Raw genomic sequence first — 72,089 nt, forward strand, 5'->3', positions numbered from 1 at the left:
TATCAGAGATGTGGCTTGTGAAATGCATGGCATGCTTGATAAAAGATAATTGCAATGGCACGGGCTTGGACTCAACACACACATGTGCAGGGTGACAGGGGAATTGATAGCTTCAGTGCAATGTAGCCAAGCTACATCCCAGTACACAGATACACCATGCCGCTGTGCGTCTGATCGCAGTGTAGGAGTACTTTTAGTTCATGTTGCTTCAAAGGGACTCTCAGTACTAAAGTAAACCTTCACTGAAAGGGCTACATTTCTAATTTTACCCGGAAACAAGCAAGGCAAGTATGCTGCTGCATGGCAAACAAGTTATTCAAAATAGAATAAAAGGAAAAATCGAGTTAGAAATCACACTAGAATGATCAGTTAAGGATAAAGGCCTCTGCAGCACCACAAGGATGTACTTCCAGTGCATGTAACTGGAATAAGTAGTACTATTACATCTTTGAGGGTAGAGGCCACCCTTCCCCCTGCCTTCAGAAATGTATTTTCTGGTGCTCGATGAAGCATTGCTAGCTGTACAATTAATCAGATGCTCCCAATGGAAAAGGGGAATCTTCTCATTAATGGTTCTATTGTCTTATTGTGGTCTGTACAAAAAGACTTTTAAGAACAAATATTGCTCACCAAAGCAGCCGGACAGAATCCTGCTTTTCTATTCAAGCATAAGAGGCTAACATATTTTGAGATATTTCTAGCTCTTTCAAAATGGTGTTTCAGATAAATCACTACCCTTTAGCACGGACAGTGTGGCATTTGCCTTTTGACCTAACTAGGAATATACATGGTTTGCTTGCTTTGCTTTCAAGGTGGGCCAGATGATGCCATTTTAGTACGACTCTTGAATGCAGTTATTTGTAGATTATTTTAACTCCCTGCGTGAGGCTGTGGGCACTTCCAGGTCTTGAAGAAGAAAAGCAGTATCAATTAGGAAGAGAGCATGCATTGCTATGCAAAGTAAGTAAGAAGGAATTGAAGAGTAATCAAGGTCATGGCACAAGGATCATGTGAGTGCTGAAATAATAGTGAATGTGTTATCTCAGTACCTCACACATGTACAAGAATTGAGGCTACTCATAAAGAAGCATAGTAGGAATATTATGAAAGCTCTGGTGTTTAATTGCTTAAAGCAAGAAAGTCTCTAAAGGATGCAAAAAAAAGGTCAGTGCTGATGCTGTCCCTAAATCGGGGTTTTTCACCTGGTGTACAAGACACCAATCAACACACTGAGTCGGGATGGTTGTATTTATCGCCAGTCTGCAGAGTAGGGCGCCGGGCATTCAACATCAGCCAGCACACCTCTCAGAAACACAGGGTCTTTTATACAAAACGATAACAAAGAAAGAATCACATTACAATAACTGATTGGTCACTCATACAAAAGTTCATCTGCGTATGCCTTAGTTTTAGTTTAACTCATTATACTAAGGTCAGCCTATATTTGCCTTTAAAATCTCCTCCTAGGGATGTGGTTTTTAGTATCAAAATCACCTAAGGTAACTAGGGGTCATACCTTCATCCTATCAGCTACCACTAAGTTACTGTTTAACTTTACATCTCTACTACAAATCATATATCATAGCACAACATTACACACATTGAATAGGTTATATATTCTGAGGGGTCCTTGAACAGTATCATTTGTCTTAAGGACTTTCTATTCTCATTGTCATGGCTTCAAAACTAACCACATGGTTGTGACCATCATGATTGTCTTGTTTTATTTAACCCTTTGACATCACTGACATCTCAGGAGGTTTTCGTTTCTCACAGCAAACGGCAATCTAGACTGACAAAGATCTGCTTTGTATTCAGCTCAAGTATTTAATTCAGGAACACTGAAAGCTTCAGGGGTGTCTCTGCTTTTGGCAATCTCTGTTGCTTGGCGTTAGGTGCCTGGAGCTTGCATTGCCTGGCAAAGGTCTGCAAGTCCGGTGGAGGTGTCGAGGGAGGATTGCACCGCATGACACCCCAGGCAGCATCTCGTCTTTGTTACTGTGCTTTGATGTTCTTATCGCATGCACTGACATGACCTGGGACACAGCCTGCAGTATACTCTGGAGAATTATGAAGGTGCAGGAGAGATAACGGACTCCACTCTTGCTTTCACTACTCTCATAATCAATTTTATACCGACATTTCCAGCACAGATGAACCTGTCTGGCTCTCTCCAAAAGGCAGTGCTCTGGGGAGATTTGGAGCTGTGAGCGATACCGCTGAGCAGGGGTCAGAAGAGGTGTGGGAGCAGCACAGGCAGAGCAGCAGGATGAGCACACAGCTCTCACGCTTGCTCTGAGCATGGCTTGGGCTAACTGTGCCAAGGACTACGTTGCAAGACTTGTGAGTAACCACATCTTGCAATCCATGTTGAAAGTTAGATAGATCAAAGCCTTATCTAGATCTCATTCCTCTAGGCATTAACACTACCTCTTAAAGCTTGTTGATGTCATATCTTTATGAATTTTTATCTCATCTAGAGCGGATGTGGGTAACCACAAAGACTTTCAAAGTGGAAGCTCTTCATGGAAATGGGGGATTTTCAGTGGTTTTCAGATTCCTGAAACATAGACTCTGTCTGTGGTGTGGCAGCAAGAAAATACGTTTGTCTTGTGCAGTCTCATTATAACAGCTGAGTGTTTCCACCTCTTCCTGTACTCATCTTAACTGCCTTAATAAATAAGAAAATGCTAACATATCTGTTTCATAGAAGAAACTGAGGGATGGCACATCTCTGACTTACTACTCATTATGACAAGAAGGTTGGTTTTGAGAGCCTTCTGCCACTAGACTAGTGACTCTGGGTTTGCTTGGGAAATGAAAAAGAAACCGGCAGCGGGGGGCGGGGGGAAAAAGAACTGTTGAAAGGCTGTGAAATACAGTATAAATACAATGAATTGGACTTCAGCATTCCAGACATCTATTCTGATTGCGCAGCTGTTTGAGGTGATAAATGACTCCCACAGCTACCTGTACCATAGGAACATGCAATCAATTCCTGAGCTTTTGCCTGAGTAAGCAACAATTTGCTCAAGCCAGAGTTTGCAAATTGGGGATTTTTGGTTAGCTGTTAGAAGAAGTCTCCAACATTGCTTCCAGCCTATTGCATTGGACACTTTAATGTGTTTGAAGATGTGAGCATGTGCCCGAGCAGACTTGGTTTGCTTGGTTTGCTTCTCAGTAGGAACACCTGCAGACGCAGCGAGTATTTTGTTAAAGATAAAAAGGCCCCTTATATACGAGAACTCCAGCATGACTAAATGGTGTTTTGAGTCCTCTGACAATTTGTCAGGCCTATTTCTTACAAAGTGAGCTGAACCCCTTTCTCTGTCTAATGTCGCAGAGATGAGTTAGGCTCTAAATAGCAAGCAGTTGTGTGGTGCAGCTAAGAGGGAGGACAGCAAAGCTGCATCTCTGAGCTGGCGCTGTGCTAAGCCACCGGCTTTGTAAACTCAGAGCAACTATTTGGAACATTTAGTAACATTTAGTTACTGGGGCTGGTGCTGGATGCTGCTCCGCTTCCCTCCTGCCAGCTGCACAGCCACAGTGCCTCCTGCCCCACGTCTGCAGGCAAACCCATCCTACACGCTCGGCCCAGCACCAGCCTGTGAGTTTGTTCAACCTCCACCTTCTCTGGTTGGAAACTTGACCGAGGGCAGCAGTCAGCGGTGTTTCTGCAGGTTTGCCCGATTTGCCTGCTGTGAATCCAGGGAACAATTAGCTTTTTCAGGGCAAGTGTGCAGAGGGGTTGGAGCTAGATAATCTTTAAGGTCCCTTCCAACCCAAACCATTCTATGATTCTATGAAGAGCAGAGGCTCTGGCTCAGGCAGACTGATCAGTAGATATTCAGCTGTAAGCTCTAATCCTGCAGCCCACAAAAGTATCCACAGCTAAGGTTAGATGAAGCAGACAGCCATGATATTTGCAGGTTACAATGGGAGCCCTTCCCATTTTGCGCATAGGCCTCTTTTGCTGGAAAGCCAATCTCCTTGCAATGACACAATGATCCCAAAGTCCGTACAATACCGCACCAAAGGATTACATCCTTCACTCTTCAGTACCTTCTTACTGATCCTGGCTAATTTGGTTCTACTGAATTTCAGCCAGATATCACCCACAGAATATTACAAGGCTGTTCCTCTTTTGACTAATAATGGCTCAGTTGTCTCTCACTGACATATTGCTGGCTGAAGGCTAGTCTCTTCCATACTGCTTCTGGAAGGAATTTCCCTTAGATCCCCAAATTAGTCATGATGTATGCATGCACAAAAAATATCCATTTAAGGGCCTTCAGGAGGATCAAAGCATAAGAGCGGATTCTGCTTATCAAACCCACAGCAATTGCATTAAAATGTGGGTCTATGAGACTTTCTTTAGCATTTCTTAATTATGGCTCCAGAGTAATTTTTGACAGACAAATATGCAGCACCTAACAAGTACAGATTACATGGTAATAGAGATAATTATTCAGCCATACAGTATTCCGGGAACTGTGTAGAATTTTATTAATATAACGGGGCCTCGGACATTGCAACCAGCTTCTGAATTATGTTTTGTCACTCCTCTTTCACATTCTGAGTCAAGAGCATTAGTGTCTTTGAGGATTTTGTGAATCTTTCTTAACCCATCTTAGCTGACAACCTTACTCCTGTTCCCCTTTGTTCTGCTATGGGAGATTCCTCCTCTCCGCTATCAGAGATTCCTCACTGGTTTTTTTTTCACGCCACTAACGAGGATCTGCAATAATTGACAGGCGCTGCTCGTTATTAGCTTTCAACACAGAGGTGATGCTCTGATGCATCTGCCTTAGGTGACTTTTTAACCTGAGGAGCGATGGATAATCTGTGTTGCCATAGATACGGCGGTAAACCCGAGCGGTGCCAAACGGCTCACTGGAGTGAAACAGCCCATTTGCCGTGCCGCCGACAGGAGGGGTGCTCGGCGGTCGGGAAGGGATGCCGTTTCACCGGCGCTGCGGTTGCCGAGCAATTGTTTTCCGTGTCACATAAAAGTCGCCTCTGTTTTGCGGGGCGGCCCCTGCCCTGAGCCCCCCCCGCAGCTGCGTTCTGCTGAAACACACCGACCCGCGCCCGCTCCCGGCCCGGCTGCGAGAGGCCCCCCCGCTCCCAGGCCCCCCCGCCAGACCCTGCTCGTTATGGCGGCGGGACGCCCCGGGACTGCACCCGCCCCGCTGCGGCCCCGCGGGCGGCAGCGTTCAGCTCCCCGGAGCGCTCGCGCGCCGCCCGCGTGCCACAAACCGCCCCGCCCCCTGGCGCGCGCGCGGCCCCTCATTGGCGAGCACCGCCTCCGGGAACCACACCTCATTGCCCCCGCCGCCGCGGATTGGTGAAGGAGGCCGCGGGGGAGCAGCGGAGCCACGCCCCTTCGCTCCACTTCGCCGCGGATTGGTGAGGACGGCCGAGGGGAGCGCAGGAGCCACGCCCCCTCCGCCAGCGGCCCCTCCGTCTGGCTCCCGCGGCCCCCCCTGCCCCCTGCGGGCCCGGTGGCGCCTGCGCAGTGGCGGCGGGGCGGCGGGGCGGACCTGGCTGTTGTTATTGTGGGGCTGGTCTGCGCCGCGCGAAGATGGCGGCCGGGCAGGGGGGCGGTGGCGGCGGCAATGGCAACGGCAACGGAGCGGGGGGGCTGGGGATCCCCGCTCACCTCACTCTCTCCTTCTCGGCCGGGCCGCACTGGGGCGCGGCGACTCTGCAGCAGCCGCACACGGTGCGCAGCCTGGACCGGGCCCTGGAGGAGGCGGGCAGCTCGGGCATCCTCTGCCTTAGCGGGAGGAAGCTGCGCGACTTCCCCGGCAGCGGCTACGACCTCAGCGACACCACGCAAGCAGGTGGGGGGGCTCCGGCTGTGAGGGGTGACGGGGCCTTCTGCCGAGGGGGCCCGGCTGCGGGGGTGATGCGCGGCGGACGGGGGGCCCGGCTGTGGTGGAGGGCTGTGGTGGCAGTTGGGGGCGAGCAGTGGGAAGGGGGGGCCCTGTGGTGGCAGCGGGGGGTGCGGAGGCCCTGCTGCGGTGGCAGCGGAGGGGATGCAGCGAAGGGGTCTTCTGTGGTGGCAAAGGAGGGGGCGTGCGGGGGGTGGGAGCTGTGGTGGCAGCTGGGGGGGTGGCATGGGAGCGGCCCGCTCTGGTGGCATTGCGGGGCCTGGGGGTGCCCGGGGGGGCAATGGAGAGGATGCAGCGGGGGGATCTGCTGTGATGGCAGTTGGGGGGAGCAGTGGGGGGCACGTGCTGTGGTGGCAATGGGGAAGGGGGGGGGGGGGGCTGGTGTGGTGGCAATGGGGAGAAGCCCTAAGGAGCCCCCGCTCTGGCGGCAGTGGGAGTCTTGGAGTGTGTGTTGGGGCTGCTGTGGTGGCAGAGGGGAGGAGTAGGGACCCTCACTGTGTGAGGCCATGGGGATAGTGGGGAGGCCCCGCGTTTGGGGGGGGGGGGGCGGGACAATGAGGGGGCTCCCCCTGCATGCAGTGGGACGGGGGGTGCGTGGAGGATCTCGGGTGTGCAGTGGGGGGCTGCTCCCCCTCTGCGTGCATTACGGGGTTGCTTCTGCTGTGTGTGCTTACGGGAGGAGCGTTCCGGCTCTGTGGGTATGTGGTGGCGCGCTGTGCACCGGGGGGGAACCTTGTTTCTGCTGTGTGCGTGCAAAGGCAGGGGTGCCCCCGCGGTGTGCCTGAAGAGTTGGGGTGCAAGGGGCCAGGGTCCCCCCAGCAGCAGGTGCCTGCGCGGAGCGCTGCCGCGGGGAGAGGGGCTCCCGCTAAACCCTGTCCGTGCGTGCAGGTGCGTGCACACAGCGGGCTCTTGTGCGGAGTGCGTGTGTGCAGCGGGAGGGTTATTGTGCTCCGTGTGTGTGCCTGCGCCTGTGCTGCGGGGGGAGCGGGGCTGCCTGCGTGCAGCGAGGAGAAAGGTTCCCGTCTGCGTGTGTAGTGCAGTGAGGAAAAGGTGGTGCTTTCTGTGTGTGTGCAAGGGGGGGGGGGGGGCATTCACAAGGAGTTAGGCGTTGTGTTCTGTGTGTCTGTCTATACGTGTCATAAGGATGAGGATTTGCAATTCGTGTGCACGCACACGGTACGTGGAAGAGGGTGTGCAGGATGACGGGAGCTATTTATAGTCTGGGGAATAAGAGCTCCGTGCTGTGGTTGGTTTCTACCTTCAAGGGTGTCAAATCCCTTGCAGTGAAGCTTTATTACCGGGGGTATTCCGGTAGGTCCTTCTTCCCAGCTCAGCAGGAAGGTGGTTACAAATGCGGGTGAGAGGGATGTGTGTGCATCTAGCAGAGTGCATGTCAGACCTTAATGTATTCACCGTGTTGGTAAATGCTTAGGTATCACGAGTGTGAGCCTGAGTTTACCCAGGCTTCTAGGTGAAGTAAACTTGGAGACATTTTTCTCTACAGTTCCTAGAAAACAAAACTACATTTTCCACGGGGGTTCTGTTATATTTTGGCTCATCTCTGATGTACTTCTGGATTTATTTGCCGCTGGAATAGCTGCTGAAAATGGATCATTTTGAGTAATGTGCTAGAAAAAAATATTAATGAGAGGTTTAGCATCTTTTGTTCACAAGTGGTAGTGGCTTTCCAAAATGTTGTTTGGGTGAATTAATTCCATGGTTTTTTTGTTTTGTTTTGGGGCTTTTTCCCCATGGGTTATGAATAGGTGGCTTATTGTTTTGAATATGACACTGCCTATTGTGGTACCTTATCCATCTCTGACGATCCTGTACTCCTGGTCTATCAAATACTCATTCTGTTGCTCTTTGTTGTGGGCTGCATTTGTGCAGAGGGTTAAATAATGATGTACTCGTTCTTCTGTGATACATTAGGTTGCGTAGGGTGAAGAATTTGTGAAGGACTGATTTTAAAATCCAATTTCTGTATCCAGTACCAAGCCTGCTAATGATTTGTGGTTATTAGTTGGAGGTTTTTTTCCTGACACATGTGATGCATCCCTATGTGCAATGCCGAATAGGGATAGGTAAAAGTGTGTTAGTTAATTCATAATGGAAGCACAAAATTAAAATAAAACCAGGTTCCATGAAATAATAGCTCTTTTTCCTTGTAGTAGCATAAAACTGTATTCAGCAACGTAGTAGGTCACTTCTGTGTATAAATACTCAATAACTAAAGCATTAAAATTGAAGCATTGTGTATAGGCAATCAATTATTAAAAATACTTTTTCTGTATCCTGAAGCAGGTGCATCAAGGATCCATATTTTTTGTTTGCTTCTAATTATTACAAATTGCATTTTGGGTTTAATTTTGTTGTTGCTTTATTTTGAATCTCAACATATTTGAGTAAAAGCTGTCTGCAGTGATCTTGTCTTTATCTTTTAGGATGTAGTAGAGCCCAGTCACTACCATCAGGATTGAATTTTCATCATGAAAGATTGTGTGAAAATGTTTAAGGGCAATCTCTGACAAAAATAGCCATATTGCTTGCTGCTTCAAAAAAAATGTGCTTAAATAGTTGATGTGGGTTTATGCAAGTACCATCTCATAACAATCCTGATTTAATGTAGCACTGATTTACAAATTAATCCTGTCAAATACAAATTTTAGATGTCTTTCAGAATATGCTTGTAAACAAAAGATTTGTAGTCTTTATTTTGACTTAATCTGTAGAATTTTTTTTGATAGGTGGGTAAATGGTATTCTGCTGGTGAATCAAGGACATCCTTTACAGAGTATCAGTATGGCGCAGAGCTTGATAGAATATCAGCAACTGCCTCAGAGGCTATGGTTATTTACTTCTTGGCATTTTTGTAGCAGTTATCACTGTTTCACATCATAATATATCCATGAATAAGGTTATAGATTTAGGCTGAGGCATGGGAGATGGGGGGGTTGGGTCAAAAATCTTCGTTGTGTTTCACTTTCTGTTCTAAGTCAGTGACTCTCAGAAATTTGGTTCTGTGGTACTTGAAACAAACATTTAAAAAAACAACCTCTAACAAATCTGGGTGTAAATGATTTCTTTTCCATATCACAAACCCTTATGCAGTAGGATCTACAGTGTCACTGTAAATCCAGAATATTTTGCCTTAACGTCAATAAAATCAGCAACAGAAAGTTATTTCTAGGACTGAAGTAAAACCACTACAGTTCTCAGTAAGGTTCAGATGTATACACATTAAAGCACAACTGCTGTTGATTTATCAAAAATAGTCTGGGATTTTTTGTTTAAGGTCTGGCCATATTTTACATCTAACTTATGTAATGGCTTGCCAGTACATAATTTGCAAATACTGTCGCATGTTTTGGGCATCTTAAATTATGTGACAAAAATTATGGCTGAGCTAAAAGCATAATGACGATATCTGGCTGTTTAGCTCTGACCTTATGTTTGTCATATCTTTTTTTAACTGTGAATTGTCATTGCAGCTCTTTGGCCAAAAAAACCCTTGTTATATTATTTCCCTGAATTTGTCTTCTGGCTGTTCAAACAGATCTTGTGTTGCTGTTAAATGAACTTCTGGAAATAAAAATCATAGGTCATGAGGCAGCAAGAAGTGTATCAAGAGGTATATTGAATATTCCACTCATTTTATTAACGTGTAATTTTGCTTCTCACAGCGTAAGCATCATTAGGCCCCCTGGCAGTTAAGTAATTGAGTATATCACATCAATGTAATCACTGTCTGCTTAGCTGAAGAGTTGTGCATTTTCTGTTTTGTTTTTTTAAACATAGGTTCCTGTGCTATATTGCCATGCTGAACTAAGTCAACGTATACCTTTAATGATTTCTGCCCTTTTTTGTGAGCACTTCTTAAAACATGAATTTACTAGATATGAAAGGTACTAGACTCACAGCATAAAACAATTTATTTGCTCTGGATAAATATAGTGGTGCCATCAGGCTTACTTGTTTATGACTTCATCACAACAAACCTGATTCCCAATTTTTAATTCTGAGAGAACCTCCAAGCAATTATAAGTAGGTGAATGATTGCCTGTAAATATATTAACTTTGAAATTTCTTCTTTCTCACCACCTGCTACCTTCTTATATAGCTGAGAAGTAACACCAGTGTATTCCCAATATGACTTCAGGATGAGCCCTCCTGTCATGCCCAATAACAGTCTCAGTGCCACAGACAGAGTTCCCACATTATGATTCCTGCATGCATCTGCTGAGGGGATGGGAAGGGAGGAGACATGCTTGTAGTTTAAGCTATCATTGCCTAGCCTTACTTGCATGACTTTGTTCATTTTTTTACATCATATTTCTATTTCTGGCCCTTCTAAGGTATGTAGTCATTCATGTGATTACGGATTAAAACCAACAAAACCTACAGCTTAATATTGAGTGTGAATTGCATGAGAATGTTAATTTATAATATTCTTCTTCTGCCTTTATAATATATAATTCTAAACCAATTATATATTCCTGTCTGAATAAAGTTATTTTTGTTGGTGGTACCAGTGTTGATTAAAGTGATGGTGGGTAACTGAATAGCAACACTAAATCCAATTTTCAGCTTAAGAAAATAACATTTATATATGATGTACTAAATCTGTATTACACTCTAGAAATCAAACATGTTGAAAAAGATGTGGTTATTCAGATTTGAACAAAAAGAGAAACTCAGGTTCTGTGGGTTTTTGCGGGGCGGGGGTAGTGTTTATGCTCAGAAATGCATCAGATGCAAAATCTGGAGGTGACACAGTTTATAAGCAAGTAATTGTGGAAATTCCCCACAGTGGTTTCTTAGCCTATCTAGTGTTTGGGCTAAGGGAAAATGAGTTGTGTATGTTGTCTGAGGCCTTCTTGCTGAAGGCCAAGTAATAAGGATACTTGTTAAGGATACTTGGTATATAGACACATATATATATATATATATATATAGGGGGGTGTGTGTACATATATATAGACAAGTTAGAAAAAGTCTCAGTTCAGTGAGTTGAAGTTAAAACAACTGATTATTAGTTTGCCTGCATAAAATGATTGCGTTAGGAAGAATACCACTAATACCTTAATCTAATCTTAAAACCCATAATAATTCCATGTTACAGCCTTATCTGAAATACTGACCTACAAGAAACGTGCGAAGTGTGATATTTTTTTTTTTTTTTGTATTCTCCATCCATCAAAATTAGATTTGCCATCACGTTGACTATTTTTGTCCCTTGGAATATCAAAAAGATTTAACCTCTGAGATATTTCTGCTTTTGATTGATCTAAAGAACTTTTTGTGATAGATGTTTCTGCTTTGTTACTTATTTGAGGAGGGGGCAAATGTATTTAGATCACAAATTGTATTGCAAAACCTTGTGCAATAAGAAAAATGGACTAGCCTTTTCTTTTTCAGATTTTTTTGTTTGTGAAAAGTATCTTCTCATTTGACTTGTGAAGCTTTGTTGGAGCTGATTCAAAAGTATATATTCATTTTACTGGCAAGGCTGGCATTTAATGCTGAAATGTGTCCTTAGCAAAAAGGTAACTGAATTGGGACTGAAGGCTAGAATTCCACAGAAAATGCAAAGATACTCACTAGATCTTTTGTGTGGTAAAAGTTCTACATGACAGTGTGGAGACACTGCTGAATTCTCTGCTTTTCTGTGCTGTCCACCAGTCTGATTTTCATCACTCTTCCAACTAACCTGGGATTGTTTGCTGCTTGCTGGGAGAATCTGCTACCAGGTCCGACAGATCTAGAGAAGGTATAGCACTTTAGGCAAAGAAGAAAAAAAGTCTTATTCTCTGTTACAGAACTAAAATATTTTTTTGCTTGACAGATATGATTATCACTAATGTGTTCCCAGGTGTTAATGTATGATTTCTCAAAGAAGGTTTTTATAGTTAAAAGGCTTGAAGGAACCCTGCATCTCAGGCCTGTTCATAGGCTGCTGATCAGCAGATGTAACTGCACAATGAGCAAATCCCTGACCATCTGTGTATTAAAACAAACATCTACTTCAATTTGTCACATTACCAGTGTTTCAATAGGTGGAACCAGGATGTAGTGGACAAGAACTTGATATATTAAAGACAACCTAAAACTAAAAGGTTTATGGAAGTGTTCACTTCAAATCATTACATGCAGCAATGAGTGATATTACATACTTATTTTTAAGCTAATAGAAGTGGCTACAGCCATTCTTAAATGCTGCCATGAGGTCTGGCATGAGTAGGACAGAGTCAGCAGGAGGCACCAGCAAATAAGAACAGATGCTGAAGTTGCTACAGCACTGGCCTTCGTGTCTCAAGAGAACATGCTGTAGTTGTTGCTAGACCCGGTTCACTCTGTGCTCATGGACTGTTAGTTTACCCAGTTTCTTCAGGGTTTTTTCTGCTTCACTCTTACTTCACTCGCCTTGTTTTCCAGTGTTCTTTGTCTTTCAGCAGTCTAGCTTACTTAAAAAATGTTTCTGCTTAGTTCATCTAGTGTCAAGCAATTTTATCCACACAAAAGGTAAGTTGTATAGTAAACACTGGTTACAGTTGATTGGTTGTAGCATTTTGTCTCTGCCTCATGCTGTTTAGATTGTAAGCTCTTCAGGGAAAAGGCCTTGGACGTATATGACTTAGCATACAAAGACTACCGTAAGAAGCTTTACTTGGGAGGTTTGTGTGCATTTTAGGGAGTCCTTAACAAACTCAGACTCTGCTTCATTTACGAATGATGATTACTTTCCCTTATATTACTTTTCTATGAAAGAGTTAAAATAATTTGAAACTGAGGCTTGGAATTTAAAAATTTCAAAAACAAAAAAGAAATTGACAAATTAAACCAATAAGTCATGCATAATTTAAGTGGGAAGAAGATGCCCTGTGCTATAATACACAAGCTTAATACATCTTGCTGACTTGTTAGGAAAACATGTTTCACTCTTTCTCGTAGTAAGCTGTTTTAAGAATTATAGTCTAGACTAAATACTAAAGTGCCATGTTGTTTAAGGAAACAAATAAGCTTCCTGTGGGATTTGCTGCTTACCATTTCAAATGACGAAAGGTTTGTGGTGACAAGACACCTTCAGAAGCGGAGAGGAAGATAATCCTTGACATGTAGTAATGGCATTTTGACTGTATATCCAATTGGTGTGCCAATTTACCCCTTCATATGCCAAAAAAATTCCCTCCTCTTGATGGTGTGTTTTTGGTTTTAATCATGCTATGCTAAAATAACTGAACACATATATTCAAGAGTTGGAGAAGTATGCTGTCTTGTGTTGGAAATGCCTGGATCCTTCTCATGCGGTAACATGGTGAGGAATTCTCTGAATTCGTCTGTTGGTTTCATCCCTGCATTGGTGTGCAGTAGGTCAGCACCAGCATGCCCCGCAGTTGTTCCAAGCTTTAGATCAGAGCTTCTGGTTTAGTTTTTGATGAATGCAAATTTCAGGAAAAACCTCACATACCTGAACCAACATGTGGCAAGTGGAGATGACTTACATGAAAAACAAGACTTGCTTGAACTGAACGGCTAATTTAGACATGTTCAATGTAGATGAGTCCAGTGTAGACTAGGAGACTGGGTTCAATGGGGATGGGCTGGAATAGTGGGTTCCTCAAGGCTGCCTTGATTTCAACGCCAGTGTGCTGCGTCTCAGTCCTTCCTCCCTGGTAGTAGAAGTCTGCGAGAGACAACTGTTGGTCTGTTCCAGTTACAGAAACACGTATTTCACATGGAACAACTGCGGTTCAATCTGACGGGATGCTTTTTTTGTTTAAGTCCCTAAAGTAATAAGAGTGTATTTTTTTTAAAAGGATTTTTTCTTTAGTAGTGCTGTTTAGTTTGAAAAGCCAAGAACTCAGAATCTGTAAAATGCAGTTTCTGGTTGCCTGTACAACCTTCCCTCTGTGCTGGATGAGAAACTTTAATTATGTGGTCGTGTACAGTTTCTTTGTCACTTTGACTGCACAGACTGTGTATGTAACTAAAATTAGTGACATGGATAACCATAAAGCAGGTAGTTTCCTAGCTCTTCGGTTGTTGGATTTAGAACCCAAACACCACTTTGTAATATCTGTTTGTAATATCTCTTTCACAAAAATAGAAGCTATTCTGTGCTCTGTCAAACACCCAGTTAAAAAAAAGTAAAAGCTGCTTGTAGCCACCTACAGTCTTCGGAGTGTTTTTCTTTCTTTTAAACAGCTGGAAGAAGAAGGACAAGCAGAGGGGTATGAAACTGAGAAGCAATGTGAAAAGATGGTTAGCTTTCTTTCAAATATGGAGCAGCCCTGTGCTAAAATACTTGATGCTGTGAGAAACATGGTCGCTCACACTAGCACAGTCCAGTACCCTGTGTTTCACTTTAATAACATGTAAGGAGACATTGCATGTGTTAGAAGACTGAATAAATGATCGAGCATGCACTGGAAGCTGTTAAGCTGACCAAAGTAACGCATTTTCCTAGAAGGCTTTTTCATCTCTCTCTAGTTATTAAACAGTGGTCACCTTGGTGGCAAGGGAACACCTCCTTTATACTGGTGAACTTGCTCAGAAGTCCTGAGTTTCTCATCCATGCATGTTGCAATTTTGTGACTGAGTAGAAGCTGCAACTCTGTATCAGTGCTATTTCTCCTTTCAGTTTCAAAAATGTCTCAGTGTTACTTCCCTTACTGTCAAATTACTGCCACATCACTTGTAAAGTGTTCTTTTTATCTTTGCTGCCGTCTCCCGCTATATTCCCTGGCATAGTAGGTACTTAGGAAGGGGTCCTGGTCCTTATTTATGTGCAATCTCTCGGATCATGGTTATATGCAGGGTTATATATGATACAATTAGGAAAAAAATACAGAAAATTATATATAAACACTATATATTAGAAAAATATTTTTAATCTATTTTTCTAATATATAAATTGGGCATAACTGTACTGATACAAAAGGTATATCTAGCCCAGAATTCTCTAGTAAAAGCTAATAATAATCTTTTTAACCTGTTACTTGATAACTTCCTTTGCAGCCCCGTATTTTTACTGAAATTAATGAAAATAGATTTTGTCCTCAGTTGTTTATTCTAGGCTGATGAAACCTATTCTGTATAATCTCCTCTTACACTGAAAAATTCTCATGTGTGTGCATATACTTTTTATATATATTGTACTGTATCTTTTTTGAGATAAGCCAGGAACTGCATGCAGTATCAAGATATGGGTATGCAATGCAATAACTCTATTTTCTGTTCTTAGCACTGTTTTGTGCCTTTGACTTGAGTTGCCATTTTCAAAAAATCAAGAATTGAGTAATAAGGCTGGATGAATCTCAGTTCTGAAATGTCAGCATATTCCTTTACGAGTTACTAATTAAATAGAATACATTAAAGCTAGAGATGTATGTGAAAGTGAAATCCTCACAAAATTGTGCCTAAGATAAATAGGTAGCAACACTGGAAACAGAAGTAGAACTAGCCATGCGTGTAACATTGCTGAAAATGCAAAGTGCGTGTAAGACTTTTCCTTCATTTTTTTTTTTAAACATAAGCTACTGCAATATTAATTGTGAAGATGAAGTTCTGGTAACATCACTGAAGTTTATTTAAATGTAAAAATTCTAACCATCCAGTTTCCAAAGTAAGTCCTTCTGAGCAGGGACGCCAAAAAGCTTAATTCTGAAAATGATCTTTTGCTTCTGTAGAAACTTTAGTGATTTGCTCTTTCTGCACATTGACTCCATGCTCAGATTAAAAAGGCTTATACTCTTCTAAAAGTTTCATTGGTTTGAGGGAGCTTTTCTAGATATAGGTTTTACAGTTAATGTTCCAGGTGATTTGGAATTAAATTTCAACTATGACAATGTTGTATTTAAAAAAAAAATATTTGGAGGATGATCTTTTATGTGGCATTAAATGCTTATATATGAAATCTTATTTTCTACAAGTGCCTAATTTTTTGAATTTAAAACAACATCAGTGTTAAATGCTCAGGCGTAATTTCATAACAAGTTGTGTCTGTGTCTTCTGTTAAAAGATTTGCTTCCTATTTGTGGGAAGACTCTGCTACAGAGTATGAATCCTGCTGTTTGTGATTCCATAGTAAATGCTTATGGGGCTTATGAGCCAGTTCTGAGTTTTTGTCTATTCTGTGTCCCTTTGATATGTCAATTAAAATACATAGCAACCACAAGGATTAGATGAAGACAGAGTATGCTTCTATTTTGCTTAAGAGTATACACAACAGATAAAAATCAATTTAAATATTACTACATAAGCTTTTAACAATAGACTTTAAATGCATTTAACTTTCCTTGTGACAGGGAAAGTACATGGGTCAATTTAGTTTCCTGAGAGCTATAGGTATCTGACAGGTATATCAGAGTTTCTTGTGCATAAGAGCTGGTGGGTGCTCAGTTTGTTCTGTATAGTCCTTCAATATAACTCTTAACATGGAGGACCAAACGTATATTTGTATGTGAAATACATGTTACATGCAAAAACTATTTTGCTGTAATTCTTGAACATTCTTTGCCAGTAAATTCTGAATTTTTTTTGTCTGTTCTGCAGCTGAAGTGGTTGCTGTTTGTATCAGTATGCACAATCATTTTACATTTGGAGATATTTTAATTGTTCAATGCTTAATTGTGCAACCTAAGTAAATATTAAGAATTCTGATATTAGTTATTTAATTAACCAGGCTTCTTTTTTCCTTTTTCAAAGGAAATTTTAAAACCATTTCTATGTTTAACAACACTAGTCATGCATTAACATTAAGATTTGAACTCTGAACCTGCAAGTAGGGTGTACAGAGTTTGAGGGGAATGCTAGAGGACATCCCTTTTGATGTAGGTTCCTTTCTCCTGAAGTTCCTGAAAATCAGGATGAATCAGTAGTTTCAGAAACGTGGTTCTGTTTCAGTTGTAATGGAAAGTGCTAGGTAGCTTATGCAAAGTACTTGTGATCAGAATCTATGAGAAAAAAGTTCTCGAATAGTCTGTCTTCCTTCTACCAAATCTGGCTTTCAGTTTCTGGCTTAGTCTTGGTTTTGTTTTTGGGGTTTTTTTTGTTTGTTTGGTTTTGGGGGTTTTTTTGTTTGTTTTTCCCTATACCAGATAGCAGCATAGGGGCAGGGTGTTTAAAACGCTGTAGTGTAGACACGGGATACACATTGGTGGGGTGGTTTTTTTAGATGAATTCTTTTGGGGGAATTTTTGTGGGTGTTTTCTTTTTTTTTTTTTCCTTCCATAACTCTGTATTTGAAAGTGCCAAATGAAGATTTGTGTTTCATTACTGCTGCCATCAAAATTCATGGCTGTCAGAATTAAGACCCTTTATAGAAAGCAGATACGTATTTAGGTACTCTTGGCTTTTTTGATGCGCCTTTCATTTTCCTCTTTACCATCATAAGGAACTGATATTCAAAATACCCAAACAGTGCTAAGACTCCTGTAATACAAACAAACTACAATTTTATATCCTGTAATTACATAGGTTGAAAGAGATCTTCATAGGTCATCTAGGTCAGTCTCCTGCTCAGAACAGGTCCAGTTAAAGCAGGTTGCTTGGGGCCTCGTCCAGTTGAGTTTTGAGTATCTCCAATGATATTTCAGTCTGTCTGTGAAATGTGTTTTCTGGATTCTCCCAGAAGCCTCAGTTAATTTCATTTTTCTGACTGAAGAAAGCATTGTGACATAAACAATGGAATTGGTTTGTTCCTGCTAAGTGCCATTTCTGTGGTTAATAATGAAAGCAAGATCTCTTATTTCCTTTCTTAGTTTCTCAACAAACTGGGCAAGGAGCCTCAGTGTTTAGTAGACTTTGAAACATACTATTTTTTAAACTTTTTTTTTACATACTTCATTTGTCACTTTAATATTGGACTTACAGACTTCAGCTTAAGATCAGTAAATTCAAATAGTACCTTTGAATACCTGCTGACTCACAAATCTATTTCCCCCAGTCTTAGAATGATCATGTCATTTATATAGTACTTACATGACTCTTCTGAAGATTAAAATAAGGTAGAAAACAAGGATAATCTTAGCGATTACACTAAAGACCAATTATATTCTTAGATTATGTAGATATTCACTACTGAAATATCACAACAGAAACTGGCAGTTTCAGTTTGCTAATAAACAACTGTTGTATACTATTTCCATGGGTTTTGTTACCTTTTTACTTCTCAAAGCAGGATTGCTAAAACAAGGAAGGAGGAAAATATAATACAAGTGGTTTTATTTTCTAAACTGTTTTGTTCAGACACTTAAGTTGTTGGCAGCTCTTCAAGGTCTTTGGAAGCTTGATACTGACAGAGTCGTAAATGAAGGGTGACATTTTCAGATGTGGATAATTCAAGTTTAGTGTTAGCTCATCAATGTTTCTTTTTAATAAAATTTCTGAGAATCTGCATTTAATTATTCCCAGTAAAGAAGATGGCAAGACTAATGATAATGCAAAAATACAGTTTTTGTAGCATTACAAACATACCTGAATGGGAGATGTACAGGCTTGGAACATTCTCTTCAGGGCTAAACTAGCACTTTTTCATGGTATGGCCAGGCAGACTGTGCTAGTATAACATAAAATAGGATGGGAGCTAATGAACTTATGTAGCTGCTGAGGAATTACTTGTTGAGCCACAGTCATGAACAATAATAACACTCTGAGAGATTTGGAGGGTCCTTTTCTACTTAGCTTTGCGTTTCTGTGACTAATTCTGCAGCCCTGGTTGTTATTCATCTGTAGTAGGTGAGAGATTCCCTCTACTACACGTATTAAAGCCGTATAATAACATTGCGGGGCTCTGGAATTTGACCCCAGCATGCCAGGAGTACATGGTGGGCCTAGTGTAGATGAAGTGTTGGACTGCTGTGGCAAGCTGACCTGATCTTAATTTTGGATTCATACTTTCCTTTCTATGCTATGCTGGAATCTCCATTCCTGGTATAAGGTGGCAACTCATGCTCATAGGAGCTTAAGGTATTAGACTTCTATAGTCTGACTTAGTTTTGTCTGTTTGGTTTTTGTTGTTGTGGGTTTTTGTTGGTTTTTTTTTGGTTTGTTTTGAGACAAATTTCACTATAATTCACACATGCATCTGTGCTTTATGCTTAATCTTAAATGCTTGGCAGCTTGGATTTAACTTTCCTTCCTCCTCCTTAGGGAGGCAGGGAAATGCATCCATTTACTGGCTGATTCCTTTAAATTATTTTGACATTTCAGCATCTGGAATATTTCTGTGCAACAGAACTTAATTTCTTAAATTTTGTATTCTGTCTTCTGTTCCTTGAGTGCTGTGGTACAAATAATGCCCACCATTTACCATGGTTGGTGGTGAAATTAAATGTGTTTGAAGTCTAATGTCCTTACTTGTGGGGGAAGGTGACGCATTAGTAAAGCCTTAGTCTTGTCTGTGTCGCTGATACCACACTTGGAACTCCATCAGATGGAATGCAAATCTGATAATTTTCTCTTTATAGGACCCTCCTCAAGGAGGGAGATTTGGCTTTGTGTTTGAGATGGGAGAAAAAGAAATACGGGATACTCGTGTAACGGGATACTCGTGTAACAGAAGAATAGTTGGTAGAACATGTGGTCATAAGGTGGTTTTAGAGCGTTACACTAAGAACAAATGTTTGCCTGCCTGTATTTCTTCAGTATCATTGGCCTGTCAAGTGAATTAATAATCACTGTGTGAAATATAATTAAACTGACAGGGTTTTCTTAATGCTGTTATTGTTCAGTATAAATTTTAACCATCACAGGATTTGAATTAGAAGGTGACTTGAGTGTTTTGTTGACATGGAAAACTTCTGCTTCCTGGAATCACCATATGCAGTGTTTGAGACTCTTTCTTTTTTCTTCCTCAGAATCATCTTGCATCTGACAGACTAATAAATTTTATCCATGTTCTGTGTGTTGATCTCAGATTTGTGTTTAGATCAGCTGAAAGTGTATCTTTAGGATCAGGTCTGAACAGTTTTCATTTTATACATTCATTGACTTCTGTAGGACTAATTATATAGTTACTGTTGTGCTTAGATGTTTTTTGGCTTAGACTCAGCTAAAGCATTACTAGAAAAACTGGCTAGGAAAATCTGTAAGTATAACAAGTTAGGAGAGCAGATCTGGGTTTTGCACTGGGGCTGGTTGTTGGTTTTTTCAGTCTAGTTTCTAAATAAAATTTTGGAACACTTTGAGCAAGCAAAAATTCAATACTGGTATTATGGATCAGCATATTTTTATGCAAAATGTTGTAACATCAAGAAGAGGTTCAAGTTTAAATTTCCCAGCTGAGCCTTCTATTTCAAGTGCAACGTGTAGTGCATACAAAGTGTGAATATAAAAATGATTGTACTGGATCAAATAAAAGGCCAGTCTGTTCTAGCAGCATGCCTCTGATAGTAAGCAGTAATGAATGCTTAAGAAAAAGTGCAAAAACAAGGCAAACATGATGTTAATGCTATTTGACTACCTTACTGCACACTGCTGTAACCTGACAGCTTGAGCTTTTTGTTTTTCCTTTTGATCATGGCTTAAATTTATACAGGATACCTTCTTACTTCTAATAGTTTTGCCTCCAAATTCTGACTGATTTCCTAAACTTCTTTACTTTAAACTTTTAATATATTTTCTTTTAATTGTTGTCTTAGAGTCAGTTTTCTGTTAAAAAGAAACTACACTGCAACCAACTACTTCATATTATTGTAGTTCCTCTTTTAAATTTAACCTTAGTAATGGTGTACTTCTCACTTTTATTGTTTCTGTAGAGATAGTGAATTGAAATAGCGTGTGATTCATAAGCAGTCATGGATAGTGTCTTCTAGTTAGTCTTCACATAACACCCCTGATTTAGAGTTTTCCAGTATAAACTGGTTAAGCAAAGAATTCCTATAATCACACTTCTAGAGGAGTTGTCATTTTAAATCATCTGCGGTTCTGCATTTAGCAGCTTTCCTTGCTTCTTCAGTCTATTAACCCTTACAAAACCATTCTCATTTTAAGTGCCAGCAATGTGCTTCCATTTTGATTGAGATAAGTCTATCTTGTTTATAGAGGGACATTCTATTCCAGAAGTTTCCTCCTTTTTTCTTGCAATATTTCCTCAGCCATACATTGGGTTATTAGTCTTCAAAAGGTACCTAAATTGCCTAAGCTTCACATCTACATTTTATTTAGCATAATAGATTAACTCATCTTATGAATTTTTTGCTCGTTGTGAAAACATTTCTGGTGTAGAAGTCATTTTTCAGTTTGGATTAAGAATAGCTTGTTTTTAAAAAGCCATAAGTACATTTCATATATGAATGTTGTGGAAAACTGTATACACTTGAATCTTTCTCTTTAGAAAGATCTGAACCCCTGGGGCTATTCTAATACTGTTTTGCAATGAATGAATGAAAAATTGCTTGGAAGGGAAGTCATACTATCTTCCAACTCTTTATTTACCTTTTTTATTTTACTATTGACAGATAATGGGTATCATTTTCTATTTTAATAGGACTTCTGGCTTTCATAATGGAGAAGTGGAATCCTTGCTCCACAGTGCCTTAAGGCATTGTTTTCAGGGCAGTGTTTTTAACAGTAATATACACCAATTTCACGATATTTGTATATTTTCTTCTAATGTGAACTGGTATGGTTTTTGTATGAGGGCACACTAAGGGACTTGAACCAGACTGTGCTAATGTGATTTTTTGTCAGGCCAGGCTAGAAACCACAGCTGGTTTTATATTGCCTGTTGAGTACTACAGTCCTGATCCACTCATTGTCCAGAGCAGAGAGTTTGTGCACATTATAGTTGTTGTCTGGCTCACCTCTGGGTTTTATTTCTGCAGAAGAAACGGCGAAGCTGTGTTTTAACCCGTGTCTTTCCAAGGCATGTGGTTGGGCTATGGCTGGATGCAGGTACAGCAGCAGAATTTTCATGGTGCTCCTGAATTTTCCAGTTCAGATATAACCTACAGTACTGCTCTTTGGATCAGTGGCAGTAGGGTAGGATTCTGTCATTTGTATTTTATGGACTAGATCTTTGTACTAGCCTTCAGTTATCTTTCCATCTGCTGATAAAACAAAATCAGGAAGAGCTTTAGAGCTGATTTCTTCAGAATGGGATTGTATCAAAGACTGTCTGTTCATCATGTGGTGGAGGTTGTAGAACTGTGCTGGCAATAAAACTGTGCATCTTTTCTGTACACAGTTATCCCACTCTGCTGAGTATTAGAATGAGAGCCTTTGTTTACCCTAAAAAGGGTTTTGCAAAAAATTCTTTTACGTGAAAGCTGCCATTTTTGTGTAAAGTTTTAAAAATTGATGCAGTGGAAAATAGAAAACAAACCTCATTATTATGAAAACTTTCTCAAGCTATGCTAAGTTTTTTTTTTTAATAGGCTTTTTAGTTTTAGTTGGGATGTTTCATTTTGGTTAACTTTATTCCATTTTTCATTCACTTCATTAAGAATGCCAGTCCTGCAGTATAAATCTTCCTCTTTTTGCTGCTTACAGCTAGAGTTTGCAGAATTCAGTGTCAGCAGTGGATGCCCTGATCTACAGGAAGGCTTTGTGATGCTTTAGCTTGAGAATGTTTCTTAGAAATGATGTAACGATGGAGTGACAGCCAGTTAGCTCACAAATTTCACATATTGTAGACTTCAGGAAGCAAAGTTGAGGCTACTGCCAAAAATAACGCCACTGGAAGGTGATGTTCCATTGTACCAGTCCATTTTATTTGATAGGCATCTGCAGCACACTGTGTGGATGGCCTTCTCCACTGCTAGGCACACCGATGACTTGCATTCAGCCTGTTGTGTACCAGCATCACATGTTCTTCTCTGCAAAGCTATCTTCTACCTTTTTGTCCTCCAGCCCACACCAGTGTGAGGAGTTATTCTGCCACAGGTGCATGTCTCTGCATTTGCCTTTATCAAACTGGATGGGGTCATTTGCCAGGTGAGGTCACTCTGGCTGGCATCCCATCCCTCCAGCATGTGAGTTGCCTCTTCACTCCCTCCAACTTGGTGTTGTCCGTGCACTTCCTGAGGGCACATTCTACCCTGTTTTCCAGGTTGTTGATGAAGATAAGAAACAATATTGATTCCTGTGTTGGCCCTGAGAAATGCTGCTCATAGCTGGTTTGCCAGTTATACTTCAGGCTGTTGAACTCTGTTCTTTGAGCCTGACAGTGACTTTAAGTCACTTTTTCAACCACTTTATAGTTTGTTTTTTCAGTTGAGTGTAGAACAATGTTTGTTCCAATGATAATGTGCTAGGAGCTAAGCAGAAACACAGTTATTTCATGCAAGTGTTTAAAAACTGAGAACTAAAGCCTGAAATAGCAAGGGATCTGTATTGCTTCTTTGTTAAAAGTTTGTTCAGCGTTTCTGAGAAACCACATCCTTTTGAAATATCTTGGATTGGGAACCAGAGTTATTTTCAAAAAAGTAGACAGTCGTTCTCAAGTAGATATCTCTTTCTTCCAAGATAGTTTCATGGACTTTATATGACACAGATTTTGGTAGTTAACTGATAATTTCCATGATTCGTGGGTCACATTTGAATTTTCCGGTCTTTTTAAGGATTTCATATAGTCAGAGATGGTATGCGTTTTTGTGGTGCGCTGGTTTTTCATATTTTCTGCATGCAGATTTGCATAATGCAGTCGTGCATTGTCAAAATAACTCTAGATCAAGTATTATGTTTCCATTGTCAAAGATATCTCCTCTTAAGCTAGGCTAAATTGCATCCTATTTTTATAGCTAATTGCATTTGGCATTGTTTTTTTGCAATATTATTCTCTTTTTAGCTAAGTTATAAATTTGTAACTGGAGAATGTCTCAGTTACTGTGCTTGCAATGAAGAATATTTTTTAGATGAGAATTTTACTTCTTTAGCAAAATAAATATGTAAGCTTTTTTGCAAACTTGGCTTTAGCATTGCAGGTATTTTGTACAATGAAATTAGATTCTAATGTAGCTGTCAAACAGGAAGAGTAATGTTTACTGGATTTGTACCTTGACTTACTGTTGTGCCTAGAATTGGAGGGAAAAAACCCAGCAGTTGCACAGAACAAAGACTGATAGAGGAAGGACAGTCATCATTGATATTCAGTTGCATTTTAAATGTTCTTAATTATGTAGTGGATAATATATTTTTGAATTCCTGTCATTTTTCTATTTTCTGTTATAATTGTGTATCAAAGAATAATCTTTTAATATTTTAAGTCTCTTTTGTGTATTAATTATATGCAGTAGCATCTGGTAAAACTGAATTATTTTACACTTCTTGCAACACCTTAATTTTTAGGAGCATGACAAGAATAACAGTGGGTACTTTTGTCTCCTCTTACTGCAGGGAAATTTTTGACTAAAAAAGGATTTTATTTTTTTTTTCTTCTAGATCTTTCAAAGAACAGATTTACTGAAATTCCTCCTGATGTCTGGCTGTTTGCACCACTGGAGACTTTGAATTTGTACCACAACTGCATCAAATCCATTCCAGAATCTATTAAAAACCTGCAAATGCTTACCTACCTTAACATTAGGTGAGTAATGCATGTTATTTTTGGTCTTTTATGTAACTTACCTCACTGGAGAGGTAGCATTCTACTTCATCAGGTCATTGAGTGCCCTTGTGCCCTCATTTTTGCCCAGGTAGATAAAACTATTCTGTTGTTTATTTGCTTTATCCTTGGTGTTTTAGGGCCAGCAGTTGTTGCTTCCTTTGTGGGAAGGAATTGACTGCATTACGAAATTTGAGTCAGTAAATTTTTGGTAGCTGAGGATAAGAAGAGTTTACAAAGTTTTCTTTGTTTTTAATGTTAGGCAGACAGACAATATTTAGAAGCTACACGTGTAAAAATTTGCTGCCCTCAAGAGGGTAGATTACTCTAGGGCCAGAAGTCCCTATTCATTTTGAACATTATTTACATCCATTGCTGTATTGCTGTTCTTAAACTTGGAAAACATATGATTGGATCTTCTCAGAAGAACAGAAGATTAATATGAGCTCTGGAGGGAGAGGGAATCTAGAAGAACTCTCCCACAAAGAGCTGAGATCCTGTTTTCCACAATATTCCTTGTTTCTTATATTGACTACCTCAAGTCCAAAACAGTCTTCTCAGCTAAGTGCTATTTTTAACGTGAGATTTGGTTCCAGAATTTATTTTGAAAAAACTTTGTGAATTCATCCTTGGGAAAGACAAAAGTACAAAGAAAACCCCCAAGCAAACAAAAAAAGTAGAACAAAAAACCAAAAAGACAAACCACCTCTGTCTCAAAATCTGCAAATATCAGTACTTACAGTGATAATTTAAGAGTAGTCTGTTCTGTGGCAATTCTAAAAAGGAGTAATGATATGATAAAACTCAGTGTTTTCTGAAAGAAATTTGACCTAACTTTCTTCACAGAGCAGCAACAGCCCACTTTTGATGGTAATTGAGGTGCTGAATACAATTCTTTACACAGAAATAAAGTAGCATGTACTTCTGACTGGGCGTTGCTTGTTATTTCAAGAGTTGACTCTTCTAATCTTCCTTTGCCTTACTGTGCTTTGTCTTCATTTTTGTGCTAATGTTTGAGGACTGTTTTCACAAAGCATGAACATGTGGACTACAGCAGTTGAAGAACAGGCTAAAATCCTGGCTTACTAGTTTCGTTATTTTGTTACAGAAGAAAACCACATGATCTCAAATTCTAATTTTGGAATCAGACGACTGAGGAAATGTATTGTGCAATTCATAGTAAAGTAGGCAGATCTTTTTTTTTTTAAAGCCCAACAGAGAGACAAAACAAAAAACAGAGGAAATTTAAGTGATGCAGAGAATGACTGTTTCTATGCCACGTTTTTATAATAAATTAAAAAAGTTTACTAGCACATTATATTTTTGTTTCTCATGATCTCCAACCAAAAAAGCCTGTTATATCTGCCTGAAATACGACATAAAAAAAGAGACTTACTGCATACCTATATCCAAAACTTATTTGTATTGTTCACTTAGAATTAACAGAATAAATACATTAATGTATTTGTGGTTCGTTTTAGAGGTGTAGGAGCTAGTGATAGAAGTTTATTTTGATTTTTTGGTGTTAAAATTGCAGTACTTCTTTGAAGCTGAAATGTTGCAAGGACATAAATTTTTGTTGGTTGTGCAGCCCTATAAACTGTAGTCATGGAGCTTTAAATATGAAAACAGTGCTCTGATGCATACCAATTGAATAGTAAAACTTCTGAGTTATTCTTAATACAGTGTGAACACAAGTGTCAACACTTAAAAGGTTTGGGTTTTTTTTTCAAAATAGAACTTTTGGCCTCTATGCAGTTCTACTTAAAGCAACAGCAGTTACTGAAATTTTTTTACTTTTATGTATGAAAGGAATTGCTTTCATACCACATGTGAACAAACTGGTTTTCCAATGGCTTTTTTAAATGTACAAGTACCTTATTAGAAAATTTCTATGTGTTTCTGGCAGTGACAGTCTGCAGTTGGTAGTTTTTCCAATATGGATTTAAATCAAATTGGCAGTAACAGTATGTTTCTCGTGTACAAAGCAGACATATGTGCATGCAGTTGGAAGATGATGTATACAAAAGAAATCAATTTTAATTAAAACTTACCTTCCAGGCTATTGCTCAGTAAAGTAATAAATAGATGTTAAGGGTGTTTTGTGGTGGCTCAGGAATGACATGACCACATGACAGGAGATGCAATGGCCTTCTATAAAGTTCCGGTTTGCTGAGAACATTAACTTTATATTGGTAGACCTGCAAATCAGGTGGTCCTTCTGAAGGTATCGGAAAGCAGAATAAAAGCAAACATCAAACATATTTCTTTTAACAGATTTTTCTGTACATTTTAGTGTTTGATTCAGTCATAGTACATACTCATTTCATCAAGAGAATAGGGACCTAAAATTCACATATCTGAGGGAGGCTTTATCTGGTAAGGAATTAATGATAGAGATTGTAGCTTAAATTTAGATGAAGTTGTAACAGGTGGAGAATATTTTCTGGAATAGGAGAAAAGTTGTATAATGTGCATCTCGGACTCCCTGTCAGGCTTAAAAAGAAGATTATAATCTAGTCTTGCTTGTTCATTTTTCTTTCTTTGAAGTCGAAATCTTTTATCAACGTTGCCAAAATACCTGTTTGATCTTCCACTTAAAGTTCTGGTTGTCAGTAATAATAAGCTGGTCTCCATTCCAGAAGAAATTGGAAAGTTGAGAGATCTAATGGAGTTGGTAAGTAGAATTGTGAACCATTTTACTACGTAAACTTAAACTATAAGCAGTTTATTTACAGTATAAGAAAAATACAAATTAATAATTTTTTTAAATATAGAACTACAAAATGTAGATTCAGTTACTGCTTTTTCTTAGTGTTTGAGCTTAAATTACAGGTGTAATATATTGTAGAGTTTCAAAAATGGTGTTAAACACAAATCAGTATGCTGGGTTAACTAAAGGTTAAGGGGTTCCTAAATAAAATTGCTCTTCAGGTTATTTCATTTGAGTCCCTCACTTGTATATTGTTAAAAATGGTGAATTTTTTTGTTTACCTTCCTTACAGTAATCATAATTCTATTTTTTTTCTTCTATGTTATTAGGAATCTTCCAGCTGAAGAGTTCATCTCTATTTACTCTGTACTCTTACACAAGTTATGCAATTCAGTCATTGTTGTCTTGTTCCATGGGTTTTTGTTTTGTTTTTTTCCATTTCTGCTATTCCTTTATTTTGATTGGGGTGAATAGAATGATGTGCAATATTCACAGTTTATGTGTCTGTGCAACATGATTTTATCCTATGGCATACTAAAGTTTTGTGCTTTGTCATCCATTATTTTCTCTATATTTCTTAATATTCTGGGCTTTTCTGATCATTACTCCGTGTTAAGCTCATGTATTTTGGAGAACTATGCTCATTTTTCTTTCGTCATTGCAAGCAATCCTTATCCTGTTCACAGAGTGTGTATGCCCTGGAGATTTCTTTTAACATGACCTAATTTCTGAGCTATAAATCAACATTCTTCTTTTAATTTACAAGTAATATGAGATATTCTGAATGTTTGTGAGGCTTTCCTAGTGTCCTCTACTCTTTGGTGAGAAATTCTTTATGCTTACTTCAATGTCCTAGGATTTCAAGGTGGGATCACTGCGATTGCTTACAAGAAGTGAATGTTTTTCAGAATTGCAGTTGGGGTATTTTTGGCTTATTTTTCAAAATTGTCAAACCTAGACTGCATGCTTGATGATGCAGATTAAGGACATACTAGAGAGTTTCATTCCAGTACCTGCGTTATATCTGTTTAGAACATAAGTAATATATATACATTAAAAAAGTTGACAACAAAGCCACACGCTAGAAAGATCCTTTTAGGAAGGGAATCCCATCTTAAATTTGGTGATGTGGACAGAGAATAACTTGCAATAGATACGCAACAGTTGATCCCAAGCAGCCTGTACTTTCTGAGATGTCCAGCTATGTGCAGACGTCGTGGTTGCCAATAGTAGATGATTAGCGCCTCAGCTGAAGCTCTGGAAGTGTGTAGTGGAGAACGGAGGCTGAATTCATCTGGTTAAGTCCTGGCTTTTGGTTACTGACTCAGCTTGCCTTTAAAATCAGCTTCCACTTTTTCATCAGGTAGATATCTATCATTGTAAACTAGTCTCTGAAGTCAATTTTATTGAATCAGAAATGAAAAAGGTTAGAAACGGTCATATCAATGTGATTGTTGACTCAGTCTGGGCTACATCAATGTTAAATTAGTGGCAGAAATAGCTGTAGTCTGTGTTCACTTGGTGCAGCTTTGTCACCCTCTAGTGCTTGTATCCAAAAAGTTGGTGAGCCTGCTATTGCTCTTTGTAATTTTTAGTTGCATGGATTGATTCAAGGTTTTTCAAGGAGGAAGAAATTCTATAAAAGGAGCAGAATGCAAATCACTTGCCAGCAGTAGCACAAGAAGTTTTTAACTGATAGGGGAACTACACTAGGAACACCTGATTCCTAGGCTACAGTTTTAATCTCAAAACCAGTCTTTCATCATTCATTGGTTTAGCATTTTGAATTGAGTTTTTGAAACATGAATCACTAAATACTGAAGAAACAGCAAGATCTGTTATGGTACTTCTTCCCTTTGTGGAAAAAAACAAGAAAGATAGGATTTCTTTTTTTTATGGTTTGCTTTATAGTAGTTTTTGATAGCAGTTTGTTTAATTTCATTGAAGATGTTAAGTTAATTTATTAATTATATCTTATTAGGATATTAGCTGCAATGAACTTCAGGTTCTTCCCCAGCAGATAGGAAAATTGCAGTCACTTAGAGAATTAAACATAAGAAGAAATAATCTCCATATGTTGCCAGATGGTAAGCTACTAGTCTTCATTTCTTTTATGCAGGTAAATTAGGTAAAGTGTTAAGGAGATATCTGATTCTTTTTGTTTGTTTGTTTCCCCCAATGCAGAATTAGGAGACCTTCCCTTGGTAAAGCTGGATTTTTCTTGTAATAAAATTACAGAAATTCCAATTTGTTACAGAAAGTTACGTCACTTACAAGTTATAGTTTTGGATAACAATCCAATGCAGATACCACCAGCACAGGTTAGTATTAAAGCATTCTAGTTCAGAAATTTGCATTAGGATCTTAAGAAAGAGGAAGCTGTTCTAAGTTATACCAGTCAGGTTTTCATGTTTTTTTTTAGCTGTATTTCTCTTAGTGGGAAGTTGCGGATACAAACTCGGTGTAGAAAGTATCTGTTGGGGAGCATTTTTGAAAGACAGGCGGTGTAATGAAGATTTTTTTTTTGTTGTTCGTGTGTTTCCCAACAGATATGTTTAAAGGGTAAAGTACATATATTTAAATTCCTCAGCATTCAGGCGTGCCTCAGAGTAGATAAAAAACCAGATTCTTTGGATCTTCCGTCATTAGGTAAACGAATCCCCTCCCAGCCACTCACAGACAGGTGAGTAGTGGGGTTTTTGTTTTATTTTACTTTAGCATTTGCTATGAAGTGATCTGTTTATTACAGATAATAGCTGTAATTTCAATACTTAAATTGTTCTTTATTTAGGAGTCATGGTATTTATTTTTTTAAGGTCGTGTTACTGGAAGCTTAATTAGCTCATATGAGTTGTTATGAAAAACTTTCATTGTACTCACTAAAGATTTGGAAATCAGAGCAAAGATGTATTTTAAATTTATTTATTGGAAAAACTCAGCTATTTATTTCCCAAACAGATATGTCAAAACAGTAGATGAGAAATTCCCATATATGTCCTGAATATAGAGTTAGTCTGTTGGATGAAAAGTCTGCTTCCCACATATATATATTTTAAGGGAAACTAACTTAAACATCAGTGGAATACCATGAATTTTTTTATTAGATTAGTTGAAGTCAAAAAGTGCAGAATATTCTGTTGGACTTCTGTACTGAGTACCTCTTGAGTAATTAAATGGGAATGCTTTCGTATTTTCTGTCATCGGTTGGCTTTGCCATTGGAAACAACATGGAACAATATTCTCTTTTTGCCTATTTTCTTAAAATGTCACATGCAACTTTTGCCTCTGTGTTCAAGGTTGAAGTAAAGATGAAAGTTATGAATAAAGCTTACACAGAACCATCTGAACTATCAGATTCAGTCCATGGTCATGGTCTCAAGCAACTGTGCCATAGGGAATTAATCCACAGTGTCTGTAGATTGCTTCTAAATGCTCCTAAAAACTGTGTTTATAACTGCTCCCCAAAAGCCTCCACTGAACTTAAGGCCTACAACTAAAATGTATTGCAAAGGAACAAGGTCATGGGTATTACCATTGTACATCGTGTTTGTAGTAGTGAGAACTTGTTTAAACAAACTTTCCACATAATCTTATGATGTAAACCAAGCTCCAGTGCACAGTTGGAAGACACATCCTGCTGATGCTGCCTATTCTATGTCTTTTGAAAGGCATAAATTTAGAGGAAATATTTCATAGATATTCAGGCAGAGTTAAACCATTACAATATGACAGTCTGTTAGGGAATGTATATTTGCTACTAGTAGAAAACTATGACTGCCAATAGAATTCAAGGAGTTGCAGTTTTTCAGAGGAAACCTTCTTTTCTGAAGACTGTATTTCTGAATGAAATAAAACAATCCTAAAATTGCACAGATACAGAGAGAGTACCCTAATTGATCGTTTCCACTTTAACTTTGCTTTGATACTTTTTTCTTGAACAACTTTTGTAGGAGATTAAGAATTTGTCCTCTGCACATGGGGCATTGTGCAAAAATTCTGTATCGGCAACTGTAGATGAGTATAGAGAATATTTTTAAAAGGATGTTTATTTTCTTTTAGAAAAGTGAAGCTACTGTTTCTTTCATTCCTGTATGGGTTTTTGTGTGTTGTTTTTTTAATGCAGCATGGAGGACTTTTATCCCAATAAAAATCATGGACCAGACTCTGGCATTGGAAGTGATAATGGGGATAAAAGGTTGTCCACAACAGAAGTGAGTATTTTTCACTGTTGAATTTTTGTAGTTTCTGTTTTTTAGAATTTTTTTCCTTTGTATTTTGTATCATATGAGAGATACTTAACTAAGTTGCATTTAACATTCTTTGAATATCTGTACAGTTGAGTTTAAACCATTAGACTGCCAGTATCAGGCACAAATTATTTACATATTGTTTTAACTTTTCTGGTTAAGGTTCATTCCAGTCCAAATTTCATACATTTTAAAACTGAATTCTGACCTAAGGAATTGTTTGTATCTTCTGATGTGTGAAGTGGATAATAATTTTTCTACACAAAGGACAAAATTTATTTGAAACTTGTTTTTGTTATTAATGAAATGAATGTTCTTAAGAAAATGAGTTTATTTGGACTGAACTTCAGACTGTTGGATATATATATACACATATATATACATATTGGATATATACATATACAACTTGGACTGTTGTATATGTTAGTAATCCTCATTGTTGTTTAAATTTTAATAAACTTCCGGATGATCTGCTAGGTTTAAAGCGATGAACAAAAATCCCTTCAAGTTATCTGTGTAACTGTAGAAATTTAGATTAAGGAGCTGTAATTAATAACAGTCAAAGCTGAGTAGCATACAACAAAAGATTTTTGAAACTTAGAGAATTATTACAAATGCAGTGATTGTTAGTGGGAAAACTGTATAACAAGGAGTATTACTAGTTGGAGTTTTTTTAAGAAAATTCCAAAGAATTAGAAGTAAAACTGTGATTTATTTTCCTTTTTTTTTTTAGTGATCTAACAAAGGTCAAAGTAGTTAGAGGCTTTAGATAAGAAAGTACCTAAGTACAGTTTTCTTAGTCCACTGATCGGGGCTGGACTGGACCTCTTTGAACAAAATACTGTATTTCAGTATAATATACTTAATAGTTGTCTGTCACTCCCTAAACTATGATTTTTCTTAAACCCCCTTCCCACCCTTGCATAAAAAACCCCACCCACAAAAAAAACCTCACCTGACTTGATGTTGTTTTCTCTGTCCTAAGAGCCATCCCTCACGATAGGGTCAGTTGCTCTATAATTTGTGAGTTCTTACATATAAATTATTATATGATTTGCTAAGTTCTGTATTAAACGTGACTGTCTTTGCAGCCATCTGATGATGATACAATCAGCCTTCACTCCCAGGTGTCAGAATCAACAAGGGACCAGACATTAAGGAATGACAATCATGTAATGGGAAGTAAACTCGATCCACAGAAAGGTAATAGCTGTTGTGCATCTGTCATTTTAGGTAACAAATACTTTTCCTTAGATAAACTAATATCATAAAATTGCACAAAATTCTATGATTACATGTTGGCATTGTATTTTCATCATTTCAGAAAACAATGTAATAATCACAAATAGACAAGGCCAGAAAGAAAGAAAAAAGATTATTTGTAGCTCAAGAAGGCATGATTTTATTGTTTTATCATTATCTGACATTTTTCATAAGTACTTATCTCTCTCAGCAATAACATTTGGTTGAGAGAACTGTTTAATATAATCTTTTCCATTCTTCATCAATCCTCACTAGACCAGGAGGTGTATGATTACATTGATCCGAATGCAGAAGAGGGAGCTGTTCCTGAGCAAGGAGATGTACAGATTGGACCATTGCTGTCTTACATCAAGGTAGCATAGCTTGACAAAAGAACTGTTCAGCAGGCTTGCTTTTTCTTTTTTTTTTAATTCAAGTCTTAAGTTTATCTTTCATTCCATGTAAGGAACGGGGAAAACATCTGGAGAAACCTCAGAAAATAGAACAGAATGAGGACTCGGGAGATGAAAAAAGGTAAATCTTCTTGATCTTTTTTTGGGAAGGTTTTACTGACAGTGGGGGGTGAGGGTGGTTTTGTGTTAAGCTCCTTGCATATGGAGGCAAGAAGTCTCATATTAAACACAGAGTGCTCCTTCTTGGACAGAAAATAAGCTTATAGGAAGTGCTTCTTAGTTTTTGTCCAATAATGCAGCCATTTCTGTGTCTTGCTTTACTGAAGTCAGGCAAGTCACTAATGTTTAATTTTTCAGACTTCAGAAAGAACAGCTGCTGGCTGAAGATGATGATGAACTCAAAGAAGTGACTGACTTGAGAAAAATAGCAGCTCAGTTACTGCAGCAAGAACAAAAACACAGGTATTACAATATTATTAAAGATAATTTGTGTTACAATTAATTTGTTCTTTAACCTGCCTTATACCCCAAAGCTCTTCACACATTATCATTTTGAGAACAGTTTTGTCCAGCTGTTAAACAGTTAAAGTGACAGACTCTTTCAAGATACCTGGCCCGTGTTTCTTTTCATAAAATTGCTGTCTAGAGAAGCAGTGATATACCTCCTATGGAGAGGAAGACATGAATGTGAAAGTCTCTTCATTTTCTGGTTTGATGTGTGTTAACTTCATATTTTTTTTTCAAAGCAGTATACTTAAGTATGGTTAATGCTCATATACGTAGATTATTGGTAACATGTTAAAATGACTTTGTCCTAGTTTGTATGAGTTACGGAACCTGCATAAAGTTTGTTTGTGACTGGTTATTTTTATTCAAATACAAGGTAATTTAGGTGGTACTTTCTCCATTCAGTCTGATGCGAGATATAAATTTCCTATGGAGTGAAGGAGAAATTTGTTCGAACATTATTCTGTCTAATGACAGAGCATATCTATATTATAAATATGTATAAAAATAAATAATTTGAACAGTGTAAGTGCATCCTGATACACTGCCTGACTTTCTTCACTTCATGTTGGGCATCAGAAGAGAATGATTCTTGAAAAGGAACAAGCAGAAGATTAAAGAAATACAGTAGAACAAGCTAACAACTGTGTAAAAGGAAGAGCAGGGAGGAAAACCTGGAGTTGCGTAGCATGTGGACAGGCTAGGGTAGGAACCGTGTTCCTTCTGGTTCTTTTATCAAGCAGGCGAATAACCAGGGAGGTACTTTGGTGAGAGTAAGCTCTTTCCTGAAAGGCAAAAGTTGTAGTTAGTAGTAGTTCATTAACTAAAATAGTTCATTACAGTCATTCATTATCCCACAGTAATGGATTTAACTTCATACCAACTTGAATACTATTTTTGTTTCTTTTGAATTTCTGTGTAATTATGAGATTCTGCACTGCTGTTTTTCTTTTAAGATAGTTGAAATACATGTGAAGTCCTTAGAGAAATTGATATCCTGATACTTTGAATTGCAGAGCTTTAAAAATTCACCAGCATTTTATATTAGTTAAATATAATAGCAGTAGTGTGTTTGTGTGGGAAAGATAAAATACTTCTACTTATAACTCCATGCAGTGTATTTAAGAATTGGTTCTTCACATTGAGAAGGGAAAAATAAGAATGAAATCTTAATGCTAATGAATTCTTATTACTAGAAGTATTGCAAAAAGGACTAAGAACGCTGAATTTTGTTGTATTAATTTATTATTAAAGAGAGAATAAGTGCATTTTTTTCTTATATTAGGTTTTTATATGATGGTTATCTATATTGTACGTGGGTCTCGTTTGATTAGTTTTAATATTCCCTGGTTATCTAATAATTTGAAATACCAAGCCACTCCTCTTCTGAAGTACTGCAACTTAAATTTTACTTGTAATATGTTGTTGTATCTTAATGCAGTGATCTTGCTAATGGTTCTGCTTTGCTCTTGAATTGCAATGCAATTGACATATACTCTTGAACTGACATATGCAATCTTACTAGTTGTTAAGTTTTACTTCGTAGTTTAGCATTTACATTTTAAAGCTTACTTGTGTATCTTTAAGTACATGAGGGCAAAATCATCTCTGTTATAAAATTTAGCCCTGATCTTGAATCCATAGTTTTGTGAATTTATAATTTCTTGTCATAAACAGCAATAAGAATAATATTTAGAAGTTTAGTGAAGATATTTCTGTGTTTATTTGTAGAAAATATGTTCAGTCTGAGTAAACAGAATCCTCAGAAAAGTGAGCATCATGAAATAATTTCTTACTAATCATATTTCTGTTCATTCAGTGTGTTTTTTTTAAATATTATGCAGTCTCTTTTCTTTTTGCTTGCTATGCTAATGACTTCCCTGTCCTCTCCCATCAACCTATCCTGCTTCCTTCTTCCGTCTTTGGCTTTGATGTACATGAAATATGAATACAGACGAAGGCCTTTAAGCTATAGAACTTCATTCAGTGAAAAACTCTTCCAGAGGACAAGGGCGGCAGGACGTGCATCAAGGTATAAAGTGTTTGTAGAGCTTCAGATTTCCAAAGTTAAAATGTAGACAAAAGAAACAGTTTTGGCTGTTTCTTGGAATAGAAACACAATAAAGGGATTGGCTAATTTAGCCTAAGATATTTTGTTACCAAAAATAGATTGCAATGCATTTATTGTTCTTTAAGATTAAATACTATTTAAGGAAAATATATAATTAGGCAACTCTCCAAAGAACATTCGAATGAGTCCAAACCTAGAAGCATCATTTCCTGTCCCTTTGGCATGCTTTTTCTTCAGTTTTTTGGTTTTTAATATGTAGTACCTCAAGTATAGAACCTCAGGCAAAAGGTTTTGGGTTTTTTTTTTCATTTAAGATATCTTGGTTTTAAAGTGAACATTTTCAAATTAGCATGAGGAGTGGCAATTTGTTTTGCACTTGACAGCCATGAGGGAAGCATTTACAGATACACAAACCTCACAGGTAACAAGAAATCTGGAATGGGCTCTGTAGACTATGCTCAGGCATGTAGGTGATGAATCAAGTGATTTCAGACTTTGTTACCTTATCAATTGAAACTCTGTAACTTACTCTGAATACTCCTGGTCTGTTTCAAAAGAAAGTAGGGCAGCTTAGATTAAATAATCTTCGTTAGTACCAAATGAACCTGTTTCAGTTTGCATCAAAGTTAAGTATGGGTTCTTACCTGACAGCAGTGACTTCCTAAAACTGAATCCCTAAGAGCACAGCTTATGATCACAAAGCAGAGCCATATGTGAAGACAGTAGTCTGCTCCTGTATGAGTTTAAAATCCATAATTTCTTTTTGTCTCACTGCAGAAGATTTCTAGTGTCTTAATACACTTTATAGATCCTAGGTAGTGCTTGCTTGTTTAAACTTGAAGATAGCTAATCTTAAAATAGCATTACCATCATTCACTTCATTTGTGTGTCTTAATCGTGATACTATGTTTGCTCAAAATATGAAAGTATAAGTGAAAGAGAAGAGATTCCACTTTTTAAATTCTCAAACTTTAGAAAATATTTTCCAATATGATAATTGGAATTGCCATGGTCTTTCTCTCCCATCTAGTCAGCAGTTTGGAGTCAATGTTATGCTTGCATGATACAAAACTAGAAAAACGAGTCACAATGTTGTTTTTTGAGTATAATATATATAAATATGTGTCATTGTGTATATACTGTTGGGTAATTTATATTTCAAAGTCTGTATGAGTTCTAGAACCCTTTCAAAGTAATAGTTTGTATGCTACTTCTGTAACAACAGAATTTGTGTGGTTAGTAGGAACCATAAGTAGGAAATTAATTGCAGTACTAACACAAGTGTCTTACTGAATTGCTAAATAAGAACTTGCGTATGACCATCAGTAAGTAATTGGCCTGATAATTGATCTGTCTAATAAAAAAAGTTTTGGATTTAATGAATTGTAGTATGAATGGAAACAGTTGCTGGAATTTTTGTACCATTAACACCACACTTAAAAGAGCATGACTTCTGAATATGAGCTACTTGTACTTTCATTTTGCATACTCAGTTTTGCATTGTATTTCCTGGAAGACAGTACTTAACATGACTACAGTGATTTCTGTCCCCCCGCTTCCAGCTGAACAAATTATTTTGCCATGAATTCCTTAGTCTGCAATTTAGTAAATTCAGATTAATTTTCTTCATTTTCTTTAACTAAGAACTTTCAAGTTCCTTATTCCACAGGAAATTCAGATTTCTCTGACTGGACCAGTAACTGCTAACCTGACAGATACTGAACCTGCTGTTACTTCCCCATCAATATTCTTCAGTTTTTAAACAGGAAGTTTCAAAAAGGATTGGGTTTGTTTTACAAAGTATAAAAATGTACTTTGTTTATAATAAACTTAGCTTACTATAAACTCAGACATTATATACATGTTTCATAGAAACAGTGTAGCTGAAAAGTGCACGTGTATATAAGTTTGAATTAGCTTGAATAGTTTTTCCTTACGTTCCATATAATGAGTATAAAAAAGAAATGGCCTGTGTTGCATATAGTCATTAAGTTTACACTGATGGTGTCAGTTCTGGTGCAAGTGTTGCATCAAACTGTTTAGGTGACTCAAATTTCTTTTTTTTTTTTCTTTTTTTTTTTAAAGACCATTTTATTGTAATGGTCACATCTTGCTGCAAAGTTTGAAATTCTCATTGCTTTCAGCTGAAGACATAAGGCTAATTTAAATGGGAATTCTTTCTAAAAATTAATGACTTTAAAATAGCATGTTTATATTATGGTTTGATAACCTGTGCTCCAAATATTCATTTTTTGTAACGCTTTTTCCAGGCTGTAGTATAATTTAATTCTGGAATGCACCCTCAAAATCAAGTTTCTGAAGACAAAATATAGGGAACAGATGTTGCAGACTATGAATGCTGCAGACTGTGTTGGTTTTACAGGCTTAACTTCTAATAATCCCATTAAATTGAGGTTCACACAGTGAGAGACTTAAGCTACAAATGAGATTACTGAGCTCAGAGTTATCACAATAATCAGAGAAGTCTGACTGAAAATCATCAATCACTTAAAGTTAATGGTTGTACTGACCTATGTGATTAAAATGAAATATAAAAAGGTGCCTACTGTTTTACTTTCTTCCATTGAATAGTTGGTGTTCTCCTAATTCTTTCTGATTCTTAATACATTCTAGTTCTCTATATAATTCAGCGTAAATATAGTTTGATCACAGTTCTGCACATGAAGTCAGTGTCAAAGTGTAATATTACTACCTCCAAGAATTCAGAATTATTCTAGTTACTGTTCAACATGACACTTACTCAAAAACGTTTAAGTGTTACTGATTGTTTTGTTATTTTTAACACTTTAAACATCCATAATAGCTCATCTTTTCTTCCTGTGTGTGCGCACATGTCTGGTATGTGTTTGTTCCAGATGAAAAAACATTTCTGAATCTCTGTGTAAGTTTAGGCTTTTTTGACTGGCCACCATTTAGAAAAATGGAATTTCCATTGGTTCATTTCTTCGTTAGACTTTTTGTTTAGTTCTTAGCCTGTGTTTCTCCATTCTCCAACTCTCCTTTTTCTCTGTATTTCCTTTGCACTTGCAGTATTTCTTACTCAGCTACCTTCTTACCTGCTCCTGCTGACTGACTTGCGCTCAATCTGTGTATCATTTCTTGTCTGCTTTACGTTGACTATCTTCTGTCTTCGAATTTTAGTGAACAGTGGGGCCTTTTGTGTTGAGGGCAGCATAATTTTATACAGGTGTGAGATCAGTAGAAATAGTATGTATTTAGGAGAAAAATAAGAGGAGACTTCATTTTGGCTTGAATTATCATCAAGTTTTACTTCCATAAAATTCAGAACTTGAAATATTTCAAGAGCTGGAAACAATATTGTTGATTTAAATGGAAGCAGGATTGGGCTTGGATTTCATATGTGTACACACATACATATTCTATTTTTATGGAAAATGTCACCTTAATGTTCAAAACTTTTTACTTACAGGAAATGTTACACAGTAAAAGTAACATATTCTAAGAAAAAGGTTGGCTACAAAGCTGTTGAATGAATATGTATTTTTTTTCTTTCTAGGCTTCTTAATCATTCCGTTTCAGTAAGCACAAGGAACAGGCCAAAGCAGCCAATGGAATCTGAAAAATGGTATTGATATACTTAAATGTATCACAGCTTTCAATATTTTATTAATTTAATTTTTATATTTATTTTGTGTTGCTACTGCCATCTTCTGTCATAATGTTTTTAGCTCAAGATTAAATAGAAGCTACACAAATAATCTGTTCTTGAGCTTCTTTCTTTGAGATTAAAAAAAAATATGCTCTTTTGAGTCTTTAGGGAAATTGATGTCATCCAGAAACTAATTTGTGGGTCTGAGTATGGCAGTAATTCAGGTGCCTAAAGATAAGCATTCAGTGATGTTTTAGACATCCAGTTCCAGTCCAGAAGGTCATGTCTCCCACAGGTAATGGTCCTGTGCAGATGTTAGGTCCTGTGTTACATAAAATGGCACTGTAGCTGTGCTTGGGCATCTAAATTTTCTTCCCTGGCAGTCCTTTTGTGCTTTTAAGAGCTGTTGGAAAATGTTGCTCAGAGTTCAGCTTGCAAAACCTTTACTGTTTGTGGACGATGTGTCAATGAGGAATCCATTGTCTGCAGGAGCTGTACTCTTACGCTCTTTCTTTGAATTTAAAAAAACAAAAAAAACACCAAACAAAAAACCACACCACAAACAAACAACAAACAGAAACACCCAGAGCTTTGTCTTTCAGAAATTGGGAAATTACAGCTTCCCATTTCTGACTACATGGGTGACAGAGAACTTAGCAAGTTTTTGGCCCTTCCTCCCTTAAGGAATCCTAGATCAGTTTTTTAAATCAGTTTGGTCAAGAAATAATCTAAAGAGGGGGAGCTTATTGGCAGCCTCCTAATGAGAACTCCATTTGAACGGTGGCTCTTGTGATTTTTGCCAGCCCCATAGTCTTCAAAAGAATCTGTATCTGCTTGTGTTCACACCCTAGTTTAGCTGTGAATCTTGGAGACAAAAGCCATAACTGCTGTTGGTCTTGCTAGAGAGCACTGCGGGTGGTAACAGCTCTCTACAGTTCAGGTACACATCAGGGAAGCATTTACTTGAACAGAAAAGGGACACTTGTAGATATTTCAATGTGGTATATCCGATTTTGGCTATGTTCTCTCATTGGTATCTGCGGTTTTAAAGAGCTAGTTACGCACATGTCCTGTGGTTATATGAACCATGCTGCAACTATTATTCATTTGCATTTGGAACTTTCCAGTTCTTGGTTACTTAACATACAGTTTCTGTTATTTGGGATGCTGTCACCTATTGTAGTGTACAGCTGTGTTAGGCCTTCGTATTGTAGGGTAATCCAGGAAAGGTTAAATTTACCTTTCCTTGTTTTGTTAAGGAAACAAAGAGTTCTGAGACTTAAAAACAAAACAAAACAAAAAGCAAAACAACCCCAAACAAACACCCCCAAAAAACCTCCAACCACCCCTCCACGCCCTTGTGTGAAGTGTGCACACAAGATAAGGTAGATGTTGCAGGCTATTTGTTGTTTTATTGCACTGATATATAGGAACTCAAATCACACAATGCATAAGGAACATACAAAGAGTAAAAAGATTGTTATATCCCTAAAGAATTTACACTTGCAGAACATGTCATAGTTAATAGATACATATGTATCAACAGCAAAACTCAAGTTATTTATTGCAGCAGTTCCTGTGGTTCTCAACTGGATTGCTTATGAAGCTGTTAGACATGATTCAGACAAATTTCCTATGCCTAACAGTTTTAAAAAGTAGCATTATTGGTTTGAGGCAAAGGGAAAGAAAAAGGAAGGAAAAGGAATACAAAGTGGCAGAAGCTAAGTGCCTAGGTGCTTTCCCTTTAGGATTTATTATAATTGCTCGTGGTATTATGTCCTTGTTGCACTCAATCCCCAGCTGTTAGCCTTTTGGTATACTGTATAGCTTCTAAGCCAGCTGTCAGAATGTGAATGAAATGGTTGCTGGTAAGATGGTAGAAGTGAATTTCACAGAAAGATTTAGAAAGAAACATTTGAAGTGACCCCAAATCTAAACATTTTTATTTTCCTGAGAACTTTCAATAATCTCAGGGAGTCCATGTTCCTGAGTGTATTTTCTGAGACTTTGCAGTTTCACTGTCCCATCTTAGATGTTTTTCCCTTCCCTATTAGTATAAGCTTCTACTTTACTGGATAGAGCTAACAGTGAAATGAAGCATGTGAGTCTTCCAAAAGTTTAAGAATAGTTGTTTTGTCAGCTTTGAACAAAATGTTTCATTGATTGCTTTGAGAAACAAAACAATGAAGGTGCATCAGTAATCTCTAAAGGTCAACATGCTGAAGAAAAAGCTTTATCTGAATAAAGTACTGTAGTGTGGAAGACCTATTGTCAGCATATGGTAAAGGAGAGTGAAATACGATTTTACATTTTAGCCAAATGGTGATACTTTTTAGCCACATTGTGACATCTTTATACAGGTAGCCAAAAAATACTGTAGTGCTGCAGAGAAGCTGCTTTTTAAGTGTTCACTTTTTTGCTATTTTAAAGTAACTTGGTTTTAAAGTACACAAAAGTAGTAAATTTCATAATGCCTCTCATCTTAATTTTTAGTGTCTCAACAGATGAAGTGAATTCCCCAGTGTCCCCATACAGCTGGCAGGTAAATACTCAAATGTAAATGTAGTGGTTTCATATTTGAGTAATTTTTTTCTTTTTTAAATTTTGTTTTGGTTTTGTATTTCTGGCAGAAAACTTTTGTATATTCATGTCATCGCTTACACACATAGTTATTGTATGTATGTAATTGTGGTGAAAAATATAAAACCTTTTAAGAACTTATGCTTCAATATAATTTGCCTTGTGTGTAATGGAGACCTTTTCTTTTAAGAGCCTATGGTACTAGCTTTAAGATCTTGAAACTAATGAGACATAGGTTTTTACTTACTTGGTTTTAATATTTCTTTACAAATAAATTTTATTGCCTCACCATATTGTTCTTTTTTTAAAAATTTCTAAATGGTTTGAATTATGTAGGCCTTCCATTCCCCATACCTCACTGAGAAGCCTGCGTGATATAATAAAATTGCAGTGAAACTGTAGACAGTACTTTTTTATTATTTTAGGTTTTAATCCATCACGTATTTGCAATTTGCAATTGCTTTAAATGACCTGATATTCTAATATGAAGAAATAGTTGGAAATGTAGTTTTAGCCTTATTATGAAATGGTGTCTTCAGATTGCCTTCAGTTTTCATAAAATAGACATATTCATACATATTCATTGTTATTTTAAGAATAAATCTACTTTAGCTGTCTCTTCAGAATACATTGCATAATACAGTACATTGAAAGAGAGATTTCTTTTACAGCTAGTTGATGTGTATAATCTTTTCATAGGAACTGCAGACAAATACTTACATTGTCTTGTAGCCATCCTTTTCCTGTGCAATGAGTATTCAGATTGAGAAATTAGATCTGCTAGTGGCTAACGACAGTTCTAACTTTTTTGAAGTTATTTGTGGCAGCCTTAGGTGGCTTCCTAACATACCTACGAAAACTAGGCTCAGTGCAGAAAAGGGTGTTATTTTCTTAATTATTTCATAGATTCTTTTTCTTCTATGACATATGTTTTAGGATTTGAAAGGAAATAAGTGGTTTCTACCAGATTCACCATTAAGACTGATAACACTTTCATATCATAATCTAGCTTTATGAGAGAGGTAAACCGATTCATAATTGTTGTTCATAATTTGTGTTAATGCACACGAGGTATATTTACCTTTTACGTAAAAATATTTCTGAACCTTACAGCCACTGGAAAACCAGAAGGATTCAATGGATGAGAAGCATTGGCCAGAAACACAGCAAGTGATTTGGCAGAATGAAGAAAGAAGGAGAAGTAAACAAATTAGAAAAGAGTATTTCAAGGTAATGGGGGCAGTGTGGGTGGGTGACACTTTTTTTAATGAGAGTAGAAGAAACTATATAACTAAGTAAAGGTAAGAAAACCTCAAAAGTTGTCATGCTTTTAATTTTGCATGGAACCTGTAATTTTTTTATTTGGCTCTTTTGAGTTAAATAATATATACGTATGTATTTAGGGTAATGTGAGAGTCCAGGAAAATCAGGAGGAAAAAATTGACCAAATACTTTGTTTATCCTTGAAGTAAAATAAATTAATTTACCGTTATCTTCTGGTAAAGCCAGAAACTAATCTTCAGTCATGGTCCTTCCCCATCCATTTTGAGGGATTTTTTTTTTATTTTTTTTTTAGTAGTGCAAGGAAAATAGACATTACCTTTTTGTGCAGCTTGGTTATAAGAATGATTTATGCATTTTGGTTCCCACTGCATTAGTTTGCATTTTAGAGAGGAAATTTCCTCTGTATTTGCTGCTGTAGTGAGTACTATTGGTCACCAGATGTCAGTGCCTGCTTATTCCAAAACAGATAGGAAGCTGTAGCAGCATTAGATAAAATTTGTTTTGGCATATGGTAGAGAAATAGGAGAATTCTGACCAGTGCTAGGTTGAGTTAAAATTAAATTTGTCACTTATGAAATTAGTTTCTTGGGTCTTTTGCCATCAAACATCTTTATGAAATGCTAGGGAACTTCAAAGAAATTAAATTATAGGGAAAGCAGAGCATGCTGTACAGGTCTGATACATTCATGTGATTATAGAAGCTATTAATTTTTTTTCCTGAAGAGTATATAGAGTTGTAGCCTAACTTGAATTCTACTGACCTCTTTCCAGGGTTTTCATCCCTAAATTAATTTTGCCCTGCAGCCTTTGAGGGGAAGGGGAGAAACTTCTAAGTAAAACAGAATTAAGTCATTTGACTCATTAAACAGCTGTGCTATCAATACAGAAGACCTGCATTAGTGATTCCTCATAACTTTAAAGGATGTCTTTAAATGCTAATCCAGATTTCAGTTTTGAGCTCTGTGATTGAAGCAGATACTTCAAATCACATTGCATACAGCTATAGACATGTTTCAAAAGTGAATTAAGCAGGCTGTACCGCTAACAAGAAATACTGTATCACTAATAGTTTCATTTGCAAAAACAAGGCAATAAGCAAGTGAAATGAAGTCTGTCTTCCATGGCAAACTGGGAAAAAAAAACCCAGGTACCACTGCTGTTCTGAGAAACCAGTGAAGATATAATTCATATTATGTCCGTGTTTTCTTGGCAAAAAAGCTCATTGAATAATCATTTCTGTACTGCCAAACATTAATATGTTAAGAATACATGCTAAATTACTGCAATGGGCATCATTAGAACAGGGAAAATTTATTTGGATCAGCATCCAGAAGTATTTATAGGGCATCTTTATTATACTTATATTTTTATTGTGCAGTTGTACTGTGCAGCAGAAGGATAGGAAAATGACCGTGAGAATCAGAACTCCTCTTATTGTGGCATTCCACTGAAGTCTTGGAACCTGAAACCTGTGTTGCATTAAATATGTAAAAAGAATCTTACCATTGAGGACAATTTTTATCAGCCAGAACACTTTTTTTTTTTTTCCTGGAATAGTTGGTAGTTGTTTTGGATCTTGGCTACATCCAAGCTGAAATTCTTTTCCATTGTGGATATGCTACATGCTAGCTTTGATATGGATAATTATGGTGGAAAAACATGAACGCAGAACTGGCCAAAGGCCTGTATAAACAGAAGTCAGCAGCGGAGGTCTGCAGGGTGTGGAAAATTAGGCTTTGCCTTATCAGCTGCCAAAGTAATATATTCCTTTGTACTGCAAACTTACAGGAAATAAACCCAAGAAGAGAAATATCCAGTCATGGATATATGTAATAGGTCTCTGTCTGACCCCAGAAATACCTGTACTCCATGCATAGTTTAAAAAAAAAACCCAAAACCAACCACCAAGACAAAAAAAAATCCACCCCCCCCCTCACCCCCTCAAAACAAACAAAAACTCCAAAACAACAAAAGAATCCCACAAACCAACAACTGACACTTTATTCAATCACTCTTCAAAAGTCATGTTTAGTTTGCACGGAAAATGAATGCCAGTAAGACAGCTAACAAAGGCTATGTTTGTCCTAGACTTCGATGTTCAAGAGAGATGCTCTTCACTATTGTTGTCAGAATCGTTCCGGATGTAGTTCAAAAGCTGTTGAAAGTTCGACTCTATAAAGCTGTTCAATTTTACAATCCAACAGTGCTCAGTTATAACTTTGAAGAAGACAAGCATGTTCTATGCATAACTAATAAAGACAACTTTCTATAACAGAGCTATGTAGGTTTGTGTTTATTAGTGTTAAAGAACATAGCTGCAAGTCAGGTTTTTCTTCCTTTTTAAGAAATTCTTCTAACTAAAACCTGTATGTACCCCTAAAAGTCGGATCTTTGAAGGAGAGGCATCCTTCCAGTTCCAAAGTTAGTCTCTTAATTTAGCCTGTGTTACGTGTTATAAAGATGTGTAGGCCAGCCATATACACACAGCGCACTTACCAGAGTTTTGTAGTGATAGATCTTTTTAATTCTAGCTGCATGGTTTTTTCTATTTTTTGTACGTTTGCTCTGCAGACAATGTAACACACTTATTTTCTTAAATACCGCTTTTGTAAATTTCTTCCTTCAATCCCTCCTTCATTTCCTACACTTCCACGAAGTGGGACAGTGATGAAGGCAGTGCGCAACAAATCAGACAGAATTGTGGAAAAAGTGCTGGTCTTAAATAGATGAAAGGATGTGATCAGGCTTTGAAGTTATAGACAAAATATTGATTTTTTTCAATGTTAATTTTATACAGTAAGTCAATCTTTCAAAGTGTAAGCACTCAAAGTTACATAATAAAACATATTGTAAAAGCAACTTTCATGGGTTGCATAATTTTTTCTGAGAAATAATGCTTCAGAGTAGCAGTTGTTATAAGGTCTCTTCACTTGGATCAACTGTCATACGCAGTCAGAGTCACATTATGAAAGTATTTATTTAGTTTTAAAATGCTCTTATCCTCTCATCAACATAACAAAGATCTTGACTAACCTAGGAACTAGATGTTTCTTTTCTGTTTTGTTTCTTTTTTGCTCCTTTGGTTCTGTAACATGTTTTTTTTCTCAGCAGCTTCACCAGTAATAAGTAACATCTGAGTGATATCAAGCCATTTAGTTCAAATGAAAACCATGCTTCCATTTTAAAGTAATAATTGTGTGTGTTTTGCAGTATAAGTCTTCCAGAAAGAGTTCAAGTGGAAATGAAAATGATGAGGTGAGAAACAGTAATTGTGTAAAATATTTAAGAAAACGTTTTCTTTATTTGTCTTTTATGAACACCTACGAGCCACAGTCACAGAACAGGAGAAAGTTGGCTAGAGTCCACGCAAACAAACTTTGCATTCCAAAGCCATAGCAGAAATAAGTATTGTACTCCTTTATTTGAAAGATGTCATCAAGATTGTGTACTGGGGAAGGCAGGGCATTGACTTGCTTTAGTAACAGGAAAGTTAATTCACTTATCAAGCAGAGGTAATGTAAAAGTAATATTTGACATAAACAGTGAACAGTGTTTCTTTGACTTACATGTTTTTAAATTTAGTTGCTGCGTTTGTAACATACTTGACAAATGTTGTATGTCTCATATATTGTGTATTTCATAATTTAATTTTTCTTGTTAAATCATAATTTTCATTTTTATAATTTCATTTCTTTGATTTCTTTTTAGCAAGACAGTGATAATACTAATGTGTCCCCACAGTCTCCTGTGTCGTCTGAGGTACAAGTTTGTGGTTTTGTTTTTCATTCAACAAACATTTCTTTGTGCGCATTACTTGTCACAAGGTTTTCCATGAAGATGTAAAGCTGTTAATTTCCTTTGAAACTGCAATTAGAAATATTTCATTATAATAAAAATTCAAAAATAGATATAAACTAGAGACAGATATTACAACTTGTTTTACCATTGCAACTATCTGATGTCTCCAAGATATCTTCTTTTTGAATGGTGTGTAGAAAGGTGCATTGCTTTGTCTCCATTATCTTTCCTAATGAAAATAGTTAATAAAAATCAAATATGCCGTATTTTGTAGGTGTCCCCTATGCATTAGCCATCCAGAGGATTTTAAGTAAAACCTGTGATTTAGTATTTTATATATCACAGGGAACCTAAAGGTGCTGACGCTTCTTAGAGTTTCATCCTTTACAGTTCTGGCTGTCATCTTTTGTGGTGCAGCCTTGCAGCTTCATTCACTGGTTGCTTTCCTTTTTAAGGAATGTCCATGTGATCTCACTCTGGCTGCACTACACTACTGAGCTCTGAATAAGGCATACCAAAGATTATTAACATTTTTCCATCTCATGTCTATAAGAAACCTGAGGGAGCAGAATGAGAACATCTTCCAAATACAGTGACATGAGTTGAAATAAGGATATCTCATATACATACCAAATTACCAAGTGCATCTCTTTTTTTAGATGGTGAAATGAGAAAAAAACTGATCTTCATAATTGAAAGTAAACATTTCTCTTAAGAAATATTTTGATGCTAAGTGTTGGGAGGATATTTGCATTTGCTTACAGCTGGCTTAGAACTCTGTTCACAGCATGGTTTACAGTAGTTTGAAATGGTTTAGAGTAGATTTTAGTTAATCTGGTGCTGCTTTTCTTCCTCAGTAAGGTAATTTTATCTATGTGTAGTGAGGTTACTTTCATTCCATTTCTTTTATACTGTTGCCTTCAAAGGAGTGTGTTACAGTTAAGCAGAAGGACTCACTTTCCTTAGGCAGGAATAATTTAAACACTATCTTGATGGGAACAAAGGTTAATTCTTTTAATGAATGGAAGAAAATTGACTTTGTCTCTTTTAACAGGATTATGAAAGAACAGATAGTAACACTCATGGTCCATTTGGTCTCAAACCAAGGTCAGGTAAGCTGCTGTTCTCTAACATAGCGTGATAGAACAGATGTTTATTTCCCATGCTGGAATAGACGGTAAGGATAGCAGATGCATGAATTGGAATGAATATGAAGAGACGCCACAGTACAGCGATCCACTGAGTGTACTTATCACAAGCATAGTACTGGGAAAGACATAGACAGCTGCTTTGGCAAACAAATAATTGAAAGATCCCCAAGTTGCACAGTGATTTTTTTTTTTTTTAATTTTTAGTTTTTTTCCCTACTGATTTATTTTGTGCATATTTAGTCCCTGTCAAAGAACAGGGAAACAGCATGCAGTTGTTCTTGAGACCTGATGGCTGAAGCAGGAGGCTTTCGAGCGAAGTAGATTTTTGTAACTTGTCCTGTGAAAGGATGCTTTGAGCAGAGCTTTGCCAGGAGTTTTATGGCGTAGTGCTTTGTTGCACCCTGACTCTTCCAAGACTCTGCCATACCCTCATAAGAAAGTTGTATTGCCTAAAGCAGACTTTCAGTCCCCTGAAATCTAGGTAGAAATAATACAATTATTTTTTTTGCAGTTACAGTATTCTTTTGTTTGCAAGTGTCTATGTGAATATTGGATGTCAACAGTGTAAAACCTAGTTTGGAAAAGCCAGTGTGCAATCCTTTTTCCAGTTAATACTACTCTTCTCTGTTTTTAAGGGAAGTCTTCATGCAAATTCATTAAGAAAGAATGATCTCAGCTCTTCGGTTTAATTTCATTCAGTGGTTATGGTAGCAAAGCTTGACCTCCTTGAAACTATCCTGTGAGCCCTCAGTAGTAGAGTATGTCTGGCTGAGGTCATGCAAGTGGCACCTTCAGGGCCCTTAAGTCACTTGAGATTTTTAAGTGTGAAACTTCTGCGACAGAGATGGTTAGGTTAGTTGCATGTACCAGGACATGCCTGGCTGATCATTTTGATGCTTCCCAGTTATCCTTGACTGTGTGAAGGTGCAGATTTGGTAGCAGGAAGCAGGCTTGTTAGGACTTCTTAGCCCACCTTTCTCACTGCGGTAGTCGGCTTCCTAGGAGCCACTGCCAGCTCACATCTGTAAAACAGCAGCACCCCTTTCAATCAGTTCTAGGAAAGTGAATGGTATTTTGTTTCTTAGTTACAAGCCAAAATCTTTGTGGCTTTAGATGCTTCCATAGATACTGTTGGTAACATGCAATTGTATTTTTTTGGATACAAACTACATACTCTCATAATGTATAAAATCAGAGTAACGATTTCAAGAGTATCTATAAAATTTCTGTTATTTTTGATTGTTTCAAATAGTTTGCATTTTAGCAAGAGATCTAACAACATAGAAAGTTCTAAAGATATAAGTATAGATTTTTTTTTCTCAAAAAAAGTACTTAGGGATACAGTGGTATTGCTGCAGAAGAGTTTTTACTTGCCAGTGTTCTATAAAATAATAGAATTGTCATTTGAAGGCTTTCTGACCATGAAGAATACTAAAGTGAATGTAATTATTTAACAGACCTCCTTTTGAAAGAACTCTGAACTTTTAGATGAAACATTTCCCATTTTTCAATTAGTTCTTTAATAAACAATCACTGTGTCTCTGCATATGCACACCTAACACATGTATATATGTGTGTGTATATATATATTCTAAGTCTTTCATTGTAAGTCATATCAGGGAATTCTGTCCCTTTTGCTAGCCTCCATAAAGACTTTATTAAAAGTAAAACACAATGAAAATACTTTCAAAGCTAGATTGCAAGATATGCTTGGAAAGTGGAAATGGAGTTGTGTATCTCAAACACGTTTGAATATCGAAGTCAGTTCTGTCTCCATATTTTCTAGTTATCCATTTGCACTTAAGTAAGATTGTATTTTATTTGAAAGATTAGGTTTCATAGACAGCATCTTTTACATCATGATATTGAATATATCTGTTCTGAAAAGTTCTGCATCTTCTTTCCCATTTTTGTCCTTGGTGGTAGATTTAATAATTGCAGTTTTTTAATCTGAGTTCTGAAAACTAACTTCACTAATGTTTAATAGCTTTCAGCCGTGCATCTCGACAGGACTATGGTACAGTGGATCCTGGATTTACAATGAGGAGGAAAATGGAGCATTTAAGAGAGGAAAGGGAACAAATAAGACAGCTTCGCAATGTACGTACCATTATTTACTCTATGGGTGCAGTGCATCAGTGCATTTCATTTGCTCTGTACCACAATTTAAACCTTTATAATACAGGCCTGCAAATCATTGCAGTTGTACAAGGGCATCTCTGTAGTGATATTTCTTCCTAAGGAATTTCATGTAACAGGCTACACTAGTACTATTTTTGGTCCAACCAAAATACCAACCAGGAATTAAATGGTGTTTTAGCTGCAAAATGAAGTGAAATGAAAAATGAAATTTTTCTTTAGGTTTCTGAGGTTTTAGGTTTTCCTAGGGAGACAACAAGTCTGCTTGTGTTTGCTGCTATTTGACCTGAGATTTGAAGAAAGATGGTCACAGTCTTCTGAATAGCCTAATGCTTTTTGAGCGTGGAAAGTTGCTACAAGTTATACAATACTGAATGGGATCTAAGTTTCCGACTTCCGATAAGTTGTTTTCTGTATAATTCTGTTCTCAAGATACTTAACAGTTGTAGTTAACCATAAATCGTAGCAGCTCCGCTTTCCAGGGCAGTACTGATTTGGGGTGTGACTTCTATGAAGGCTGTTTCTGTCTTGTCTGGTTCACTTCCTGAACAGTGAAGGCTTGTTGCAGGGGCAGAAAAAAACATTCCCTGCTTACCTTCTCTGTTTTGCAACACAAATGTGGGCACTTATTGGCCACCCTTTCCTCAGCTATTTAACTGTCATCTGCACGAGTGAAATAGCAATGCCCAAAGTGTTTGTGTTCCCCTCTTGTTTTTTCTTTTTCTCCTTCTCCTAGTAAAATTGTGTATGATTTTAACCCACAAATTCTGCACACTAACAGCTAATGAGGTATTCAGCCTAACATTTCTGTCCTTAAATTCTGTGCTTTCCTATTATGAGTAGCGAGTTCATCATATGGCTTCGAGAGCTATGTATCATGGTAGTTGTTGGCTGAATGTCTTTCTCAATATATGTAGTTGTGTTGTTTAAAAAAACCAAACACACTCAAAAAAACAAGCAAAGGGAATGTAAGGTTAGTGATAAAGAGAAAAGGGTATTTGTACTCAGTAAAGTGTGAGTTGACTCCATTTATTTCACTTTAGTATTAAAATGTCCCTTTTAAACTGAATGCTTTAAAATATCCTGGATTTAAAATTAAAAATTAGCTAATGTTGAAAGTAACTTAATTATGGACTTTTTAATAGAATCTTGAATCAAGGTTAAAAGTAATTTTGCCAGACGACATTGGAGCAGCATTGATGGATGGTGTAGTTCTTTGCCATTTAGCCAATCACATAAGGCCACGTTCCGTTGCCAGCATTCACGTACCATCACCAGCAGTGGTAAGTCATTTATCTCACTTTAATTGTGTTGTATGTGAAAACAAGCTTTTGAAGTTCAATGTTAAAACATCATGAATCATGTTTACCATATTAATTGGCTACATTCCTCACTTCAATTTTTCTGCAAGAAGCATTAAAAAAGGCTCAGAAGTTTACTTTAAGAGCTATTTTCATATACTGAATCTTCATAGAATTTGTTTTGTGTTTTAGCAACTGTTACTGAATTTGCATCAGAAATCTAAAATCCTTCATGAACGTATGATGAAGATCTAACATCTTGTCTTTACAGCCTAAACTCAGCATGGCAAAGTGCCGAAGAAATGTTGAAAACTTTCTTGATGCTTGTAAAAAATTGGGCGTTCCGCAGGTACATTAATTGCTTTATTGACTTATTAACAACCACAGAAAATGTCAGCAAATAATAAAGTTGGTTTTTTTGGGGGCCTTAATTCAGGGAGCAATAGTGATTATAACACTGACCAGGAAACTTAAAGAAATGAAAAGAAGTCCCATTTCTAGCCTGTGGCAGGAACTTGAGGAAGCTAGTTTCTCGTCAGTTCCTTATAGTAAAAATAATACTGACCTCCCTGTAAAATAAATGATTGTCTAAACAGATGAACTGATGTGAGAGGATGATGTTGTAATATTTGAAAGTCTTGAGTTTAGCAACTCACTTTGGCATGAATTTCAGTGTCTGCCTAGGAAAAATGCTGCAATTACTGAAATATGTAGCCTAACTGATTAGCTATCTTTTTTAGAACAGCTGTAGTTGCAGCCCATTATTCATGCTTCTGTTGCCCAAGTTCATCCTCTTACTTCCCTGTATGAGGGGAAAACCCCTAAAGATCAAATAATTTCCTGCATATTATGAGAGAGAAAACTCCCTCAACCCTTTTTAGTGGAACAAGAAAATTAGTTCATGGATTTAGAAGCCTGGGTTACTGCTTTGCCACAGCTTCTATCTAGCGTGCAGCCACAGGCCATTCAGAGTTTAGAGATTCTAAGATTTACTTCCTGAATTATACGTAGCACCAGCTAGCTGTTCAGAAAATTGTCCAGCTTTTGCTGAATTTTGAAACTGAAAGATTACTTTCTTGGGGAATGGCTCATTACTGAGGACCGAGTCTATCAGCACTTCCAAGTTTTCCCAAGGGGAAGAATTGGTAATAAGCCTACAAAACAAGGGAAGGGGGAAGTAAGCCACTGAGCCAACAGTGCCCAGCAGCCTGTTTTTCTTGCTCTGCTTATGAAAAGAAACAGTGTCTTTGGCTTTATGAAATTAGCAGTCTTATGTATCTTCTGATGTTGTCATAGTTTAACGCTTTAAACAGATCTTAGATATCATTAGTTTCTGACCATTCTGTTACTGTAGAGAACCACATGCGAAATTTAAGGCCAAAGACATTTTCTGTGCAAGTGTCTTATAGTGATGTATGTGTGATTTCATAGAGAATGCATTTGTTACCTGCCTTGGGGAAAAAAATGAATGAAGCTTGATACACATACCACTTTATTTTGCAGGAGAGACTTTGCTTGCCTCATCACATTCTGGAAGAAAGGGGTCTGGTGAAGGTTGGCCTCACAGTGCAAGCTTTGCTTGAATTGCCAGCATTGAAAGTATCTCAGCTTTCCTCCATGTGACATGACTTCTTGGAAGCTAGACAACTTACCATTCAATCTGTTGATTTGGATTGCTCTGAGGCAGTTCAGCTTCCTACATGGGAACATCCAAGCCATCGAAGTCTAGTATCTGTCCAGATGCTGTAGAGAGCCTTACTTTGGAGTTGTACGTGAAAACCTTGGAGTCAGCTGAGAGTTGAAAGAACATAATTATTCTTTTTTTCTTTTGTAATTGGATGCACAAAGAGATTGTGGTAGCATCAGGTTCTCTTTCCAGTTAATTTAAGTTAAAAGCTGCCATTTAACATCTCACAGTGTTACAGTTAAATGCTGGATTTATTTTCCTACATTGAAAATGTTGTTTGAATTCTTTTAGAAGTACAAAGCACGCCCCCCCCACTTTATTCTTTCAAGTCAATCATTTGCTTTAAAGGTAAAAAGTAGTGGTGGTATGATGGTAAAAATGCAAGCGACTGATCACTTGTAATCCACTTTCGCTCTCTCAGAAAGCATAATATTTGCGTTCTTTATTTTTTGCACTCCTGATTTTAACTTACACACTTCTAACATTGCCAGTATTTAGTCTGAGTGTATGGTGATTACACAAAACAGTATACAATGGGAAAAGGACACATTTTATTGAGTTTTTTCCAGTCTTCTAGGTTGGTGCCAAATATTTTTTTTTCAGTTGTACTGTAGATTGTTTACATGTGAAGTGCCTGTGTAATTGATAAACCTTAATAGTCTTAAACATTTTTGAAATTTCTTTGTTTAAAATAGATAAAATGGAAATTTTTAAATATTTTAATAGTTTTTTGTAAAATCAGTACGTGAAGATTTAAGTAATACTTCACATTTTTGATGTTGGGTGTTTTAAGTTTGTTGCACAATTGGTTATTTTGTTGTCTAATAATTAGAAAATGCTGTAAATACTTTTTATTTATGATATTTAATTTGATAATACCTAATCACTTTTGGTTTAATGTATTGTTGGACAAAAAAAAGTTGTCTATTTTTCTTTGTTTGGGACAAACAAATATACACGGTGAGTAAGACATGAGGACTAGTGATGCATACAGAGTAATTTAGGACATTTTGATAAAACTGCCAAAATCTCAGGTTTACGCTGTGACTTTCAGGATTTTGTGTAATACTGCTCCTGATCTCACATTACATTTTTACAACACGTATATCCATAATTTAGTTGAGAAATATCAGTGCTTATCCTTTTTAGTGTTTATGGATTTTATTGTGTAATTTACACAAGGGTGGCATAGCACACAAATCTGTTTGCACACATGTCACTGTGCTGAGACATTAGACTTTTCTGGATAAATGTGAAAAAGAAAAATTTCCACTGTGGTGGTTTTTTGAAACTTTTGAGTTTATGTATTTGTTCGCTACTACACAAATTCTCGGTTTTGAGAACATTCTGAAACCATACACAGTTGAGTTCTTCTCCAAACAAGTTGCAAATAATTTCATAACTTTAGTAACAAATCTGTGTGCATTAGTTTGTTCTTCATGAATAAGTAGCTCAATTAAAAAAAAGTTCTGACTGTCACAGATTTTCTATTTCAGGCTAAGTTCATTTAGATTGAGGGATATGTTTGCCAAGCGTCTAACAAGATTTGATTCTGTTCTCTCCAATTGATCAAGACCCCATGTAACATAATTCATAAAAGAATGAGGGAGAGGTATCATTTACTCCTTACTTCATTTACTGTAGTCCTTAATAGCTGAGAAGAAAAATAACCTTTTTCTGATGACAAGATTTTTTTTTTAACAGATACGTTATTTTAAAATCCATTGAAACAAGCTGATTCATGTGTAACAATTAAACCACTATTATTTATATAGTGTTTTCTTAAAATAGAGCTTATGGAGAGGCTGGTGTAAAACTTGATTTGCAAAGTCCTAGACAGAAATCTTCGGCTACATAAATACTTGTTCAAGGAAACTGGATTGCTTTTTAAATAATTCACATAATACTCATTTTAACAACTTCAATATCTATTTTTCAGTAAAGGCAGTATCTGAAAAGTCATACTAAGATTAACATGAAAAAGTAATATAATTCATTAAGCAAAATGCGTGTTGTCTGCTACATTTGAGGAACACAGCCATTGAAAAAGAATAAGTCATTGTCATTCAATTCCTTGCTATGGTACGTGACAACAACAACACAGTTCCATTTCGGTATGTTAGCCATAGAATTGCTAACTGTAAATTGTCACTTTCAGTTTTCTGGCTTAAACTGAGCTACACTACTATTTCATTGTCATATTTAAATATGTTTTCTGATCTTAAAGTAATTTTTTTCCTACTAGAACTAAATTTATAAAGTTATATCACAGTGTAAACATAAAGAATTCCCTTGATGTAGCATGCCAGATGCATACCAGGTTTTTTTTAAGCTTAGATTATTTTCCTAATTAACTTGAAAACTGGATATGACATTAATGTACTTATTTTAAACTGTATCTCTGAAGTTGAAAACTACTAAAATAACATTTTTTAATTTTTTTTAGTACTCTGGAGTTCTTCCCCACAAACTTGCTAGAAACAGTCTTGCTTTGCCATTCATTGGAAATTACTATGGCTTTTTTAATGCTTATGGGGAAGGATAATCATGACTCTTCCAGGGCTTCCTTTATAGCATCGCAAAGATTAAGGCCTTTGCGTATCCTTAGGAGCAATCTGAGAAAAGGTCCACTGTGCCCGGATGAATCTTTTCTCATCTTTCTTTAGCTGCTTTTACAAATAACAATAATCTAAAGCCTTGCTAAAATTGGCTGTTCTCATCGTGATTTTTCTAGGAGCAAATGCAAAAAAGGTGCTAAAGTTTTGAATTTTAAGTTTTAATTTTAAAGCAGCCTGTGGAATTTTTTACTGTCTTCTCTGTACAAGAATTTGCCTACTGTTCCCTTTCTCCCTTTCCATTTGATTCCCAGCATCATCTTATTTATTTTTGTTCACAGATCTAGTGACTTCATATTGTTCATTACTGCATGCCACTGTCCTCCTTCCTCTTTACTTTTTTTTTAAGAAATAGCTCCACTGGCATTGGTGAACTGCTGTGATTCCAGAATCCCTGCTCACAACATTTAGTATGTTTGAGATATCCTTTTCCTATTTTGTTTAGGATGCAATGTCATTACTTAATACTTGGTACAGCTGATAGGACAGTTAAAAACAGAGGCCTGCCCAATTCCTGTTGTAGTCACTCGGTTTTTACTTTGGGTGTGAAGAAAAGTCAACATGAAAAGCTTTAGGAAACTGCATTAAGTTTTCCTAATAAATTTAAGAGTTAACTAGGGTGCTTTTGTTATTGTGAATGCTGTACAAAGTTACTGCAATAATGTGGTATGAACTGTAAACTAGAGTGAATCAACTACTGATAGGGCTTCTGGCATTGTGTATTTTTTTCTATTTTTTTATGTCATTGGATGCAGTATGTTGCACAAGAATGATCTTTCATTTAAGCAATAATGTCCCAGATATTGTGAGATCTTAAAGCATTAGCATTAAAATAATTGTTGTAAAGTGTGGTGACTTCCCATACAGTATCTCAGAAATGCTTCACATCTCTATGTAATACTGCTAATCCAGTGTGCTAGCTGGGGCACTGCTGGGGATGCAGAAAACCGTTTATACCCATGTATCTGGAGGCCTTTCAAAATACAGCCAAGAACTAAAATTATCATAAAATGTGGAGGAATGCATTTGAAACAATAAATAACTATGACATGAATCATACGAATTTCTGGGTAAAATCCTAGCTTCACTGAAGTCAATGCAAGTTTTGCTCTTCACTTCAGTAAAGATTTCACCTTTTCAGTTTATGGAACACCTCAGCTGGAGACCATAGTAAACACGGCTTAAACTTGTTTGACACTAGCAAAGCTTTAGTGTCAAATTCTTGACTAAAAATAGTGATTTCTGGTAAGTCAAAGGAAACTGTAAAATATTACACTGATTCATTTATTCAATACAAATTTTCTGGTATGCCACATGCAGTATTAAGACAGTAGAAAAAATGACTTTGAAGCACAGCTTTCATACTATGGGAAGGTATGTCACCACAATAAAATTGCAGGTGAAGACTACCATCAGTAATTTACTGCACTAAAAGTTTATTTCAGCTATCTTATTGTTTAGCAGCAGTCTTCTCAGATTTTGAGATAAATCCATAGCCAAATTCAAACAAAAAATGAAAAGGCATCTGTTTTCAATAAAACTGAATTTCCATGTGTCTTAGTATTGAAGAGAAGGACAAAGGTCTGGGCTTCTTCCTTCTGATGATTTCTTAAATGCTTATATGAAAGGTAGCTGTTGTATCTAACACAGTTGCAGTCTGCCTGATTGTCTCAGAACCGGTCTGCACACCAATGCAGAGATAAAGCACTTTTGTGATTTGACTGATTTTAACTGAAAGCAACTTGCGGGAGTTTTCAGTGCTTTCTGCAGATAGGAGATGATTTTGTATTGGTAAATCGAGTTTCTCTTTTTTTTCCTCACTAAGTCAGGCTAACGTATGTGTTTCTTTCAAGAGGCACATCATATTAAACAGTGACCTCTGCTTGAAAAACAAAAGGAAATAAACAAAACAGCACCCCAACACACACAAAACTGGTGAAATATTTATTTCCTGTTTCCAGGTGACTCTTTGGAATTAAAATAAAGTCATTAAGATCAGGAATGGGAAAGGCAAAGTATAGTTGTCCAAGGAGAGGATGCTCTGAGTTGATTCCATGTTGTATCACTTCACAATGAAAAGCCCTTAGATTTAGTAGATAAAGAAATAGATGTTTTGTAGCTACCTCATGCTGAGGGAGGCAGATCCTTAAGTACATGGAGCTTTCCGTAGACGTTACAATAACAAGAAATTTGGCATCTTTGTTTTCCCAAAGGCTGTATATTTGGGATAGCTCTATCCCAGTGCTGCAGAAAGCATTGTTGGACTGTGCAGAGAACATTGCCCATTCCAAGCCCTGAGTAGGGTACTTAGCTAGTGCCATTTGCACTACCCTCTGGCTTTGGAATGAGCCTGGCCTGTGTGCTGCAACTTCTGAAGGAAACACCTCCTTGCTTCATGCTGCTGCTTCCACCTGCAAAGGCTGCAGAATTCTTTTAAATAGCTGTTTGCAATCTGAATAAAAACACTAAGAAAAGCGATAACATTACTTGAGAGTAACAGATAAGTAGATGTTTGCCAATATTTAACTTCCACCAGCAAAGAATGATGTAGTGAGACAGAGAAAGCTTGCTCTAGGAACTACAGAACTTCACTGAAAATTGCACCATGACTCTTAACAGGTTAGTGTGTCACTTGTCTTCTCATGTGAATGAATCCAACCAGTAATACTGTTTCTTCTTCCATGCGTAACACACTGCGGGATATACGTAATTCATTTACAAATGGAGGGAAAGGCAACAGTATTTTTTGATCAGGAATTTTATGGCACAGATCTTTTTGGTAAAATAAATATGAAGGTAAAAAATTATTCTCTTCCTGTGAAGAAAATTTCTGCTGATCATGACTTGTAAAATAGAGAACATTTGATTAACTGAATTTTAGTTTAAACTTGGCACTGCACAGGGGCAGTTCTGGCTCCTGTGTTTCTCACATAATAAAATGTGGCTTTGCTTTATTTGTCTTTAAGTATTTCAGATAGTACAATTCTGACAACATATTATCTTAAAATTGTGGTTATATGCATCATTTGTTCCCTCTCTGTTTTTGACTTTTTTCTTTTTTTTAACATGGGAGGCAAAGGGAGGCAAAATTGCTATGAGCTACTTGATTAATTTCTATGGAAGGAATATAAGTTGTTATAAAAACGACATAATCGGTCATTTTTAGTTCCAATGTTTTATAGCCCACTACATTTTCCAAGAAGAATTTTTAATGTGTTTTTTCCATACACATTTTAGAATCCTAATCTTAAAACAAACAAAACCAGAAAGTCTTTCCAGGACTACTTTAGTATCTTAGCGAATATTAAAGGAGAAGAATAGCTCAAACTGACAGCGAATTTAATTGTTTTGGGAAACTTTCCATTTTGGCAGGGTTAGGTTTACAGTTGGACTCAATGATCTTAAAGGTCTTTTCCAACTGAAGTGATTCTATGACTTCAGTGAAACCAGAATTTCCCTCAATAGTGTTGTAGCTACAACATGAAGTCAGTCATTTAAAATGAATTCTTGGCAGTAATGAGGATTTCCTCACTTCTTTCAAAATTGTGTGAAATGAGGCAAATGTAACTTTTTTGTTTCTCACAATAGTTTGATGAAGGCAGATTGTGAAATAGAGAATATTTGGAAATAATCACAAGGATACTTTCTCGGTTTGTTTGGTTTTTAAATATAAGTGAACCAGTGAAGTCTTTCCAGAATTGCTATATTTGTTTAGGATTCGGTCATGCAGTTCCTGGCATGCAAACTCCCATTGTTGAGTATTAATATGCTTTCTGGAGCATGTGCAAGATTGTGCTCTTCACATGCAAATGTTAATACAGTTGTGTTTACTGAATCGATGTGTTGCATTAAGCATTGCTGCAACTGTGGGAATTCCTACCTGCAACTGTTCATGTCTGTTGCACCAGCAGGTAATGCAAGGCTTTGATTCCCATGAGGGGCATAGGCAGGCATTGCAAAAGGGCTGTTTGGTGGATTACATTGGAAATAATGTGAATACTTTTTACTATTATGTAATGTGTAGAACAAGGAAAATGTGATTGCTTTACGATTATCATTCAGTTAGTATTCAGTTACTTTATTTTGTAACTCATGATATAAAACTCAGAAAACACAAGGTAACCAAACGATCAATATGTAAATGTATGCAGGACGTGACAGAAGTAGTTCTGAGGCACAGTTGGAGAGTGATCATTTAAAAATAGATGCTTAAATTGTGTATATACTTGCAGCATCTTTGATAGTGCATTTTAATTCATTTTGCATTTCATGTTCTTGTAAAGTGCATCTTCGACACTTCTGAAGATTGTCTACTTGTACGATACTGTATTAAGTCTTTTTTCAGGACTTCCATTATTGCTGGAGCTTCCAACATATATGTTTCTCTTGAAAAATGTTCCTACTGTTATTTTTTGTAAATAGTTTTTTGTATTAAATTTGCATGGATAAAACCCACATTTCCAAAATCAGTGTACATACTCAGTGTATAAAATACAAACTGTTTCATAACTTTCATGTAGTCAAGTTATTCAATTTGATTTTACTTTAGTTTTTATATATTTGTAGTAAATAATGAGAATTTGTTGTATGTTCTTTCAAATGTCTGTGTTGCTGTTTTGATAGATAAGTGACCTGTCTCATTACATATCAGGAAATACATTCTTTTATAGTGACAAACGAAATGTTAACTCTTACTCCAGGGAAATACAGGACACTTTCACATACGAAGTATGTTAGGACTTCGGTTTTGACCAACAGGGACATCAGTGGTGAGAATATGTGAAGATAAAGATGCCTTCACTTGTAGCAGGGTTTTTATACATTTACACGCTTTCCTGTCTTACACAACATGAAAATCACTCAATGTCTTATAGCATATATGTTTGGAACAACATAAGCTTAATCCAGTATGGAAACTCCTACTGACAGAGGTGATCTGCTTCCCTTCCATTCCCTGGGTTGGATCTGGCAATAACACAGGTCATCTTTTGGGTGGGTTGCAGTCATTAATTGCTAGATCCAGCATTAGGGAAACAGAACTGCCAGTTTTTGGAGCTGTAGATAAGTTAGGTTATTCAAATGTAGGTTAAAGTAGAATCCTATATGACAAAATTTATTTTACCTTAATTTCTTTCTGTTTATTTAAAGATCTGGACAATTTTATTATTAGACCTGAATATTGAAAGTAAAAGATTCTCTTGAGAGCTGTTTTTCCCTGTGAGACTTTTCATTCTGTACCTGCACACACCCAGCTGTTCTTTGTTTCGTAATGAAGCACAATTTGGGACTCTACAGCAGAAATTGAGGAACAGCATTACAAAGAAAGTGAACACCATTCCTTGACAAAGGCATCTAAACAGTTGGAACTTTTTTTTTGCAGTTATCAATGAGGGGTTTGTGGTTGAAATGTTCTGCGAGTTTGTTGTTCAGTTTCCAGCTATAAAGAAAACTTTTTCCTCTTATGAAAAGGCCTTTTGGGTCTACAGGGGGAATGATACCATGTGCAGAGACCTCTGTTCCAGGCTGGACTCCATGAACCATGAGATTCCTGTCTGCCCTTGGTCATCTTCATGGGGAAGGTCACTGTTGAATAAGGGAAGTGTTGTAAGCAAAAAAAAAAAAAAAATCTGTGATTTCCACGTGAGATGTATTGAGAGAAATGTAAAATTCATGAACCTTTGCAGTGTAATTTTTTTTTTTTTATTTGAGCTTGGTACATTTGATCAGGGTGCCACAGACAAGTATGTTCCTTTATATTTAGATTATCAGCTATGGCTGATACGGCTGGGACATGGACTTTTTTCACTGAGTCATGAGGTGTTAAAAGTTTTGTAAATGGCAGGCTCCAGTGATAACCAAAATATAGATAGTTTACAACACCTGCCTCGGTAAAGGTGCCTGCTGCTGGCAGGCTACATTGATTCCAGCAGAATTTGAGAACTAATGGCACTGAATATGTTTTATACATCTTTATTGCAGTGCTTCCTCCACCCAATGATTCTTCAGGAGCAGTTCTTAGGTCTGTATAGGTCTTGCTGACTGCAGCAACCTTTTCACATGTCACGCTGAGCTTCTATTTCCTAAATCAAAGGTGGTGAACTACTGCTAAATAGAACTTTCTTGTTTTCTGTTCAAGCTTGAAATCTGCATCTCCCTCCATAGTCTGTCAGATACCTGTGATGTATGTTCTCATGCTGTGTCTGCTTTTACGGTCTCTCTTCAGTGTTCCTGCTTACAGCCCAGTCATACATCTTCCTGTCTTCAGCTGCTGGTTTGCATTGGTTAAGATTCATTGTTATGACTGTAGCCTTTTAACTTTCCTCTCTGATTAAGATATGTCTACACTAGTGATGGCTATAACTACAGTGCCTCAGGCTAGCATCGCTGTTCTGATATTCTTAATTTGTGGAAACTGTATGAGAGTTAAAGAAAAAAAAAAAGTAAAAAAATTCAACTCCTCATCCATGGTTTCACAGAATTCTCCTGTTTCTGGTTCTGTGTTCAAACACATTCATCAGTTACTCTGAGTGGCTATGAATATCACTCAAATGGCTGTTAGAACCCTTTCAAGAATATTTTTAAAAAAGTTTGAAGTTTAATGTTGCAATGACTTTAGCAGATTAAACCTATTTGCAAAATGTGTATGTAATTATTTGTGGTGTTTATTAGTTAGGCCTCATTAATAATGGAAAACTCATACTATTCTGATTATCTAGCCAAAGAGTAGATTATAAAACAAATACCTAGTTTTCACAGCTATAACACATTGCCTTCAGAACTGAACGATGCATAACTCAGCACAATAGCTCATAGCTGCTAGTAAGGGCAATATAAGAAGAATTAGAACATGTTAACTTTTCTGAAATTCACAGGTGATTGTTAAAAGGTTTGACTTTGTATCATCTTAACATAGTTTTCATTATAGTGGGGAAGTGGAACAACTAGACTGTATGTGGAACTTATGTAGGTTTTTTTTTTTAGCTAACATTTAAATGTGACAAACTTACTGGAATACTTGTATTTTTCAGCAACTCAATAAACATCTATCTTTGGAGTATTATAATTGTGACTTTATTATAATTATTTCATTACCTGAATTCATACAACTTTTCATATATACATACAGATAGATAGTCTGTGTGTGTGTGTGTGTGTGATATCTAGATCAATAATCACAAGTTGGAGAAATAAATTATTTACCCAGAGAAAACCATGAGTTCCATGTTAGCTTATCCTGTAGGGTCTCTGCTTTGATACCTGATTCTGTTGCAATGTCCATGATAAAGAATCACCTCTACTACTATATTCATAGGAGGAAGAAAAACTAAGTTCATACCTAAGAATGAATCTGTGGGACTATATGTTGTTGCCACCACCCTAGCACACAACTATGAAAGCTCATATCAGCATGGGAACTGCAGGAGGCCGCTACTTTTTGCATCTGCATCTTCATCTTAATATCTTTCCCTCCTACTTGCACATGGCATTGCATTCCTCTGTATATAAAAGTCTGTTGAAGCTGGTTGTTAGTGGTCTTGGGGCTCACTGCTCCAATGAGTTTAAGGTGCAAACCTTCCAGAGGACCATCTTCTCCTTTACTCTCATCCTTTCACAGCAGACAGCCCCAGTGCCAGTGGTGAGTTGTCTCATTAAATGGCATACTACTATTTTTATCTTCCATAAAACTGTTAGATAGAGCTGCATTACTTTTCCCACTCTTCAGCATTTCAAAGAGGTTTGATGCTTTTTCTCCTAATGCATTTACAGATATTTTGCTGCTCCAAGGTTAGTGTTTGGGTTTTTTTTTTAAATCCTTTTGCAGCTTGAGTGAGAAATACTGATATCTTAAGTGTAAACGTTAATTTATGTTAATAAGTATATGACATTCGGGATAGACAGGTATGAATTCATGAGCTTATGAGACGTTGTTCATTTCAGCCACTTGCTTTTGATCTCCAGAGTCTCCTGTTCTTCTATAATCAGAAGAAGAAGAAAAAAAAAAAGTAAAGCAACAGCAAACACTATGCTTCCTAGCATAAGATTCCAAGTGTATGAACTTGGAATAAAAAATATTTGATAAGACAAACCATCCCACACTCCATGTATTCTCTAGCCCCTAAGAAACTCAAGCAAAAGAAAGGAGGATCATCTGTAAACTGTCAGGGATATCATTTAGAAATGGGTAAGTGGTATTGAATTCAGTCACAAATAATATTTATGTTAAAGCTATTCTCCTCCAGTAATCAGTGCGTGACGTGTCTAGCTTGCACATTCCACTGTGTACTGAAATGGTAAGTTCATTCTGTTCTTTCTCCAGCAAGACATTTATACAATGATGAAATTGAGATACTTCTGCCACTTCAGTGATAATTTTATGATTTTTGGCTCAAGCAATATAAACTTCGCTTTCCTGGGAATGTCAGTTAAATGATTATATTTTTTCTGGTGAAATGGCAGGGGAATTGTCAAACAGTTTCCTTTCTCCTGTCTGTGTAAACTAAGGATTGCAAAAGAAGAGAGGTAGTAGATAGAATTACTACTTTTGGACCTCTCCAATGAATCAAGCATCATTTGTAATTCAATTTTCCTGCCTTTTTCTGTGAGCAGTCCCATGCTTACCTGTTTATCTGTTATTGTAGTATTGCCTGTATATGGTATCAACAATCCTTATTTGTGTGTTTGAGAGCTTGAAAACTCCCTTTGCCAATTTTTAACTTTTGCTAGTGGCTTAAAAACAGCCTTATCATGCAGGCTCAGTTTGATGTGTGCTCTTTTTGATAACTTGCATTAATGTTTTGTTCAAAGTTCTTTCACTGCAAATTTAAGAGTTCTGTTCGCATAAATTGAAATGACAAACCTTGTTGTATTTAGGAAGAAGTACCTGATTCTTTCAGGATTTACATGCCCCAGAATTGGGATTTCATTTCATTTGGTTAGATTATTTGGCCTTTCAGATACTGAGAAACAACATGAAATTCTGTTTTAACTAAAAGCAAACTCAGAGTTGACATAATGTGCTTTGAAGGCATCTATAAAACACAGTAAGTCTTATTGCTTCTGTTCCTGCAGGTACAGATGGAGAAAGAAACCTCTCTGCCATCTGTTTTTTCTCTCTTGGACTTCTACATAAACCAAGAAAGCCTTATGCACAGAAATTTAAATTTAGTTTCTCTAAATAGGAACTTTTTAAACCTTAAGTTATTGTTGTCTTTTTAAAAGCAACAATAAATTCATGTCTAAATTGATAGGTTACTCTTAACATCAAAATTGGTAAAAACGTGCAGGTATTTTTAACTTTCTGATGGACCCCATCTGTTTGGCAATATTGCAACTGGAATTTTCCTGCGATTGCTTCCGAGCACTGGTCCTGCTCTGCGTACAGACATTGAAACCCCTTTATTAGGGAGTGTTTTGATTGTATGGAGCTCAACGATTGTGACAACAAGGTTGAGTGCTTATGGGTAAGGGTGAGGGGGAAGGCAAACAAGGCAGATATCCTGCTGGGTGTCTGTTATAGACCACCCAACCAGGACGAAGAGGCGGACGAAGCGTTCTACAAGCGACTGGCAGAAGTCTCACAATTGAAAGCCCTTGTTCTTGTGGGGGACTTCAACTTACCAGATGTCTGCTGGAAATATAACACAGCCAAGAGGAAGCATTCCTGGCGGTACCTGGAGTGTGTGGAAGGTAACTTCCTGACACAGCTGGTAAGGGAGCCTACCAGGGGAGGTGCCCTGCTTGACCTGCTCTTTACAGAGAGGGTCTGGTGGGAGAAGTGAAGGTCGGAGGCCGTCTTGGGCTTAGCGACCATGAAATGATAGAATTCTCAATTCTTGGCGAAATAAGGAGGGGGGTCAGCAATACCACTACGATGGATTTCTGGAGGGCAGACTTCAGCCTGTTCAGGACACTGGTCGAGAGGGTCCCTTGGGAGACGGTCCTGAAGGGCAAAGGGGTCCAGGAAGGCTGGACCTTCTTCAAGAAGGAAATCTTGAAGGCGCAGGAGCAGGCAGTCCCCATGTGCCCTAAGAAGAGCTGGCAGGGAAGATGACCGGCCTGGCTGAAGAGGGGGGCTTTTGCTGGGACTCAGGAAAAAAAGGAGAGTTTATCACCTCTGGAAGAAGGGGCAGGCAACTGAAGAAGAGAGTACAAGGATCTCGTTAGGTCATGCAGAGAGGAAATTAGAAAGGCAGAAGCCCAGCTAGAGCTCAATCTGGCCACGGTCGTAAGGGATAACAACAAATGTTTCTATAAATGCATTAACAACAAAAAGAGAGCCAAGGAGAATCTCCATCCTTTACTGGATGCGGGGTGGGGGAACATGGTCACCAAGGATGAGGAAAAGGCTGAGGTACTTAATGCCTTCCTTGCCTCAGTCTTTAATAGCCAGACCAGGTATCCTCAGGGTATTCAGCTCCCTGAGCTGGAAGACGGGGATGGAGAGCAAAATAAACTCCCCATGATCCAGAAGGAAGCAGTTAACAACCTGCTATGCCACCTGGACTCTCCCAAGTCTGTGCGGCCTGATGGCATCCATCCAAGGGTGCTGAGGGAGCTGGTGGAGGAGCTTGCCAAGCCACTCTCCATCATTTACCAGCAGTCCTGGTTAACAGGGGAGGTCCCGGACGACTGGAGGCTTGCCAACGTGACGCCCATCTACAAGAAGGGCCGGAAGGAGGATCCAGGGAACTACAGGCCTGTCAGTCTGACCTCAGTGCTGGGGAAGATTATGGAGAGGTTCATCTTGAGGGCGCTCACAGGGCATGTGAGGGACAACCAAGGGATCAGGCCCAGCCAGCACAGGTTCATGAAAGGCAGGTCCTGCTTGACCAACCTGATCTCCTTCTATGACCAGGTGACCCGCCTAGTGGGTGAGGGAAAGGCTGTGGATGTTGTCTACCTGGACTTTAGTGAAGCCTTCGACACTGTCTCCCACAGCATTCTCCTGGAGAAACTGGTGGCTCATGGCTTAGACAGATGTACTCTTCACTGGGTAAAAAACTGGCTGGACAGCTGAGCCCCGAGAGTTGTGGTGAATAGAGTTAAATCCAGTTGGCGGCCGGTCACAAGCGGAGTCCCCCAGGGCTCAGTTTTGGGGCCGGTCTTGTTGAATATCTTTATCGATGATCTGGACGAGGGGATCAAGTGTTCCCTCAGCAAGTTCGCAGATGATACCAAGTTGGGCGGGAGCGTTGCTCTGCTCGAGGGTAGGAAGGCTCTGCAGAGGGATCTGGACAGGCTGAGTCAATGGGCTGAGGCCAATTAGGTTTAATAAGGTCAAGTGCCGGGTCCTGCACTTGCGTCACAACAACCCCATGCAACGCTCCAGGCTTGGGGACGAGTGGCTGGAAAGCTGCCCAGCAGAAAAGGCCCTGGGGGTGTTGATCGACACCCAGCTGAATATGAGCCAGCAGTGTGCCCAGGTGGCCAAGAAGGCCAACAGCATCCTGGCCCATATCAGAAATGGTGTGGCCAGCAGGACCAGGGAGGTGATCGTGCCCCTGTACTCGGCACTTGGTGAGGCCGCGCCTCGAATCCTGTGTTCCCTTTTGGGCCCCTCACTACAAGAAGGACATTGAGGTGCTGGAGCGTGTCCAGAGAAGGGCGACGAAGCTGGTGAGGGGTCTGGAGCACAGGTCTTATGAGGAGTGGCTGAGGGAGCTGGGGTTGTTCATTCTGGAGAAGAGGAGGCTGAGGGGAGACCTCATCGCTCTCTACAATTACCTGAAAGGGGGTTGCAGAGAGGTGGGTGTTGGTCTCTGTCAAGTGACAAGTGATAGTACAAGAGGAAATGGCCTCAAGTTGCGCCAGGGGAGGTTTAGGCTGGATATTAGGAAAAATTTCTTTACTGAGAGAGTGGTGAAGCATTGGAACAGGCTGCCCAGGGAAGCGGTGGAGTCACCATTCCTGATGGTGTTCAAGGAATGTGTGGACGTGGCATTGTGGGACATGGTTTAATGGGCGTGGGGGTGTTGGGTTGATGGTTGGACTTGATGATCGTGTAGGTCTTTTACAACCTTAGCGATTCTGTGATTTCGGTATTAGAGGAATGCTTCTGTACTCCGATCTCCAGGAGTACAGAACATTCTGCTGTTTATCACTTTTTCAGCTTGTTTATACAAAATGCCTTTGCTTGATGCCACTGAAGTGTTACCCTTGTGTGTACAGAAGGGTTAAAAGATAGAATTTTGGTCCGTGGGTGAGAAGTAGATAGCTGAGAAAACCACAACATTCGCTGAGAAGTAGATAGCTGAGATGGTCTAGTGTTTGAAATGCTGACCATAGCGATAAAGAGGCTGAGCAGTACAGGGGGAGGACGTGCAGTGGTGGAAGAATACAAAGTACAGTTCATAATTTTGCTTGCCTTGTAACATCCTGCTATTGGCTTGAGCATGGTTGATACGTGACTGCTGGATTATGGTAATATGCCGCGTGTACAAAGCCTACGAACCAATAGATGGGATGGCTATGGCGTGTGCAGCGCGCCTGACCAGCGGGCACATGCGCCATAGGCTCCCTACGTTGAGAGTCGGCAACCGAGGCGTGTTTCACAGAATCACAGAATCACTAAGGTTGGAAAAGACCTGTAAGATCATCAAGTCCAACCATATAAAAAACAAAACAAAACAAAAAAAAAACCCAACCACACACACCCCCACAAAAAAAAACCAAAACCACCCACAAACCACAAAACACACCACAACCCACACCAAAACAACCCACCCAACACCACACAGCTCCATGCCCATCAAGCCACATCCCACAATGCCACATCCACACGCTCCTTGAATACCTCCAGGGAGGGTGACTCTACCACTTCCCTGGGCAGCCTGTTCCAGTGTTTCACTACTCTCTCAGTAAGGAACTTTTTCCTAATATCCAGCCTGAACCTCCCCTGGCGCAACTTGAGGACGTTTCCTCTAGTCCTGTCACTAGTCACTTGGGAGAAGAGGCCAACACCCACCTCTCTGCAACCTCCTTTAAGGTAGTTGTAGAGAGCGATGAGGTCTCCCCTCAGCCTCCTCTTCTCCAGACTGAACAACCCCAGTTCCCTCATCCGCTCCTCATAAGACTTGTGCTCCAGACCCCTCACCAGCTTCGTCGTCCTTCTCTGGACACGCTCCAGCACCCCAATGTCTTCTTGTAGGGAGGGGCCCAAAACTGAACACAGGATTCGAGGTGCAGTCTCACCAGAGCCGAGTACAGGGGCACGATCACCTCCCTACTCCTGCTGCCCACACTGTTTCTGATACAGGCCAGGATGCCGTTGGCCTTCTTGGCCACCTGGGCACACTGCTGGCTCATCTTCAGCCGGCTGTCAATCAACACCCCCAGGTCCTTTTCTGCAGGGGAGCTTTCCAGCCACTCGTCCCCAAGCCTGGAGCGTTGCATGGGGTTGTTGTGGCCAAAGTGTAGAACCCGGCACTTGGCCTTATTGAACCTCATACAATTGGCCTCGGCCCATCGATCCAGCCTGTCCAGATCCCTCTGCAGAGCTTTCCGACCCTCCAGCAGAGCAACGCTCCCGCCCAACTTGGTGTCATCTGCGAACTTGCTGAGGGTGCACTCTATCCCCTCATCCAGCTCATCGATAAAGATATTAAAAAAGACCGGTCCCAAAACTGAGCCCTGGGGGACTCCGCTTGTGACCGGTCATAAAAAGGGGAGGGACAGGGGAGCGGGGGGTGTGTGTGTCTCTCTCACGCACAACAACCCGCCGGAGCGGAGCGGCGAGCGGGGCTGAGGCGGGAGGCTCCCCCCTTCCTCCTCGCTGCCTGCCAAGTCACACGAACATCGGGAGAGGTGACTGGGGCGGCCACCGCCCCGCCGCAACTTCAGGTTTCGGCACCTGCTGATCATGTGTGTCGAAACCCGTTCCTCTGCAAATGTATAAATACCGGGATTTCCTGAAGAGCAGTGGGCCGGTGTATGGTGAGGTCACCATTGCCTCCGTGGGGACGCCCACATAAAGCTGGCACCTACCGACTGCTGGGCTGAGCGCGCGGCACAAGACGACACAAGAATGTACGGCTGGTCCACCTTCCTCAGGGTCCTTGGGTCGGTAAGACAATTGCTTTGCAAGATACCCTTAGTGTAATGCATGTCTGTAGTTAATAAAACACTTGGGGTTTTTTTATTTTTTTTTCCTTGTAGTCTGTGTATATGTGTTTACCTTTCTCGGGAATCCTCGAAACCACTCTAAAACACCTTTTAAGCTTATAAACATGAAAACCAAGCAAACGAAGTGGAACTGATATGCAGTTAAAAATGTGCATCTGGGTAGGGGTCAGGGCCACCTAAAGGGGTTTCAGTTCTCCACCAGCTTCCAGCAGTGTTGCCGACTGTCACTAGAGTCTCAGCATCCCTTCGCCCCCTCTCCAAACTAGGTGAGCTCCGTATTTGCCTTCTCTGTAAGCCTTGCCTCAACAAAGTCTAGGGTTTGGTCTAGGGCTAAAATGTGTCTTGCTTGAATTTTAAATCAGTTGCCTGACTGTTAGCATGTTTGACCCATTTCTGCCCAGGAGGTTGGACTAGAGGATATCCTGAGGTCCCTTCCAGCTTTGGCTGTGCTCTGCTCGGGCTGGCAGGCATCTGCTTGCGCTGCAGCTGTGAGCATCCTTCTGCTCTGCAAGATCTGCAGTGTGCTGCCCTGCTTGCTGGCTCATGAGCTCCCAAGGATGGTGCCTCAGGAAGAGCTGGCTGGCCAGCAGACTTTAGACAGCTGTGGAGGGTGGTTTTTGCCAAATCTAGTGATTTTTTTTTTTTTTGGGTGGGGGGAGGGGGGGAATGGATGGGGAGCACACAGGTGCTCCTGTCAGCTGGCAGAACAGAGAGTGGGATGTTTCTTCACAAGCAAGTATGCTTTGATATTTCCAAAATGAACATCTGGATTGATAGGAAAATGTATGTCTATTGCTGGTTAATTTGTCAGACATACTGTGATTTTGATGGACTGAAGGAATCCGAAGGCACAAAACAAGTGCTGCTGTGGGCCAGAAAGTTTTTAAACAGTGTAGGAGACAAATTTCAAACGCAAAATAAGGCATTTGAAATTGGACTGTTAAAAGTGATTAAGGGTGGGGAGCATATTTAATCCCTTCCACACCCACCCCCCGCAGCGGGAAGAAGACAGTGGCTAACTTGTATTCTGTTGAGCAGTCCTTCCTGGTGGGGAGGAATTTCTGACCTCTTATGAATGTTTTCTGTTCCAGACATTCACAGACAGAAAACCTAAAAGTATGGGAAAATTTGTTTTATGCTTTATATTCTCAGACTATAAAATAGGGAGCCAATGAGGGACAGATGCTGTGGGCTGGAAGATAAGCCAAGGCATTTTCCCTTGTGAGCTGTGTCTCATTTGCTTCCTCTGGAGCAACCTCTCTGTTGTGCTGGGTAGCCCCCTCTCTTCACCCTCCAGCCCCTTCTTCTCTCCTCCAGCACACAGGCAACCATTCCAGCATGCCCAGTGCTCTCCCCTTTCCCACAACCAGCCCTCCGCCCAAGGCAGGGCAGGCAGGGTGGGCACCAGGCTGAACTGGCAGCTCTTGGCCCAGCAGAGGCAGCGATAACCTCTGTCCACTGCTACCTGCAATCCCAGCCTGTGTAATTAAAGGCAATGTCCTGGAGTGTAGTGAAGGCATGACCATTTCAATGGTTGAATGTCTGTGAAGACCTTTCCTACTTATCCTGTTCCTGACAATACATGGGTTTTCTTCAAACCTTATTTATTTAAATATAGTTTGGTTTCTAATAAGCAATATCATATAATGGTTTGGGCTGGGTCAATGCATGGATCAAGGGACTTCATGTCTTGAGGGACTTAGTGGGAAGTATGACTTCACTAAGAAAGCACCAGTGTGCCTCTGTTCCTGTAGCGTGTTCCCAGGGGCTTTCTGCAGAGGCGGTTGGTGCAAGACTGGAAGATGTTTCAGAAGGCGGCAACTCTTCAAGATTCAGGGTTACAGTTTGATTGAAAGTGTATTGTAAAGTCACTGCTTAGTCAGCTCGTGAGGAATTTAGGAGAGCGTAACTCATTTTTAGAAGAGTGCAGGTTGCTGCACCAACAGGTTTGAGGAATGTCCTTTACAAAAGCAGGCAAACTGCTGAGATCCTTTCATTAAAATAAGTATTTCCTTTCCTCTGTTAAGAGACATCTTCCTCTGCCAGCTGAAATCTATCTCGTAAGTGGCAATTGATTAACATGTTGATGAAGGATTTATTAGTATATTTCTTAAAGCCTGTTGAAATACTTTTTTTTCCTGTTGT

At 38.4% G+C, this 72,089-nt stretch overlaps 1 protein-coding gene across 2 annotated transcripts; it reads left to right on the forward strand.

The window, feature by feature from the left end:
• Positions 1–5,584: 5,584 nt before the first annotated feature.
• LRCH2 (leucine rich repeats and calponin homology domain containing 2) lies at positions 5,585–53,299 on the forward strand. Of its 2 annotated transcripts, XM_059824436.1 has the most exons (21): positions 5,585–5,846; positions 24,282–24,426; positions 26,995–27,121; positions 29,139–29,244; positions 29,342–29,478; positions 29,707–29,840; positions 31,281–31,368; positions 32,496–32,607; positions 32,923–33,020; positions 33,113–33,180; positions 33,417–33,521; positions 39,176–39,244; positions 41,762–41,810; positions 42,962–43,078; positions 46,343–46,387; positions 46,841–46,891; positions 47,985–48,042; positions 50,069–50,181; positions 51,366–51,503; positions 51,793–51,870; positions 53,025–53,299. In XM_059824436.1, exons 1-21 carry the CDS (start codon positions 5,585–5,587, stop codon positions 53,142–53,144), a joined length of 2,220 nt encoding a protein of 739 aa, XP_059680419.1. In that variant the 3' UTR covers positions 53,145–53,299. The 2 variants fall into 2 exon arrangements, with proteins under 2 accessions (XP_059680419.1, XP_059680420.1); XM_059824437.1 differs by lacking the exon at positions 46,841–46,891.
• The last annotated feature ends 18,790 nt before the right edge of the window (positions 53,300–72,089 follow it).

Source organism: Gavia stellata, chromosome 14 (genome assembly GCF_030936135.1).
Source record: "Gavia stellata isolate bGavSte3 chromosome 14, bGavSte3.hap2, whole genome shotgun sequence".
Taxonomy (NCBI): Eukaryota; Metazoa; Chordata; class Aves; order Gaviiformes; family Gaviidae; genus Gavia; species Gavia stellata.

Bases quoted from the DNA above. Each gene is read 5' to 3' on its own strand.
- LRCH2 (XM_059824436.1), top strand. From the start codon at position 5,585: ATGGCGGCCGGGCAGGGGGGCGGTGGCGGCGGCAATGGCAACGGCAAC. The intron at 29,479-29,706 runs GTTAGTATTAAA...GTTTCCCAACAG, and splicing joins TGCAGATACCACCAGCACAG to ATATGTTTAAAGGGTAAAGT. The intron at 33,021-33,112 runs GTAGCATAGCTT...ATTCCATGTAAG, and splicing joins CATTGCTGTCTTACATCAAG to GAACGGGGAAAACATCTGGA.